Source organism: Lottia gigantea (assembly GCF_000327385.1).
Source record: "Lottia gigantea unplaced genomic scaffold LOTGIsca_45, whole genome shotgun sequence".
NCBI classification, from domain to species: domain Eukaryota; kingdom Metazoa; phylum Mollusca; class Gastropoda; family Lottiidae; genus Lottia; species Lottia gigantea.
Window position 1 is genome coordinate 994,459 of NW_008709577.1, and position 60,959 is coordinate 1,055,417.

At 30.4% G+C, this 60,959-nt stretch overlaps 5 protein-coding genes across 5 annotated transcripts in view; 3 read left to right on the forward strand and 2 right to left on the reverse strand.

Annotated features, from left to right (window-relative positions):
• LOTGIDRAFT_124076 (hypothetical protein) overlaps window positions 1-23,767 on the forward strand; it is a gene marked incomplete at both ends in the record, with an annotated part of 27,050 nt that extends 3,283 nt beyond the window's left edge. Inside the window, 15 exons of the mRNA XM_009060955.1 lie at window positions 6,773-6,842; window positions 10,297-10,549; window positions 10,814-10,982; window positions 11,182-11,262; window positions 11,407-11,507; window positions 11,873-11,950; window positions 12,299-12,471; window positions 12,844-13,007; window positions 13,220-13,422; window positions 16,110-16,185; window positions 17,563-17,668; window positions 21,758-21,816; window positions 22,103-22,171; window positions 22,338-22,416; window positions 23,622-23,767. Of these exons, the coding sequence (XP_009059203.1) occupies window positions 6,773-6,842; window positions 10,297-10,549; window positions 10,814-10,982; window positions 11,182-11,262; window positions 11,407-11,507; window positions 11,873-11,950; window positions 12,299-12,471; window positions 12,844-13,007; window positions 13,220-13,422; window positions 16,110-16,185; window positions 17,563-17,668; window positions 21,758-21,816; window positions 22,103-22,171; window positions 22,338-22,416; window positions 23,622-23,767 (1,827 nt within the window). The remainder of the gene's footprint in view (window positions 1-6,772; window positions 6,843-10,296; window positions 10,550-10,813; window positions 10,983-11,181; window positions 11,263-11,406; window positions 11,508-11,872; window positions 11,951-12,298; window positions 12,472-12,843; window positions 13,008-13,219; window positions 13,423-16,109; window positions 16,186-17,562; window positions 17,669-21,757; window positions 21,817-22,102; window positions 22,172-22,337; window positions 22,417-23,621) is intronic.
• A 2,012-nt stretch (window positions 23,768-25,779) lies between these two features.
• Window positions 25,780-27,069, reverse strand: LOTGIDRAFT_164437 (hypothetical protein; the record flags this gene model as incomplete). The annotated part of the gene is made up of 2 exons (XM_009060956.1): window positions 25,780-25,967; window positions 26,382-27,069. The coding sequence occupies 2 exons, from the start codon at window positions 27,067-27,069 to the stop codon at window positions 25,780-25,782; spliced, it is 876 nt and encodes a 291-aa protein (XP_009059204.1).
• A 1,364-nt stretch (window positions 27,070-28,433) lies between these two features.
• On the forward strand, window positions 28,434-42,517 carry LOTGIDRAFT_218187 (hypothetical protein; the record flags this gene model as incomplete). Its single annotated transcript, XM_009060957.1, has 33 exons — window positions 28,434-28,563; window positions 28,911-29,102; window positions 29,282-29,408; window positions 29,566-29,641; window positions 29,928-30,029; window positions 30,246-30,345; window positions 30,651-30,752; window positions 30,983-31,131; window positions 31,386-31,465; window positions 31,626-31,712; window positions 32,141-32,280; window positions 32,561-32,688; window positions 32,988-33,187; window positions 33,456-33,538; window positions 33,813-33,877; window positions 34,146-34,227; window positions 34,643-34,779; window positions 34,922-35,174; window positions 35,359-35,456; window positions 35,720-35,816; window positions 36,111-36,271; window positions 36,595-36,829; window positions 37,864-38,031; window positions 38,268-38,374; window positions 38,698-38,764; window positions 39,043-39,113; window positions 39,270-39,305; window positions 39,543-39,617; window positions 40,653-40,865; window positions 41,079-41,168; window positions 41,398-41,610; window positions 41,990-42,148; window positions 42,374-42,517. The coding sequence occupies 33 exons, from the start codon at window positions 28,434-28,436 to the stop codon at window positions 42,515-42,517; spliced, it is 4,167 nt and encodes a 1,388-aa protein (XP_009059205.1).
• Window positions 42,518-42,690: 173 nt separating this feature from the next.
• On the reverse strand, window positions 42,691-54,808 carry LOTGIDRAFT_233929 (hypothetical protein; the record flags this gene model as incomplete). The annotated part of the gene is made up of 23 exons (XM_009060958.1): window positions 42,691-44,532; window positions 44,927-45,074; window positions 45,421-45,608; window positions 45,974-46,122; window positions 46,306-46,409; window positions 46,692-46,823; window positions 47,536-47,664; window positions 47,899-48,001; window positions 48,323-48,431; window positions 48,830-48,911; window positions 49,571-49,673; window positions 50,753-50,913; window positions 51,131-51,276; window positions 51,751-51,841; window positions 52,144-52,310; window positions 52,479-52,594; window positions 52,777-52,861; window positions 53,273-53,382; window positions 53,553-53,602; window positions 53,764-53,912; window positions 54,091-54,250; window positions 54,407-54,529; window positions 54,620-54,808. The coding sequence occupies 23 exons, from the start codon at window positions 54,806-54,808 to the stop codon at window positions 44,387-44,389; spliced, it is 2,940 nt and encodes a 979-aa protein (XP_009059206.1). The 3' UTR covers window positions 42,691-44,386.
• Window positions 54,809-55,176: 368 nt separating this feature from the next.
• LOTGIDRAFT_192257 (hypothetical protein) lies at window positions 55,177-59,875 on the forward strand (the record flags this gene model as incomplete). The annotated part of the gene is made up of 5 exons (XM_009060959.1): window positions 55,177-55,692; window positions 58,402-58,692; window positions 58,919-59,068; window positions 59,457-59,582; window positions 59,789-59,875. Coding segments are annotated over exons 1-5 (1,098 nt in total), but the record flags the coding sequence as incomplete, so codon positions are not given.
• Between the last annotated feature and the right edge of the window lie 1,084 nt (window positions 59,876-60,959).

The window sequence follows — 60,959 nt, forward strand, 5'->3', positions numbered from 1 at the left end:
AGAATGGGTCCATTGGGGGTATTGAACATTTTATCCATGTTAGATTTACTTTAAACCCTTTTAAATGACCTCAATTCAGGTACACTCTTTTTTTGTCCTTTTGAGTCATATTGTTTTCTTCCATTATTACAAAGACAATATTATGCATGACTTCCCTTTAGGTATGTGACTGTCAGGTTAGAAAATAAAAGATTTCTCTTTGAATACATTATAGAACATGTCTTTGGGTTGTTATTGGATATAAGTAAATTATTAATTTTCATGGAGGTTTTGAATTATGACAAAATCTTGTCTCTCAATGACCAATTGTAATTAATATTGTGAAGCATTGTATCCAAACCCTGTCCTCATTGAGACCGTAGTAATACAAGTGAGAAACTATCCGTATCTAAATATGGTCCAATCAAAATTGGCCCTGATGTCTTTCCAGGAAATCTCAGCCAATCAAATCAAATTACTCATTATGTTGTATGTGCATAAACAAAACGAAAGCAGCGTGCCATTACATATTTTCATGAATATGTACAGTACAGAATTTAGTAAGATTTTTGTTAAAGAATTGAAGGCAAGAGAAAATGAAACCTTACTTTGGAATATTTATTTGGAAAGAATGTGTCTTTATCTTACAAAATGTTGCATGCTTATAAACAAACCCGTATTCGTGATACAATTATTGTGAAGTAACTTTTGTTTTTGCATTGATTGAATCCTTGTTTTATAAACCTCATAAAGTTGTAACTTTCTCCAAAACAGTTCAATTTTTACCTTTAGCCCTATACTCAACTCTTCATTATGATTTTGATTGAATTAGTTCAAAGTATATCATGTAGTCACTTTGAATTGGCCATATGTAATTGACCTTGACTTCGCAATTGCTGGCAGAAGATAAAAGAAGGTAGCTGTTAATGTTGAATTACTTTCCCTGGGTTATTAAAGCTAGCAACAGAGCATCAATAGAATCTCAATAAACCTGGTTTCCTCTGATAGCTACTCTGATTCAATGTTTATGACCATATAACTTGTTTTGTGAATAGTGCTGAATCAGCTTTGGCATGATTAAAATACTTAATTCTACTGCAGATATTTTCCTGAAACTGAACACTAAAACAAGATATTCAAACTCGTTTAATGAAAATACTGCAGTAATCATGACTTGTTTTTCTCCAAAAAACCATTTTCTTTTTCATTTGTTTGGCACAACATTAAACTTTTTACCAAATAAAGACTGTGAGTGCAAACTCACTAGACACTATTGTTTGAAAAAGTGGCAGAAGCATTTGAAATTTTGATGATTGTAAACATAAGTATTGATCAAGTGAATTCATCATACCTAGGTCATGTTCTTTATAGTCTACACCACAATAATCTAGAATATCAGGCCAATAAGTGAATGTTAACCATCTGCAATGATCTAAGCTGTTGGTCTGTGTTAAACATTTAAAATCATTGAAAGTCAGTAATAAACTGTTTGTAGCAGTGCAAACATTCTCCATTACATTCTTTAATATTGCAACTATGAATGAAGAAGATATCATATTTCAATAATTTACAAGTTGTACAATATATGTATATTATTCTTTTGACAAACAAGATAAATAAAATTGACTTTACCTATTTGTAATAAATGTAGGTAATAGGATATTACTGTAACAGCTGTTTATTATTAATATTATAACTTCATGGAGGAATGCATTCCATTGCTGTCTGCTGCGACTGTATTATAACACTTTATTAATTATCATTACCCATCATCTTACCTCTTCTATTCATCTATTGGTTAATAACTTTCAGCCATTTTGCTGCCAATGAATCTGCCATTCTTGAAGTTGTTAAACATCTGATAAGAGGTATTATCATAGTATTTCGACCTTCCTTTCCTGTTATAGCAACCTTCTGTTCAACGTTAGCCAGTGATAGTGAGTGAAACTCTCCAACCCTGGTGTGTAGATAAGGTGTGAATTCCATTTCTACTAGGATACCAGGTGCTTATTGATATTGTCTATATATCTGACAAGGCCAGGGTGAAAGTTCACTTTTCTCTACTAATTTCAACAGTGTAGAGGTATTTTTAGCCAAGTTGGATGGTACTTGATTTTAGTTTCACCAAGGTGTGGAGGTTATTGGTTTTTTTCTGCTGAAAAGATTCCAGTTTTGAAACATTTTAAACTTTGTGTTTTGGATTTAATTTTTTGTTTTGTGGAGGAACAGAACAAAAAATAAACAGGAACATTGTAACAAATTATCAAAATGTTCTCTGTTAATTTACCATCTGCTTTCGGGGGAGGATCTCACTCATTTGGAAGTAATTTTGATGATTTCTTGAGAGATACAGGATTTGGATCCAGTTCAGGAGGAGGAGGAGGTAGCCATATTGTAATCAATAGAAGTGGAGATTGGTCCTCAGATGGAGATAACTCATTTGGAGGTATGGGTGGATTTGGAAGTGGTTTCGGAACTAGATTTTCTTCAGGCGGAGGAGGAGGAAAACCCAAGCCCCCAGCAAGAAAACCTTACACTATTCGTACTCCAGATCCCTATTCTAATAAAGATAAAGGAATAGGTGGTAGATCATGTAACAGCTCAAGAAAAGATCCTTTTAGTCAAGTCTACCATCAAAGTTATGCTGAAATTAAAGCTGAATGTCTGAAACGAGGAGCATTATTTGAGGATAGTGAATTTCTAGCTATTGATTCTAATATATATTTTAGTCAACCTACTAGAAGATTTGATTGGTTAAGACCTCATGTAAGTTTTTATGTTGTTGTTATAGAGAAAAAGTCCTTAGTCAGCCAGCAGATCATTAAGATGGCTGAAACTGGTGCCAAGTACTGGTTCTGGTACTATTTATGTAACACAATCTGATAAATAGCTATAATGTGGAATTATTGTTCTCTAACTTACCCATGTTATTCTCATTATGATAGATACAAACATCAAGATGATGCACTTAGAGGCTTGCATTAAGACAGAGCAAAAAGTAAAACATCATCATAATATACAAACAACACATCCTTATCCAACCCATAGAATAAATGGATAAAAGAGATGACTAAAGTAATATTATGAACTTAGTTCATAGAGCTAGAGATATTAAAGCAGAAACTGAATTACTTCTGGCATATTTTTTATTCTCACTTAATTTTAACAGGTAGAAATTGTTTTCTTGGCTGGAATTTGAAAAATAAGTGTGATCTGTTCCAGGTTTGGTCCAATGATTAATCTGTAAAGACCATAATGCAGTTGTTTTGATAAGTCAATATGAATATTCAAATTAAAATATAATTTATTCTGGTACAATCATGAGGTTTTAACATTAATTGAATGTTATTGATCTAGTATATTATAATGAGTATATATATATTTATGATAAGCATTGAAATAGAATATTTTTAGAAAACAGGACAACAATTTACTTTTTTTGTAAAAAGGCTGTCAGCAACCATTATTTTTCGTTCATATTTTGAATCTGATGCATATTTAATACAGTAAGGTTAGGAGAATATCTTGGATTGCAAAAGGTTTGGAATCGGACCTTTAATCTTTGACCAGATCACTACATTGATACTTGCCTGTGTTAAAGGAACAGATTCACCATTTTAGGGAGTTGATTTGGGTCTTGAATATTCATAGAAGTACTAGAAATGTAAAAAAAATCACACAATTCCTTCAAAAATACCTCAAACTGGGAATTTCATTTTCTATTTCTATATACACGTATGTCTTTTCTATATATGGCTCAAGAAATGACGAGTCGCCATTTTAACATTCAAACGCCAGTAATTCATCTAAACATGGATTTGACATTATAAATACTGATTAGCTTAGCTTAAATATTCTCGTTTTTGATACTACAGTACTATTGGACAAATGAATGATGATCCTGTGCCTTTAAATTAATACAGATACAGGTATTGATATTAAGACTGTATACTGGCCGGTGATGACCATGTTGAAATGAGCTGATTCAGGTAGTGACAGTAAATTAAGTATAGACCATATATATCATGACAAATGACATTGTTTACCTTTTTACTTCTAATCAAATAAACCTATACTTGTTGAGTGTAATGATTGGTCATTGAGTACAAGGTTTTATTCACAAATAATCTGTTAATATCCAATTGTTAATCTTAATCTCAATAGGATTTTAAATCATACTTTTCCTAAAATTTCTTATTTACCTGTTGATATATAGTAGCTAGGATTAATAACAATATCATTAGGGCGATGGGAATTCAAAATCTAGTCGTGAATATGTAATTTCAAATTCACCATGTCATAGATTGTGTCTTGTTGCATCTCTTACCTCTGAACTGAAAACTGCAATAAATATATTGATACTACCAAGGAACATTAATTCTTTTGACATCATGACTCATTTATCAACAAATGGCTGACAAGCAAATTGTGCAAAATGCTGACTAATCAATATTGATTATTGAATAGATCATTCTTATCTGTTGCACTGCAATAAATATATTGATACTACCAAGGAACATGACTCATTTATCAACAAATGGCTGACAAGCAAATTGTGCAAAATGCTGACTAATCAATATTGATTATTGAATAGATCATTCTTATCTGTTGCAAAGAATAGATGACTGAAATGTAATGTTATATTAAGCCAGATATAGTTCATTTATTTTGTTCAAATGAAAGCCCCCTTCTATAAATTAGACTACATGTTTTGACCTGAATTTTGAAGATAGAGCAATGGAACTAGAAATTCAGTAAATTTGCCACTTAAATCAAAAAACTTCTGTCACTCTTTCATTTCATCTGACAGAGGATATTCTTGCTGTATAAATGGGAGGAACTTTTTTGAATATCATGAAAGTTCTTGCACCAATAAGTAAAAAAATGTAGTCTATTTTCTGGAAGTCTACAATACTGGTAAAGTATTTCAAGGTTTAATATAGCTCAACACACTTTGATTGCCTTCATAATTGGCACCATTCCAGCAAGTTTCTCTCTGTAGAACTATTTGACTGAAATATAAGCCAGAACTATGTTGTAGAGTTTAGACATTGAACACAAGGTGGCCATTTTTATTTGCCAAAACAAAGATGAATGGCTTTTGATGAAATGATGGTGTATGTGTTATTCTGCCTGTTGAAATCATCTTCCTGTTTACTTCCAAGACCGGAAGAATGCACTACATCAGGAATTCAAAAGATCTGTAGACATCTGCTACTACCCCTTAGGATGACCTAAAAATTTAGATTTTTAATCAGAAATTGGTCCAACTGTTCCTTGGACCTGACATATGGAGGGGATATCAGCACGTTTAGAGCCAGACATAAACTGTCACTTTTTATGGAAGTTGTGTCTGCATGCATGAGAATATTTCTTGTCAATAAAATGATTAAGGTCTACTCCATCTCTTGACAACTCTGGGTTGTAAGGATTGGATTAAATCAGCAGAGATTTTTCAAATTAAGTCAGCTTGAAGAAGTATGATTGAAGTATTAGTCAGGCTATTAGGTCTGATAATATTAGAATAATCTGGTTGCCAAGATAAATCTACAAGGTTTATGACTCTTTACATTTCAGTGTAATTGTATTCTTATATCAATATAAATCCTGTAAACCACCATAAACAAATCATACCATTTATAAACATAATGAAATCTAAGATAAAAGACTATTCCAATATTGATGATTAAATTTCAGGGTTTGAAATATGAAACTTTATGAATGTGTCTCTTATCAAAAATACACATAGATGATAAGATATGTGTATATGATGGTTAAATTTCAAAAAAGTTACTAGCTATAAACTGCTGAAAATATTGTAAGATTTTAGAAATTATAACTCACTTGGCATAAAAGTTAATAAAACAATGGTTGCCAAGTTTGTCTGTTTAACATAAACACAGAAAACTTGAGCTAGAGATTGAGATAAGCTTGTCCTCATATTGTGCTAATTGAACGAGGCCTTTGAATGATCAAAACAGACTATAAAGTTATTGATAAAAAAAGTTGTAAAATATAATTTTAATCTAGGAATTCTATGTATTTGTAAATACTGAAGGTGTATGTATTGTATAGCCAAGTCATACTCCTTCTCACTTGATATAAAAAGTTAAAATATGTCCTACTTTCAACTATTTTATAATGTACTATCACCCACATTATAATATCTTATTTGTTCTTCAGTAGGAGGAAGTCAAATGTTAGGTAAATAAATAGAACAAAAACCTAACAGTTTTACTATCAGATAAGATATATATATATATATAAGACGGGTAAAGATTTGGATACCATGTAGCCTCATCATTAGAACTATATGCACTTTAGTATCTTCAATCATATTACTATGTACTATAGTTATTCAAACTATTTTCTGAATTTGACAAAATTCAAAATAATATTTGGAATACATTTCATTTATTATTAGAAATACATGCTTTGATTATTCTTCATTTGAATCAAAAACAACTTCTCACTGCAAGAAATTACCCTTGAAAATTCTTATCTGAAAAAATTTTACAATTAAATCATATATTTTCACTGAAGCTTTGATTTCATTTCTTTGATAAGACGCCAGTGTATAAGATTTTTAGAAATTGTTATTAAGATATCTCTTGGTTCTGGAATGTATGCTCTTAATAAAACATCAGCCAATCATCCAAATTGGAATAGTTACACAGATATATATGAATAATATTTGCAGAAAAAATAACTTTGAGAAAACAATCAAACCTTTTCTCTCTTCACTACCTGCTCCATGAAACACTTTCTTATATTTAATTTTTGATACTTTCAGGAAATCTGTGATGACCCACAATGGATTACTGAAGGTGCCAGTAGATTTGATGTCCGACAGGGTGAATTAGGTAAGTGTTTCTAGTTCTTATAGAAATAATGAGTGATATGTTTAGTAGCAATGCGTACTTAAGCTTAATTGACTTGGCAAACAAAGTTAATTAACAATTCTCTTATTAATAAATAAACACTTTGATACAGAGTTACTGAAAATTATGCTATATATAAGTCATTCGGACCTATTTGCAATAACTAGAGCAATACAACAAGCCAAGAAATAAAGAGAATTTATTTTAAATTTATTAATCTATGTTGTCGGTCAAGAAGGATTTTATTTAAAGATTTACATGAGAATTAAAAATCTATGGTTGCTTCATCTTATTAATTCTTCCTAATTTTGCGTCTGGAAAAAAAAACAAGCAGTTCTGTTCTAGATGTTACTCTTGTGGCCTAAGATTATATATAGTTAGAAAACTCTTATAGGCTATGTTTAGAAATATTAAAAATGTCAGCATGGTCCTTAAGCTATTTCAGACGGTTTACTCATACCAGATGTTGAAAATATTAAATTAACATTTTATTTACATTGCTTTGTGGTTTGTCATATGAGGTTAAATTAAAGTTTAGTTTTATGCATCATAATGATTACAGTGGGATTCAGTCAAATTAAAGTTTTTTGGTTTCCTACTGCAATTTGACCAATTATGTTTCAATTTAAAATGAACTATATATTCTAGTAAGAGAACCTCTCCAACAAGACTGTCAACTGCTATTAATTCAGCCTTTCATTTTCAATAATAGTCAATTTCCATAAGGGATTGTATTGCATTATGTTTATCAATGATATCATGGACAAGTTTCATATTTCTTAATCTTGACATATTTGGGGATGCACCGTTCTCATGCATTAATATGAAAAATGAAAGATCAAATATTTCCTAGTCATTTAATCTTAAATAGTCTCTATTCAAAAACGATTTAGGCTTAGATTCCCTTGTATTTGACATTGATCATGTTATAGATATATAGTTCTAATTAAAATCAGATTATCACAACTTTTTTCAAGAAATTTAAATTCTGCGTATTATTTTTACCTGCGTTATAAATTTACATATCATTTACATATCTTTTTTCTATGAATAATACAACATGTTAGGAGTGAAACATTTAGATAAAACATATTGCCTGTATAACTGTTGAAAATTTGCACATAAAATGTCCTTATCAGCAATTTCTAGAGGTTACTACTAATACGATCAATCAATACAAACAAATCATGTTGTTTATCAATGTAGGTCACATGACTAGCACTATCATTAGATTAATTAATCAATATTCATAACTAGGCATTCTCATTTGAATAATGGCCAGTTATCCAGTTCTCAAGGTCAATGTATGAATTTCATAGCCATAATAAATATTATTCACATTGAAATACCAAACAACCTAAATAACATATTGATATTCTGATGTTGTATTCAATGCTCTAGGCGATTGTATTATCTATCAAATATATTGTATTAATATGAGCTTGACCATGACATTCTGTATAATATTCTATTGTACCTAAAGAAACCTAGGACTTAGGAAATCTAGTCAATCTATACCTACTCTGTGAAAGTTTGAAGGTATATTATATAATATAAAATGATGACTGTGTTGTTTTAAATTTACTTTTTCATATGATGCACTTCATGGTCTTCTTTTACAAAACAGTTGCATCATGACCTAAACTCCATGTGCTTTCCTCTGCCCCTTTCTGATGAAACTGAAACCTTTAAACGGTGACAGTGGCTTAATGGAATACAGCTTCAAACTAAATATAATAGACATTCTATGCATTCTCTATTATCTTATCATGTATTCTTCTCTTAAATCATTTTCTCTTGCCAATTACCTTAAGAAGATTTTGATAAGAAACGGCTTAAAAAAAGGAGCTAATGATATTACATAATGGTACACGTATAATTAAAATGAATCTATACAGAAAATTGACTAATATTTATAATCTAGAATTTATCTTCAGTTCTTAAACAAGTTTGTCTTATGAATCTTTTAAAAAATGAAATTAATTCACATGAACTTCTACCCAAATCTGACTTTCCAGATTTTAAATGCATTAACTATCAGCATTATGTCCTATTAACCATATTGGACTATGGAAAACAACTAATATCATACAAAGCATTTAGAGAAAAAATACAATGCCTCTAATGTTTGATCCCTCTTGATCTGTATCACTGATTAGGGCAGCCTTAAGGTGCGAATAGGTACAGTGTCTGGTGTGGATTATTGATATAGTAGAAAATAGAGGAAACGAATGTTATCCGCACTGTGTCAGGACATGTACCTCATGTGTTCACTTCTTCTATTTTCGTTTGTATTGATTATTCCGTACCTCATCTATTCGCAGCTTAAACCAGATATATGCAGCCATGGTGACTCAGTGAGTTAGACGCTTGTTGCGTCCAGGGTTCAATCCCGGCATATGTTGAGGTAATACCTTCGGATTTTTCAACCCTGTTTCCTCCTGCCAGTGATGGAGGTAAGAGGGGCTGACATGGAAAAAGAGTCTAGCTGTTGGAATAGGACAAGCTGAGCATGTTAAAGATCCCTAGACAATTGGAAAATTATAAAGAGCAGCTGTTCTGGCAAAATTTCCCTCATTGCACCTTGCATGGCGTTGCACATCTTTATTAGCTCACATGGTGGAGAAAAGTAGGACGTAAAACTCCATTCATTTCATTTCATATAAACCAGATTTAGAATAGAACTATTGTGATAAATGCCGAAATCGAACTCTGGGATAGCATGCCCAGAGTGTCACAAAGTCATGACATCAAATAGATAGCCCAGGACTCAATTCTTACATTGAGTCAAGGTTAAAGTTAGTTTCAGCTTGTAGAATGATTCATTGAGAAACTATTTATAGATCAATATAGTTGTCCTACTTTACAGTTATTGATGTAGAACTTTATTATAGTTAACAAGTCAAATTTACCATCATATTGAACTTGAACTTATATATCAACAATTTAAAATAGATATACAATGATGATCAAAAGGTCAAAGCACATAGAGAAAATCATTTCCTAATATTACGCCAATGTCAAAGCTAGCTTGCTTGTGATGTTCAGTTTCCCATTTTCTGTATTTTCCTGTCATTGAATTTTGACTAAAAACTCCATGAGTGCTGAAAGCATAGCCGAATACAAAGTTTTTCAGTTTAATTTACCTTCTTTCATGGATCTGAGAAAATAAATACTGAATTTTTTTTAAGCTTATGCATATCTTAATCTGATAAAATCATAATAGTATACTCCTGTGGAATAGTTAATGTGGTGTGTATTTGATAAGACTCTGTGACAGATAGCATCCTAACTGATATAAATGATGATATTTATTGTTATATATATTGGAAGACAATACCTAAGAATGTATGATGGTAAATTAGTAAAAGAGACCTATATAAGGCAATCCTTTATAATAAATTTTTATTTTTCACAATTTCAATATATTTTCCAGGTGATTGTTGGTTGTTGGCTGCTGTGGCCTCCCTGACATGCAATGAGAAATTATTTGCTAAAGTGGTATCACCGGAACAAAATTTCTCTGATGAATACTGTGGACTGTTTAAATTTAACTTCTGGCATCAAGGAGAATGGGTTGAAGTGGTTGTGGATGACAGATTACCAACTTATAATGGACAGCTTGTTTTTATGCATTCAACAGAAAAGAATGAGTTCTGGAGTGCTCTTCTGGAAAAGGCTTATGCCAAGTAAGTGATCCATTTTGTTAGCTCGTTTTTAATTTACAATACTTTAAATAGTGATGTTATGAAGCCTACATTTACAGATATGTAAAAGATGTATGTCCTTGGCCAGTGTTTCTCTAGGAGAGTATCTTCTATAAAACACAATACCATATGATGTGAAATGATTTATAAAGCCTTGGCATTTTCACTTAATTTGTGACTCTCAGTGATGATGATGATCGCTTCCCATCAACAAAATAAACCCTAATCTCTATGTTAAAATTACAGGTTAAGTGGATCATATGAATCTCTAAAAGGAGGAAGTACATCTGAAGCTATGGAAGATTTCACTGGTGGTGTTACTGAAATGTTTGATTTACGTAAAGCACCTGGAAATTTGTTAACAATCATGTTGAAGGCTGTAGAGAGAAATTCTCTAATGGGTTGTTCTATTGATGTAAGTCCTGAACCAGTTTTAACAAAGGTTAACAATGGACCTAGAATAGGTTGGAGCTTAATGAGAATGTATGAGAAAATCTTGTCTTGTTGTTCTAGTTGACTGTACATGAGTAAAGAAAGCATAGATGTTTTGACTAGAGAATTTTACCTGATGTTTGGTCAAACTGATATTCTGATTCTATTGTTGTTATTTTCAGGCTGACCCCAACCAACTGGAAGCTGAATTGGCTAATGGACTGATTATGGGTCATGCATACAGTGTTACCTCAGTTAAAATGGTGAGAATCACATTTTCTTATTAAATAACTTTGTTAGAAATATTTTACAAGCTGTAGTAAAACTAGCTCAGATATTAAAAATTTTCTGCTGTTCTAATGCCCTCTTCAATTAAAATTTAGAGTTTATAACTTTGTTACTTTTAGATTGATATTGAGACCCCAAGAACATCTGGTAAAATAGGAATGGTGAGAGTTCGTAATCCCTGGGGTAATGAAGCTGAATGGAAGGGAGCTTGGAGTGATTCGTAAGATTATTTATTTTCAAATTGTCATCTTTATTACTTATAAACAATGGAGGAAATGCAGAGCTTTTTTCTATGTTCTGTTTATGATATTTCTACACATGTCTCCAGTTATTCAATATTTAGGAAGTTTTCTTTGGCACATAGGAATTTATGATGTTAAACCTGAGATATTGCTCACAGCAAAATATGTCTTGTTATGGAAATGTTATAAAACCTGAATAAATAATTGTCATTTCCTTTGACAGATTGGATTTTTTGACGTTACTAAAAAAGACTTAGTATTTGACAAAAAGTGAATACAAAATATATATCTGTGCATGTTCAAGTATCTTACAATTGATTATTTTTCTGTGTTTATTATGTAGATCTGAGGAATGGTCCTTGATTGGTGATGATGCTAGAACAGAAATTGGATTAACATTTAATGATGATGGTGAATTCTGGTAAATTTCATTAAATTTCTAAATATTACAATGAATGAATGATCCAGTTGCTCTTAAATCATTATCAAATTCGCATGTGTTCTCTTGTCGAATGGCTTATCAGAATAAGAATTTCAGTATACACATTTGACAAAATTTCCAATAGTTCTATTGATTAAGATGTATTATTCTTTTTAAATGAGCTAAAAGTTGTGGATTTGACTCATATTTCCAACAAAGAATTAAAAACCCACTTGTGTCCTGTTAGAAATAGGGTCTCACAAATAGTGTAAATTATCCATACCGGTATATATTTTTTTAATATTATTAATTATTGTTTGTTTAGTAACTCTAATACCATTTTTTCAGGATGTCATTTAAAGATTTTATTAGTAACTTTGAGAAATTAGAAATTTGTAATTTGGGACCTGATTCAATGGTTGGAGAAGGTGGGGAAGATGAACAGAAATGTTTTAGTGCTATATCTGAACATGGTGGCTGGAGTCGAAGAGTCAATGCTGGTGGCTGTAGAAATTATTTAGGTAATTGTTTACAAATTAAAACAAATAGAAAAATAAATCAGCCACTATGGTTTTAATAATCAGGGGAATTTGTACTAAATAACTGTTTTTCTGATCAATTCTGAGACAAAATGTGCATTCATTCTAGTTGATGCAGGATCTTTGAATAATCAAACTGTAAATAGACAAAGTATAGTATCCTGTACTAGATAATTGATACAAAGGTGAATACACACGTTTGTTTTTGCCATTTTCTACTGTATTGATAATCCTGCAACGAACACTTCACGGGACACCATTCCTTGTCTATTTCCACCTTCATTCAGATAAATATAGTATTTTTGTGTAAATGAATTTTAAGTTGGAAAAGCTTTTGATTGTTAAAATTTTTAGATACTTTCTGGACAAATCCTCAATTCCGTGTAACATTGACTGATCCTGATGAGGATGATGAAGACAATAACTGTACCATGATTGTGGCTCTCTTACAAAAAGATCGTAGAAAGAAAAGAAAGGAAGGATTAGATCTATTAACTATTGGTTATGTCATCTATAATGTAAGTTATCCTTTGCAATATAAAGAGCGAAATAGATGATTTGTCTGCAACAGAAGTAGACTGCTAAAGTAAAGCAACAAACATATTTTTGACAAATCTGGCAATTCTATTTACGTGACTTAAGTTATTGGAGTAAAGTTACTGTAGTATTTGCTAGCAATATTAACAATTTTATAGTGCAAGAAGTAATATTGAAATCTGTTTGTTTTCAGTTGAAGGAAGGTCAATCTGCAGGACCATTAGATGTTAATTTCTTCAAATACAATGCATCATGTGCTAAATCTCCATCATTTATTAACCTACGTGAGATGTGTGGACGTCATAAATTACCACCAGGATCATATGTTATTGTACCATCAACTTTCGAACCTCAAGAAGAAGGAAACTTCTTGTTACGTATCTTCACAGAGAAACAGTTTGAAGGAGGGTAAGTAGATTATATATTTAATTCAAGTATAAAGGAGACAACTGAAAATGATCTATTTCACCAATAGGTGTATGTTAATGTATATGTTTTGTAATTCATAAAGAAGAGGCATCCTTGCCCTTGAATTATTGTGATCCGATCTAATTTGAATGAAATGTTAGTTTAGTTTTTTGGCATTGAGTAGAATTGGTCGTCCCAATCAAGGAAATTGCTCTACAAAAAGCTGTCATGAATTTTTTGAGGTTGCTATATTTGAGTATAACCTTTCGGGTGACTACTGGTTTTGTCAGTTGTCTTTGCATGCTGTTAATATTTTGGATACATTTGCAGTGGTTTGATATTCTATGATTTTTTTTTCAGGGAAATGGATGAACAGACGTCTTATTCTGATGAACAGGTACGAAGATTATTATTATATTTCTATATTTTTCTTTCATTTGGGTGAAATCTTTTTATAAAAATGTTTTTGGCAAGGTAATTTTGAAATCTTAACCTTTAATCATTTACACAACCTACAAATATATTTAATTATATTGATTAATTGGGAATAAAAAGGTTGATTAAATTTGCTAACAGGTTGAAAGTTTTTTGTATGATTGATATGAATGATGATGTATATTATGGCTGACTATATATTTTATAGTTGTATATATTCTTCTGTACAGTAACATTAACATCTACAACCTCAGAAATGGCATAAATTTCAACCAGTATTGCATATCAGTCATTAGAAATCAGAAAAAAATTATAGTTGAAAATATTGTTGTATTTCTTACAAAGAATACTATATCTTCAACTTATTAGAAAAGAAACCACATGTGTATTGGCCATTGTCATCTAGAATAATTATTTGCTATGAATGAGTAGGTGGATATGAAAAAAATAATAATGTAGATCTAGTAGCATCCAAACAAGAAAGAAAAAGCTGCACTTTTCTGTTTATAGAAAGTAGATATATATTCTGGATTATGCACTCTTATTTCAATGGTTATTTCATCACCATTCCAAGCTTTTGTTCTTTCTTTTTAACACCATTTTTCACCTGAATAAAAATCTAGCGTATAAGAAGACCTGAACCAGTTCCAGTTATTCAACCAATAGTAAGTCGTCTGTCGATTGGTTGATTGCTGTGCATGACACTTTTCACGTTTAATGGAAATTACAAGATCATTTGTTGTATACGACCAATGAGTGACAACACAAATTGCACAACCATTACCATTCAATGACTTGCTGTGAACTGTTGACCACTGATTTGACCACATCATTACCTCTTTCACTGTTTGCACCCTTCTTTTCTGCTATGATTTTGTTTTTTCGTGTTTCCTATTTGATTTTCATGTATTTTTGTTGACATGACACAGACAAATCATTTTCTCTTAATTTTCTTTATTTGCTTAAAATTGAGTTAAAATAAGAGTTCATATTTTGATTTAATTTTATTTGATCTTTCTGAATTATTTGACCTGACTTAGACAATTGGCATTTAAGTTGATCCGCAATTAATAAAAAAATAATGCTCTGTTGGCTTAAAAAATAAACACAACTCACATCATATTTACAGCCCAACTTGATTTGAAGTTTGTCTTTCAGAATATAAGAGTTTTTTCAGGTTTCAATAGTTTTGATAACTAGTTATATTTTATGTGATGAAGTTAAGATTATACTAATGAAGTTATAGCATAATATCTTAAATCACTTGACCTTGAATATTAAATAAAAACCCGTTTCCATAGCAACCCATTAATCAATAAATAAAAACATCAAATAACATATTGCATGATAAGCATTTAACTTTCAATTTGCATGAATGTTTGTCAATAGATAAGATATATACAACAAAATATCTATTTTTTTAATTCTTCTTTAAAATAGTAGTACTCTGTAGTGTACAAAATTTCTTGTAAATCTTTGTAGTCTCTTTGTAAAACTTTATTCTGATATTCTTTAAAATATCTTGAAATTGATATTAAATTTCTCTTTCAACTTGTTTCTATATGTATAGCTTGTTTCTATTTTCTATTGATAATACATGGTTATGATCACGGTCAGTGGCTCCATAACGATATTGTTCAACCTACCCATGTTGCACCTGTAGCGTCAGCTCTGCCACATTATTATAGACCACAGGTATGATCTATTCAAACCTTGAGAATGATGCCTTCTTTGGTGAACATGTTCTCTCTGAAATAAGACTGAACCACTACTAATAACTTAAGACCATACTTTCTGAATTAATCTGACAAATTTAAAGTCTAAACTGACTGCATGAACTATCTCTTTGAGAACTTCTTAAGATGAAACTAGGAAGTCTGACTTTAGCTATCTCCTAATATTTTGAATGCCTACAGTTCTACATTTTCTCATTTCAAAACTTTTCATATTCTTCTTCGTAATTTTTGTTTAAAATAATAAGTGTCTACTTTTGCCTTATCACTGACTATCTGAGGAAAGATACAGGCCATTTTTTATCCTTCGATCTTATTTCTTTAAAATGAATGCAGTTTGAAATTGTAGTTTTGAATATAATCTCAACTCCCTTTAACTGATATCTCTTTTATATTTATAAACTATAAGATAAATGTTGTCAAATCACTAAAATCACTACTAACACAATATAATAATAAAAACACATATAAAACACACTCATTTTCTTTTTTCACAATATTAGCCAGGAAAGGCAGGTCGAGTAAGTTAGATGTAGTTTGTATTGAGTTTGAAAATTTTACTTTACTTCGTTTTACAATTGAAGTGTGAATGAAAGTGAGCATTTGTGCATTAAAACAAAGGAATGATATGCAGTTTACATTACTCTTGCATATCTTTTCTGAAAAATTCAACTTATTTCCAATCTTTACCAAAATAATAAAATAATGTTATTTTCTTTCTCTTTGGGTATATTTGGTACATTTTGTAATTATTGCACCCTATTTGTGATATCTTTGCATGGTGTTAGTGAATTCTGTATTATTTTCCCTGCATGTTGATATTGTTTATTTATTCTAATGCTTATTGCACAGGATTTTGATCAGCCTGAAGAAAATGGAGATAATGAGGATGAAGAGGTTTTTTGTTTATTTTATTAGAGTTTTTGTTTCTTGTTTTCATTTTTTTAGCTTTTGCCACATTATTTTTATCTTATCAGCAGTTTTATTGAAAAAAAACCTTTCGGTACTCCATAAGTAAATAAAATATAAAGCTCACATTATTGTGTGGTGTTGTATGCAATAGTTTTTACATTGTAGAAAAAAACATTTTGTAACATGATTGTTAAATAGATATTGGTGAAGAGATAGAAATGATTCAAAGCATGCTTTATGTTCTTTTGCAACATGTTTTTCTATTTTAAATACACCATAATTTAGTTTTTAAATTTTAATATATCAAGTATGATAATTTTATTTTTCTCATTCAGTTATACATATCAATCAATTATTTTATGCTTTTATGTCTATGTCTAGCAAGCTAGCTATTATATTATATATCATTGTCTTGCAGCTTGCTCCTATAATGTTACAACAGTAACATTTAGCACAAATTACATTTTAACTTGCTTCTAGAACAATTCTTTGACTTTTTGAAAGAAATACTTGAAATATTTGCAAAAATCATTTGAAATTTTTTTTAATAAATACTTGAAAGAATATTTGAAATTTGAAATAAAAAAAAATAACACTTGATTATACTCCAGCTGTTAAAATACTTCTTGTTGAAAAATAACAAATTTTTATTTTGATTAATCCATTAGTTTGTTATGCATTAACTATAACAAACTTTCAATAACAAATGTTAGAAAATTCGATATTTCTCAATATTGATGTTATTAGTAATATTGTGGATTAATATTCGGTCATGTTTATAGAAAATGATATCATAACCAAAATGTAATAAAACTTGCACCATATCTAGAGGCAAATTGCTATTTATTGTATATATATTTATTGGCATGAAGATGAGCACAAGCTTAACATAGAAAACACTGTAAACTCTATATCATAGATTTAGTATAACACCTTTCTGTTGGCTTATTTCATTGTATTGTATAGAAATTATTATAAATCCTGATCTTTCACATGGACAGTTTGTATTTTGTAGCCTGACAAAGAACCACCAAGTGCTGAAGAACAGGAACAAGAAGATGCCTTGAAGAGTACCTTTAGAAGAATAGCTGGAGATGATATGGAAATTGATGCTTATGAATTAAGAGATATTTTAAATTCTGTATTTACGAAAGGTAAGATAGAGTGTATGAGTTAAAAATAATAATTATGTGATTTAATGAAGATATAATTACAGTGTGGATTGTTGTTGATTGGTAAATGTTGTTTAATTTAATGGCATGTTGAATAACATACATAAAGGAATTGTTTCCTCTACAGGCTTAATTCGGATTTTGGCTTTTCTGAGATATGCAGTAAAAAATTGTCTTTGTATGACATGTAATAATAGTTCAAATTCTTGGAAAGATTTTTCTTAATCATGTCAAATCCACAGATTCAATTTTCTAAGTTTTATGTGAGAAACGATCCCTTTATGATATCAACAATAACAATAATTACCATACAGTGCATGAATTATAATTTTTAAACCAATTTGAGTCTAATGCAACTTGTGCTATCGGATCAGCATGGAAATGAACTGTTTTCTGGAATGTTTTAAGATGTGTTTTTGGGGAACAATGCTTTCTGATCTGCAACACAATGATATAAGAGATACTGCTTATGATGTGTGCTGTGAAATAACCTACCATCACTGCCAACTCATTTCTTGCTCGCTGTAACTGGTCAAAGTTGAACAATCCAATGAAACCAGTTAACTGTGTATTCTTGTCACACTAATGGAAAATGTTATATACTATTATTAATTTGTGATTTGATATTAATGAGAAGCATGTTTTTAATTGATTTTTGTCGTATTTGTTTCCTAGACGGCTGTTTTGGTAAGGAACTTGATATGAAATATGAATAATTAACTTTATATTTTTTATTGCACTCACAATAACCCTTGAATAGTTGTTAGATTTAGCTTATTATTGTTTAGTTAGTTAACGAGGGAGAAATTAATTACTGCTTTAATAATACCCTGTATTAAAATCATATCAGAAATAATATGACCTATATGTTGAGATATTGAACCACAAAAAACAAGACAAATGATATTCAAGCTCTCAAACTCTAGGCATGATATTTAACTTCAGTAATAAGATACATGATACTTAAGCTCTCAAACTAGACATTTGACAATTTGGAACCTGAAATAGAATATTTAAGCTGTCAAACTGAAGACATGATATTTAAGCTCTACAACACGAGACCTGATATTTAAGCTCTAAAACACAGAACATTTTTAAGCTATCCAACTCTAGATATAATATTTAAGTTGTTATATGTTTCAGTTGTAAGCATAGTTGAGGAAAAAAATGAATTTAGATTTGTATACAGGGTATAAAGCATTAATTCTCAAATTTAGAATTTGCATGTGACTGTCCAGTAGAATTTTTACTCCCAACTAACAGGTGTGGCATAGTTTATGTGCAGGCTTTGTTAACCTAAATCTGTTTTGTACTAAAAGATTTAGATATGGGGTAAAAATCTTTTTTTAGGGAATTGTTAGAATGTATAACTCTTTGTAGAGTAACTTTTAAAATTTACTTTTCCTTTTCTAATTCTTTAAGCTCTCAGCAAAATCTGTATATATATTATCATATATGAACAGAAATTACCTTGAGTTTCGGGGTTCCTGAAATCGGGGTGTCCTGATACTGATCTTTGACTATTGCATGATAAGCTTCTATGAGTACTGTTGTTTCAAATTTTTACCACTTCTGGTATTTATGCTAGAGCCAAATGAGATATTTTGTTCTTGCAAACCACCAGTCAGACATGACTGGCAAAATCAACAGCTTTGTTTTCTTATTTATTCAATTTAATACTTTCTTCTAGATATTGGTTACTGACACAAGTCAAGCTTTCAATCTAATTATTTCCTTTCTTTAAATAGAAATAATTTCTCAGACTTAAAAATTTAGAGGAAAACAAGTATGCTGCATTTAATTTGGTGCAATATCAAGTGTTTCCGTATTTTCACACTTTTGATACAGATTTGTTATTGTTTGTTTTATTGAAATTCTGTAGCCTAAAGAAATATTTTAAGTTTTGTCCCAGCAAAACTGAACAAAAAATTTCTAAAACCACATATTTTTATCTACCAAAACTTGCTTCCAAACCACATGGAAAAGCGTCTAGTTGTTTGGATGGGACAATAAACCGAGGCTACTCGACAGTTGGAAATCGAAAAAGAGCAGGCTTATGCTGCTGTCCTGGCAAAATTTCCTTCATTGCACCCTGCATGGCATTGCCCGTCTTCATGAGCCCACAAGGTGCTGAAAACTCCATTCATTTCATTTATTTTGCTTCAAAACCACTTCTATTTTAATATGCTTACGTATAGTTTATTTCAGATGGCTGAACCTTTATATCGTTTTGTTGATCACATCATTTAAACTAGCACATCATTTAAACTAGCTCATCATTTAAACTAGCTCATCATTTAAACTAGCTCATCATTTAAACTAGCATGTCATTTAAACTAGCTCATCATTTAAACTAGCTCATCATTTAAACTAGCTCATCATTTAAACTAGCACATCATTTAAACTAGCTCATCATTTAAACTAGCTCATCATTTAAACTAGCTCATCATTTAAACTAGCTCATCATTTAAACTAGCACATCATTTAAACTAGCGCATCATTTAAACTAGCACGTCATTTAAACTAGCACATCATTTAGACTAGCTCATCATTTGAACTAGCACATCATTTAAACTAGCACATAATTTAAACTAGTACATCATTTAAACTAGCTCATCATTTAAACTAGCTCATCATTTAAACTAGCATGTCATTTAAAGATGGAGTCTTTCATTTTTGTTTCTAATCCATTGCTGTGTGTCAAACACTTATATAAATCGATTGGCTGGTTATCCTAACGACTTCCGAGTACAAGACTTAATCTGTGCGGTCCCTAATTAACTCGTAATTAGCTAATTACCGAGGGAATCCCGTGTTTACATTTCCAATAGTCCCGATTTCCAATGTTTAATTTGATTGGCTATTATTTTTAACAGAATGCGCGCATGCACATCAAAAAAGTCGATCATAACAAAGAAAATTCTGTCACTTACAACATTGGTGGCACGAAGAATACAGTTCTAGCAATTATATTTGGGTATTCGGTTTTCTATCTCTAATGCCAGTGCAAAATATATTTCCATTTGTTCAAGATGAATAATTGTAATCATTTTAAGTATATTCCTTCTTATCATATTGCTTTTCTCATCTGCTGGACTAAATATTTCGAATTATGAAAATGTGGATAAACTCTTCAATATAAAAAATGAAATTATCATGTCACGTGGTCTATAGCTATGACGCCATTACCACATTCCTGAACGTAAATATACCAAGGGCTTCCCCGAACTTGGTGAAGCCTTTATGTGTTTGATTGACAAACTAATGTTTGGATTAACCACTAGAAAGGCCAATTAATCTATGGATAAGCTCTTTTAATCTCTTTTGGACTACTTTTAATCAAGAAAACCCATCTTTAAACTAGCACATCATTTAAACTAGCTCATCATTTTAACTAGCTCATCATCTATGCTTAATGATTTTTAAGTAGAACTGTGCTGATGAATTAATGCCAAAATATTATGTAGTTTGACTGCTTCTGTCAATATAAAGCAGTTAGCTGATGCTATTGTATAGATGTGACTAATTTACAATCAAATTCCATCTTATCTTGGCACATTATAATAATCAATACAATAGTTATATTTTAATACTTACTAGAAAGTGCACCTAGCTGATGAATTTATAGTTTCATTGTATCCACTATAAAATTTGGCAATGTTCAACATATAGTTCTGACTAAACATATTTCAACAGAACTCTCAGGTTCAAGAACATACTATTCATTCCAGAGATGCAAATAGTTCTTGTGCCATTGACATAATTTATTAGTAGTTTAGGATAAGAATTTGTAGTCTTATGTGGACGTCATTGTTTTATTACAAATTAAGGGAATAATACTTTATAACCCCACCTCCTTCCCCTCCTAACAATAATGAATGTTTTAGGTTGGAAAGGTTTTTTTTGAATTTTCCCCTTAATACAATATAGCCTACTATTTTATAAAGCAACATGTTAAATTGTTTGTATAATGAACAAAATTTTATTCAAGCAAGTATTTTTAATTCCATTTAATCGATTTTTAACGTCCGGTATGTATTATAAAGTTAACTTTGCTCATTTTTTTTACAGAGTTTCAGTTTGAAGGATTTGGAACTGATATTTGCCGTAGTATGGTAGCAATGAATGATGTATCCTTTTAAATGAAATATTGCTTAAATTAGATAACTGTTTTTAAAACCAGTAATAATTGTTTGTTGAGTAACATAATGTGTAACACCTTGTTAAGAACTGGGTTGTTTCAAAGTAGATATTTACAGAACATGTGTCAAACACCCAACCTACTGCTGACTGGGAAACTTTTTATTTTGATTGTCAGAATATTTAGTAGATAATGTTAAATGCAGTTTAATTATTGACCTGTTTTTTGGATGTCTTTTCTACTGTTTTCAACTAAATTCTTTAACTGATGTTAAGGGTGATTTGTCTGGTAAACTTGGTTATGAAGAATTTAAAGATTTATGGAAAGATTTGAGAAGATGGAAGGTAAGAAAAGGTTTAATGTTACACTGGGATGTAGCTACAAGAAACTGATTGGTGATGCAAAATGCCATCTTATGACTAGATTAATGGTTTAAATGAACACACATGTCAAATATGTTATACTCTTGCAAAGACATCAGGACAGAATTTTTTTGTTTTTTAATTGTAGAAAGTATTCAAGACCTATGATCATGATACAAGTGGTAATTTGAATTCTTATGAACTCAGAAGCGCTCTCCATTCAGTTGGTAAGTTTTCATGTTTCCTTATTACCAATCAGAATGTTGGTCTAAGGAAATCTTAGTGGTGAGATTTATTTTGGAATAATCGATTTCGAAAAGAAAATAGGAAACATCACCACAGACTTTTATCAAAAGTAGCAGAAAGCCAATCAAGTTTAAATCTGCTTATTGTTGCTTTTCTTTCAAATGTTTTAAATGAAGCTAAGCTTGAATGCAAGTTGATTTTTGGAAATGTGGACGTATATTGCCGTTGCCCCTGTCCGTCGGTCCGTCCGTTCACATTTCTTGTAGGCGCAATAGAGGTTTCAGTTTTTATCCAATCTTGATGAAACTTGGTATTCATGTATATATTGATGAGATCTCGGTCAAGTTTGAAATTGGTAATAATCAGATGAACGGTTTTAGAGATATTGCCCTTGACTTAGTAAAAATGTGTCAAATTTGCCTTGTAAGCTTGATAGAGACTACAGTTTTCATCCGATCTTGATGAAACTTGGTTTGCATGTACATATTGATAAGATCTCGGTCAAGTTCCAAATTGGTAATAATCGGATGAAGGGTTTTAGAGTTATTGCCTTTGACTTAGTAAAACGCGTCAAATTTTCCTTGTAGGCACGATAGAGACTACAGTTTTTATCCGATCTTGATGAAACTTGGTATGCATGTATATATTGATGAGATCTCGGTCAATTTCGAAATTGGTAATTATCGGATGAACTGTTTCAGAGTTAGTGCCTTTGACTTAGTAAAATCGAATCAAATTTCGATTGTAGGCACAATAGAAACTACAGTTTTTATCCAACCTAGATGAAACTAGGTATGCATGTATATATTGATGAAATCTCACTCGAGTTCGTAATTGGTAACAATCGGATGAAGGGTTTCAGAGTTATGGCCCTTGACTTAATATAAACTTGTCAAATTCGGCTTGCAGGCACGATAAAGACTACAGTTTTTATCCAATCTTGATGAAACATGATGAGATCTCGGTCAAGTTAGAAATTGGTAATAATTGAATCAACAGTTTCCGAGTGTACAGCAATGAGACATTGTTCATGTTTGAATTTGATGATAACTTGATGAACTGTTTCAGGTTTTTGCCTTGACTTATGGATGATTTTAAGATTATTTGAAAATATATAGTGGGCGTATGTTACCTTGCCTGGCAAGCTATCTTGATATAATGACTAAGTATTTGTTGTTCATTTCAGGATTCAAATTAAGTAATGGAACTTTCCATTCAGTTGTAATGAGATACAGTAATAGAGAAGGTTTAATTGATTTTGGTGATTTTGTCGTTTGTGCCATCAGATTGAAGACTATGCTCAGTAAGTGTTTTTGTACAGGCATTGTATAAGTGTGGTGGTTTTAAAAAAAACCTTCAGGTTCAATCAAGGGGGAGATAATAAAAAATTGTTAACCAAAAAAAGATTCTTGAGGTACAAATATATTCAGAATGGAAATAATGCATAATAAGGTTAACGCTCTATCAGTCGATATAATTTCATATATTTATTTTTCTAGCATCTTTCAAGATGGCTGATCATGAAGGTAAAGGGGTAGCCATGTTTGATGTTGACGGAGTAAGTATATTTCTATAATTTCTTAATATTTTGTTTCAGACAATATGATAAATGTAATATTGATATTTTCATTGATATTTTACCACAGTAAACTTTATATGATGGTAACTATAGTGCTATGCAGTAGATAAATTCTAATGAAAACTTACATTATATTTTTCAGTTCATACAGACAACTATGTATTCTTAGAGATACATCTTAGTATTTGGACGAACAAACCACATCAAAATTGGTCGACAGACACCAGAAAAAACTCAAAATCATCTCTTTTTTACTGGTTCTATTATACAATCTATTTCATTCTTTGTAATTTTTCACTTATTTCTTATGATGCCTTCCATTGGTCATTTTTGATAACAAATATATAATAATATATTTATATAATTTATTGTGGAACACAGATGCCTATTGGTTTGAAATTGAAACACTGTCTATGCATCGCTGTTTATATTTATCCTAAATACATCTCTACACAACTGCTGTCTACCTGCCATATGCTTAATTAGTTATAGAATCTCATTGTCATTGGTTGTAACTTGCCATAGATCTAAACTGTATATATAACTATTGTAAAGCATTATCTACATTTCTCTGGTATATTTTGAACTCTTGTTGAATTTATGTTATATTATATTATAAAAGGTTATCTGCAGTCAGGAATGACATGACTTGAAGAAATGCACTATTTTCTGTCTTCTTTATACTAGATGTTGTAGTAAATAAGTTGTTGTCTTGCCTATATAATAGTCTCCCAATGGAATGAATTGCAAATTATGTTTCTGTTAATAAAGGGAAAGAACTTTTGCAGTCATTTAATATTAAGGATTTCAACTTTGGTGCACATGGAACAGTAGTTGCTTTCATGCTGACAATGTAAATCAGTATGGATGTTACACATTATCAAGAAGTTTGTACAAGTTCTATTTGAGATTAATATTATTATTATAACTCTATTACTTTGCAATATTCAAGATTTAATATATTCATATATTTATTCATTATTACTTGTGTTGTCATTTATGTTAATATATTAGTTTTTTGTAGAGAATTTTAATTTTTAGAAACCTTGTATTGTAATTGTTTATAATTATCTTATTTAACCAGAAAAAGGGCTATTTTGGTTTCATTCATTGTTACGGCACAAATCTTGGGAATTAAGGTTTTGGGAATTGTTTCTCAGTAACAATGTGTATATGAATGGAACCTCAAGTCAGTTAGGGATATGATGCAACTAATTTGTAGTTTTTGTCATAATTTCTATACTAATGTTATATTCCTGCTTTTGCAGAGACTGTTTGAGGAATTTTTCTCAAATTTCAAACTCAGTTTAATTGAATAAACTTAAATGTTATATCTTTTGTTCTTTTTGTAGGATTGTCAAATATTGGATTAATTATGGACATACTGTCTAGCTCTTCAAAACACTACTAAATTTGAGTATATTTAGTGTGGCAATGACCATAGATCTACTATTGTTGACTTCTCTGTATACAGCATATGTGTGAAATTATAAAACATCCTATGAACTCACCCCAAAGGTGTTCCATTAGCCTCAATCGCAAAAAGCATGAGGAGGACATTGCAATTGTGACTGAAATACAAGCCTACCCATCAAGATTGCATTTAGATCACAACCCACTCATGAGGAATTCATGATTATTTATTAAGTGTTTTTTTTATTAGATTCCAAAATAAGATCAGAAAAATAAAGACATTGTTTTCCAGTTCAGACACTCTTTTAATAAAAACCACTATTCCAATATAACAGGTTCTTGGAGTAGTGTCTTAAAAGTTAAAAGTATCTCTGTTGAAGAATTTTTTAGGTGAGACAGACCATTCTAGGACAATATTGGGGTTGGTATCTAACTCTCGACAGTAATGACCAACTATTGAGGGTAATTCACCATTACTATCTTTCCAATCTACGTGTTGACTCTTTTCAGCAGGATAAAGATTCAATAAAAACTCTCCACCTGAAGCGAATAAAATTTTAATCTAAAACATCAATCAATCACACATTAAAACGGATCCTCTGTAAACCGGCATATTATTTTAAAGTTCCGCTCGAATCACTACATTTCTGTAATTTTTAGAAGAAAATCCTTTAAACGAGCACCCTAAACCGCAAATGAAATAAAAAAAAAAAAAGAAATAAGGTGCTTAATCTAATATTTAAGTGAAATAAACTTTAATGTATTATGTGGTTATGGTCTAGCTGTTCAGGTGATGTTGGAAAGAGGAATAGTTTACAAGTTAACGCAATTGATCTGCAGCTGCCTAGCTGCTCTACTTTAAAAATGGACATATTTCCATGCTTACAATATTACCAAATTTACAGAAGAAAAAATTAGTTCTGCTGTACTCTTTTGGACGGTTTTTGCACTTACCAGATACCATAATACTTGGGTGAAGGTGATCCAACATCAACAGTTTAACGTACATCTTCCTGAGTCGAGATGGGGATGTGTTTTTTCTCCTACCATGACTTTCCTCTATAAATACTTGAATTCTTTGATCCGCTGTTTGTTTGAAATGAACTTTCACGTATTTAATATTCCTCATTAGATACGATATTTCTGGATATGTATTCATGTATTCGGGTTTGGCATTGGTACACCTCAGTTTCATATGGAGATGAAAATCTTTATTCAAAAACTTATCCAGAAAACATGGGAAATGTTTTATTCCCGGTTCCCTCGGATCATAACTGCCGTTAGTTTTAAAGATGGGCTCCTTGGTATCAGAGTGTTCAAAGGGACTTATCCAGAATTGCTCAGCATCTTTGTGAACTCGCGGTCGCTTTACTTTTGGAAATATATCCTTCATCAAAACTTGCCTTCGTGGATGTCTCTTCTGTGATTTACTAGAAGGATCAACACAACAAAGTGCAATGATATTTTCATCCAGTACCGGTGCTCTGTTTGGATGAGAGATGATAAAAGCAGTGAGTTCTTCAAGGTCATCTTCCGAATCAATAGCATGTGCAGCCGGTCCAGTTCTTCTCATATTAGCATCATCTGCATCATCTGCCCCGTTATCGGTACGATGAGTGTCAACACCAACGCTATTCCCCATTTGATGAAATTGTTGCAACAAGGACTTTCAGTATGTACAAGACATACTTTGAGAGCATCTATAATTATGATCCTGCAGCTGATTGTTGAAAGACAGCAACGCTTTATGACGTAAATTAATTATGGAAACTGCAGAATTGAAGTGTCTCATAGAACTGGGGATACAAATAGAGGACAACTGTCTGTGTTTCAGAATCTAAAAGCTGAAAAGCTGCGTAACCTTATACCATATCTAGTGATGAGGCAAAAATGTTGAAAACATATTTTGAGACAAAAACGTTTGGATATTATGTCTTCAAATTTCTTTCAAATGGGGGTACAAACTAATTTTTTGGGAGGGGACTTACAACTTTCCCCCGTATGCCCACTGGCATTGCCACTGCTTAAGACTGTTACAAATACCGGAGATATGGTGGTGCAATTGCCCAAGCCCAATGAACTAGGGAATAAAATGCTGATCTTTGTTGACTTCAGAGAGGGTGAATCCGCCCCATTAGAATTGGTTTGTGCCACCATGAAAAAAAGGATCATTCCAATAAATAAACTTTTCTCAAGAGCAGCCTTTCATTTATTTCAATTTTACGTTGGGGTCAAATAAAAGGAGTTCATCATTGGTTTTGACAGTTAAGTAGCCTATTAATATTGACCTATATACATGTTGTTATGTAGAATTACGCTTTCAACTTTCTCCAAAATGCGGTTGTACATTTCGTTCCGTTTTACGGTTCGGATACTTAGTACATGGTTCATTTATTTATTTTTTTTTCAAACGATCATTGAAAAACTAAGGACAACTTATATATTTCGATTTTTTGCTAAATGCAACCTTATAGGAACAGATTCACCATCCGTTTGACAAATCGCACCTTATTTTGAGGAATATTTGAAGGGATAATGCGATTTTTGTGCAGACCCAAATCAACCCCCGAATATGGCCAACCGTGGCCTTTAACTTATTTCTTATATTCCCTAATGATTTAAAAGAAATAAATGCGTTCTGTAATGCCTAACAAATAACTTGACGTCGATTTCCCTTTAAAGCAACTTTAAAAAGGGGGAATAACTCGGTAGGAGGTTATACTATTTTTTGATGGCCAAATTTTAGTTCAGTCATTATAGGTGGATGAGGTAAAAGTGATTATTTTCCAAATTTGTTAGATACAAAAACAGTTATTATCAGCACAGCAGAAAAACTCTTTTTTGTGAATATCTTTTTATTTTAATAGATTGGAAATATGCAGACAGGCACTTCCGCTTTAGTGACGTCACAGAGAACCTGTCATGGCTGACGTTGTGGAAGTTGGTTAATGTTTATGTATAATATTTGTTAATAGTTTGTTCAAGTTTTCAATTTTGTTCATCATAATGTCGTGTCAGCTCTCTATTTTGTCGGGGTTTCAAGATATCAAAGCCGTTAAGTCGTACCTGTTTCCATCTCTGAGAGAAACCACACCAGAAGTTGAAATAAATGCTGGCTCAACAAATGACGACGAAGGTTTGTTGTTAATCGCTAAACTTCAAAATGATGTATACATTGAAGCAAAATATTATCCGCCTAATCAGTACCCCAGGCGCAATCATTGAAATGTGTTAAGTAATTGTGCTACAAAGACTAATCATTACCTTACAATGTACATGGCTGTGGCCTTGGTATGTAGTCACTGTCAGGGTCATTGAACAAATTGCCAAGACATGAAGTTGTGCAGGTACTCGCCTTCTTTCCATTAAGGCCTTTAAGAGCATATGAAGGATTTTTGCCAGATACTAGAATGATTCAAACTGTCCGACTCATATGAGTTAGCTTAATGCTAATGAACAAATGAATATCTATAATTTATTTAGATGATTGGAATAATGACTGGGGATGGACAGAAGATGAACAAGCTGTACAGGCTGCTGTAGGATCTTTAGAAGGAAATGATGATGTAGAAGATAATAGTAAATTGAAATGGTTACAAGATTGTTTGATTTCGTTATCACCAGCAAATGACATGATAACTATTGCTAATGAAAGCAGAATGGTGGTTCTCACTCGTATGTATTATCTTTTGATTTGAATTAGACGTTACCCGGTATGAGATAACATTATTCGTGTATGGTTTTGAAATTAAGGAGAGTGGAGCCCATTTTTGAGAAATTCATTCAGCTTGAAATCTTTCAACAGGTATGCCCTTTATTTGATAACTTATCATTGAAGATAATTTGACTTTCAGAAAAATGGGACCCTAAGAATAACGGTGAAGAGATGGAATCTAGATATTCTGTTGCTTGGCAATCAACAGCTTCTACTACAGAACTTATTACTGCCATATTATGTCTGCCACTAGCTTCACAGAAAAGGTAAGATACCAAACAGAACCCCTGTCTTTAACCTCACATAATGTTGAGTGGACACTGCTTAGGTCCTCAATCTTAGCCATTTCTGATAAAACTAATACATGTATGGAAATGGTATTGAAATTTCCTGTTTTAAAGAAATTAAATTTATTTATTTTAGAAGTACTCATGGTGCTCCAGATTGGACCTGTGTTATTGTTGGTTATTCTACTGGTTATGTTAAGATGTTTACTGAGGTTTGTAACTTGGACAATGGATATCTTAAAAACTTGCTAACTATTGCATGCATGGTGCATTGGTGCATACATAATATTAGTAGCTGTTTTTTCGAGTTGATTAATCTCAGAAAGGTTAAAGCCAGTTAATTATGTGTGTAAATACATAGATTTAATATTATGTATCTTTAAGATGCCATATGATAGAATTTTCTCTCTAGGCAAATATATTCTAAAAAAGAAAAATAGTGCTATTGCAATATAAACTCGAACTTAAAATGGCTGTTATATTTATTATCTTCCACAGAAAGGAGTATTGTTACTGTCACAGTTGTTACATACAGAACCTATTCAGAAGATAAAAGCACAAACTTATGAACCAGCTAGATATTTAGGGATGGCTGAACAGGTGTGTAGTAGCAATTTTTTATGTGGCTGTCTATTCTATTTTGTGGATTATTTGAAAGCCATCATTAAGGTTTGTTGACCAAATGGCAGACATGCAATTAAGGGCAATGTCATGTTTTCAATGCAGACTTGCATTATGCTTATTTGCACAGCTTTTCTCCATTATATTTATGTGATTTTAAATGACATTTTAACTTGAAAATCTCTGTTGATTTAGCATGAAGAATTAGTGATATTATACAGAAAAGCAGTCATATCTATAGATGGTTTTAGTTTAATGCAGTCATTAAGAGCTTGTAGGAATCAAGTAGCAAGAGGTAGACTTTTTTTCAAAGAAGATGATAATGTTCTGTAATGAAGTAACATTCTAATGTGAACTACAGAGTCACGATAATTTTTAAAAAGATATTTCTTAATTCTGTGATCAATCATTTTCTTACAAAATTCTTTAATGCCAATGGTTTGGTATTAGATTTAGGGAATATTTTTCAGAAATTCGTTATGATGTTAAAAATCTTTGAAGCCCTAACTGAAGATCTTTGGCTATTCTACCTTTAATTGTCTTGAAATTCACTATGTCACAAAATATAATACAATTTATATGTGTTGTTATGTATTATAGCTACAGCCAGTGGAGGAGAAGCCAATCTACAAGTACCACCATTAGCCTATAAAAAATGGGGTTTACAAGATCAAGATATTATTAATGATCATGTTAGTTGTGGTAGGTCCTTATAACTTATTTCTAGAAGGCATCTTTGTTGAATCAGGTTGTTGGTTTGAACTATAATTATTTTTATTTTGAAAATCGATGATTCCGACAAAAATATAACCAGCAAAGATTACTTGATTTGATTTTATAATTAGCGAAATTGGCAATGAAGCAAAGTTTGACATAATATAATGAATAATAGAAGCAAGATTTTGTAAAGAATGACAACTTATCTGTTACAGGAATCCAGTCATCTAATCCCTTTGATCAGATGAAAACAGCGTCATTATTAGGAGGTTATCAAGCTAGTGTTAAAACCAGTCCACCAGCTGCTAGTCTTTATCTTACATCAGGTGTAGGGCCTTATGTTGGTTTCTTCTATGCAATTGAGGTATGTTTTATTTCTAAAATCGTATGATGATTGAAAATTTGGTGTCACAAATTGTATTTTGTTCTCTTTGAATATTTTGTTATTTCAAATAATACAAAGTCATCATTATTACCATGTATTATAATAAATATATCTGTATAGTTTCTAGTATTCCACTATTTGTCTAACGGAAGATTATTTTTGAACCATTTTAACCATCATGATTTTACGAAGATAATCAACCATTAATACATAAATATATTTTCTTTATATAGGGAAGTGCTCCACCAATTTTATCTGAGGTAGCTATGGCAATGGCTCATAAGATAAAAAGTGCCTTAATGTCTGCTGCTAGGTAAGTAACTACATCAACCAATTAACTACATTTTGGGTAATTTTTTTTACATAATTATTGTTATAAACTCTATCTTACATGCTTAGATATTCATAGTTGTGGAAGTTTAGTTTTGTGTAGAAATGCTAGCAATTTTACCAAATACTAATTGATATTTCAGTGGATGGTTAGGCTTCGGAGGTAAAGCAAAAGATGAAGCTAAAGATAAAGCTCCAAAAATAGAACAAGCAACTCCTCTTCCTCTCAGGTAGATATGTCCTGTCAAATTGTCTCATTTGATGTAATTTTGTTATCCTCAACAAAGAATATTTATTCATCTTCTGATGTGTTATTTATATATTTCATGTGGGCGTATCACCCATGTATAGCTGTGTGTCCATCATATTTAGTATGAGTTATCGCCCTTGTTCTTGAAATTAGACAAATTTTAGTGAAATTGTTTATTATTACCCAAGGATGAACACTATTGTAAATCAGAAAAATCCAAAATTATTTTATATGAGTTATTGACTTTGTTCTGGAAAACACTTTGAATTTTTAGTTCTTAAAATATTTTATTTAGATCAAAGTATATCATCTTACCTTGCCTCCAGTTCAACTTGCCAAACTTTATGTTTTTTACTTTGTTGTGTGTTTGCTTATTGTAGTCAACTAATGTTAAGTTGTATATGATAGGTTTAGTTTACCTGATAGAAGAAGAACAGGACAGAAGATAGTATTATCACCTAATAATCATTATGCTGCTGTAACAGGAAGTTTTGGTCGTGTTATATTACTAGATGTTGAAAGAGGTGTTGCTGTTAGAATATGGAAAGGTAATTTATCATTCCTTTGAGCATTTCAGCTGCTTTGCCTTATACAAATTTGGGCATGTGTATTATTGTGACCCAAGCTTAATGTAGCATTTAAAGTTAAGGATATTGATATTTAATGATCATCTAGACATGTAATAGATTTTTCTCATAGTTCAGAAGGTAATACATATTCAAGACCTTTAGTTTCATTTTTAAAGTAATGTTAAAAGTTAAACTGGATCAATGTGTAATTCTGTGCCGCAAGTCATTAAAAATTTTGTAAATAACTTAAAATGTTTAGGTTATAGAGATGCTCAAGTTGGATGGATACAGATAAGAGAAGATGATGGCCATGGTGGGAGAAATCCAGAACATTCTAGAGTAGCACAATTCCTTATTATCTATGCACCAAGACGAGGTATTTTAGAGGTAGGTTCATACTGTTGTATATGAAGTGCTCATAACACTGTGATATAAAAACTTTGTATTAACATGCTTTTCAAATTGGGATATTATTATTATATTGTTATATCTGCCTGGAATAATAATGTTGTGAAAACATGGCCATGTCTGTGGGTAGCTGAAATTAAAATAAACAATTGTTAAATAGCATATTTTGAGGACTTGATCCCAATAAAACATGTCCTTGATGCTATTCATAATTCATATTTGACTTCACATTAATCAATCATGCTGGGTTGATGTTGATTGATATGTTATTTCACAAGGTATGGACAGCAGCTAATGGACCCCGTGTAGCAGCCTTCAATGTTAGTAAATGGTGTAAGTTAGTGTGTCCATCATATGGTGTAATGGGTTTAAATAATGTGACGTGTCAAAGTACCAAACATAAAGCATTTCAATGTGCTTTAATAGATACAGATGGTATTATCAAAATTATTGATATACCTTTTCATCTTGCTTTAAGGTATGTTCTGTATCACTGTTACAATGTTGATTTTTATCTTCTTTTCCATTATGTATCCAATCATGTGTATTAGAATTTACATTAAAAGATAGCTGCTAAAATGACATGAATGTCCCAGTTATTGACTAATTTTCACCAGCCATTATCCACTGTAAATTAGGCTTTTCTATTTGAGAACTATCGTTGCTTTTATAATATTTTTTAAAAACTGAATTTTTTGTTTGTTAGTGTAAACAATGACCCAAAAAATACGACTTTTATCTTTCAGTGATAAGAGTAGTAAAAGAGCTAGAGATTTACATTTACTAAAGAAATTGAAGTCATTATTAAAAGAAAATACAGAAGAGTCAGGTATTTCTATTATTATGATATATGTCAAATATTAGGATCTTCTTGTGTGCAAACATTGAAAAATTGCCATTTAAATATATATAAAAAAAATCTTGTTAAGTACCAAACATTGATGATAAAACCCAAAAGATATGTTGATTTATTTCCTGAAAGCTATCTTAAAATCTATAAGCATTTGATTGTTAACCATGTAATGAATTATTTTGGTTTTCATTTAAACATTACATGATTATGATGTGTAACATAAAGAGATTTGCTTTTTGTTTACTTACAGAAAGTGTTTGTGAATCTATATCAGAGATAATATTAGATATTAAAATACCAAATATTGCTAAACAGGTAAATATTCACCTTTATTATAGATTTAAACATTCGGGCTATGGAAAACTACCATTGTATGGTTGTTTGAATCCTTCAGAATATGTTTTGGTATTAAATTGTAGTAGAATTTGTCTATTATGAAGGTTGTACAGCTATACATCCTCCTATATAGTCTTCCTATATTTTTGTTGCAGCATGTCAATATGTTTTAGCTATTGAGACATGTTAGTATAAGTTGATATAGAATATCTTTATGATTGTTAACATTATAACCCTTTTATTTAAGGGTATTGAAAGAATACTAGTTACCAAGTATTTATCATGTAAATTTATGAAGTCTGTTGTAAAAGCCTGTATAAAGAAAATAAGTGCCAAAGGTAATTGCCCTTCGTTGTTGTTATATCATTATTTATTTGTATAGCCGGATAGAGTCTAAAAATCCACAATCTGATAAAAGTACAGCTTGAAAATATCATTCTGTGGGCTACTTTACTTATGTATTCAGTTGATTTTGAAAAACACTCTTTGAGAACACTCTAATATGATTTCTTGCCGTTGTACTATATATATCTTGTAAGCATTATTAAGTTAACAACATTCTGTGATGCTAACTTGTCAATTGATATTGACTTCTACATTACATTTTACAAATGAGATCCATAAATTAGATTGATAATGGCAAACAACACAACTGTAAAAAAATATAAATGTGTTTATAGCAACTTGCGTGAGGTGATTTTTTTAGATTCTGTATGGTTTTGTTAATTTTTATTGATATTTCAGCTGATATTGATCAAGATATAGATAGCCGCTTAGTTTTAAAATATTGTCAAGCACAAGATTGTTTATTACAAAGTTATGATCAAATAGATTGCTTAACATCAGATGAAAATATACAGCATGTTGATACATCACCAGAGGTAAGATCTCTTTTTATCTTGAATTACCTGGTGGATGTTATGGGTAAATATAATCCAACCATGATCTGAACTATTTTTCCAATCAATATAAAAAGCCACTTGACTATGAGTTAAAATAAGTTATGTTTTGGTGTTTTTTCAGTTTTTATGTCGACTACTAGGAGTATCTCCATCTGAATTAGAAGCTATCCAATCTAGTCTCCAAGATTCCACCAAGAAACTGGTAAAAGACACCACAGGAAAACATGTTCAGTTTGAAGAAAGTCAATCCTTTCCTGTCACCTCATATTTACGATGTTTTGAATGTCTGATACATGCTACTGATCATGAAATAAATAAATCATTTAATTTATCAGTTAATAAAAACTTGTCTTCAGATAAAAAATTAGCATTAGGTAAGAACCAAGAACCATTTAATATAGGCAGAATAATTGGAGCAAAGATATGAATTTACTTTCAAATAGTGCAAGCATGATATATATATATAAAAGAAGATATTTTAATAGATATTAAGATGATATGTTAATATAGAATAAACAATGTTTGTTTTTAAACCCAACTGTATGATTATACTTGTAGGTAATTTTATGTTTGCTGGTTGTATTTGTGATAATATTTCTGCTAGTGATTTAAGTATTATATTACAAGATAGTAACTTACCACCAAAACATATCATGGTAAGTAACTACCATTTCATTTATTACTACAATTCCTGACTGGTGATTTTACATTTAACCAAATTTCCATCACAATGAAGAGTATGCTTCGATCAAAATCTAATATACTATCTAATTGAAAATAAATCATATCTTTCAATCAAAATTATCCATATGTTTTTGAAATGTCAAAATTAATCACAGTTAACTACCCAATCAGCTATAACTTAAAGTAATATTTACATAGTCAAATATCTTATACTTAAGTTATGCTTTAATTGTAGAATTTATTATTAATGTATTGGTTATCAAGTAATGATAGATGTTTGTCTTCAATACCTAATCTACACCATATAGTTAAATCTATATCAGCTATGACAGGTACTTGAAACCAATATTTTTTTATCTTACTGTGAGTTTGCTGACTCCCTAATCAACATCAAAATTGGCCAATTAGAAACATGTCACTTTTTTAACTCATTTTTTTTCATTTTTGTGCATGGATTTAGAAGGGCTGAGAAAAGAACATGTTTTTCATTCCCATATAGGACATCAATCCATACATAGCTTGAATATTTAGAAAAGAGTGAACAAGTTATCACCACTCCATGTCTTATATACTTCTACATTATATTTCTCATTAGAGAATTCTAATATGACTTAAATTATTTGTAGATAAAAGTGAAGAATTAGTAGATAATACGGCTATATCAACATGGTGGCAATCAATACGAGACCAATGTAGTCAGTCAGAAAATATCCTATCAGCTTATCTAGCAGCTTTAACATGTCGAGGTGTAGCTGTTGAATTACTGGGCAATCAGACTAAAGCTAAGGTTGGTCTTCATAATGGTGTATAAAAATAATACTGTATATTTATTTGCTAAGAACAATGTAGTCAGTTGCTGTGTTGATGAAATTTGCAGTTTGAAATGATGTAGAAATTGCTTCATACTTATCATGATCAGCAATAAGATTTGACAGTGTTATTTTCTAGATTAGGGTCATAACTTACTCAATTTGAGTGAAGGATTATGTTTCCTAAAAACGCCTTATTTACAATTATCTGATCGGCTTCTTTTGTGAGTTCTATTCCTGTTTTGCATGGCAAAAATCTTAATCTTTTTTCAAGTTATAAAATTTTTGATTATTTTTACAGGACCCTGATGCTGATACAGCCAGTGTAAATTCTGATAAGAATGATTCTTCTGGTGATTGGGAAACGGTTACAGTTGATATAGAACATTGGAATGTCTTAGTTAAACAGTTAGATGATGTCCTAGCTATTAATCATTTATTACAATTACAATTATCAACCAATCATAAACAAGATAACAAAACATACCTAGAACCAATCACTGTCTCTGTTACTAAATTATTAGAGGGTGGTAGAGGTAAGAAAAATTATTGTATTTATAGATGGCTTATAATAAACCTTAGATCAACTTAAGGTCAACTTAAAGGGACATGTTCGCCATCTGTTTGACCAATCGTACTAATATTTGGATAAATTAGTCAGTAATAAAGTTCACAGCTCAATTTGGAATGATATCACTTTTAGAATTATATTTTATTAATAAAAAAACAGAAGAAGGTGAACAAAATTCTAACGATGTTTATTTCTAGCAGCTATATATGAAGATAGTTCATGAAATTCTTCTGTTTGTTTTATGGAGCTACAACTTATTTTTAGGAGCTATATCTGTAGAAATTTAATGAAATTCTGTTTATTATAGGAGCTATATCTGTAGAAATTTGATGAAATTCTGTTTATTTTAGGAGCTATATCTGTAGAAATTTAATGAAATTCTGTTTATTTTAGGAGCTATATCTGTAGAAATTTAATGAAATTCTGTTTATTTTTAGGAGCTATATCTGTAGAAATTTAATGAAATTCTGTTTATTTTAGGAGCTATATCTGTAGAAATTTAATGAAATTCGGTTTATTTTAGTAGCTATATCTGTAGAAATTTAATGAAATTCTGTTTATTTTAGGAGCTATATCTGTAGAAATTTAATGAAATTCTGTTTATTTTAGGAGCTATATCTGTAGAAATTTAATGAAATTCTGTTTATTCTAGGAGCTATATCTGTAGAAATTTAATGAAATTCTGTTTATTTTAGGAGCTATATCTGTAGAAATTTAATGAAATTCTGTTTATTTTAGGAGCTATATCTGTAGAAATTTAATGAAATTCTGTTTATTTTAGGAGCTATATCTGAAGAAATTTAATGAAATTCTGTTTATTTTTAGGAGCTATATCTGTAGAAATTTAATGAAATTCTGTTTATTCTAGGAGCTATATCTCTGTAGAAATTTAATGAAATTCTTTTTATTGTAGGAGCTATATCTGTAGAAATTTAATGAAATTCTGTTTATTTTAGGAGCTATATCTGTAGAAATTTAATGAAATTCTGTTTATTTTAGGAGCTATATCTGAGATAGTAGCAAGATATGTTATGAGATTAGAGTTAAAACCTCAATCACTCTTTAGTAAATCATCATTTATGGAACAACCAGAAGATAATGATGTTTTAGAGACGTGTATAGATGACCCTGAAGATGAACCTAAAACACCATTAGAAATTATACAAGGTATTTACTAGCTTATTGCCAGATTTAAAAGAATCAAGCAAGGATGCAAAACATTTAAATGGAATATAGAAAATGTAAATCATATCTTTGAACCTTGTTACTTAGAAAGTCCTATATGATTATCAAAGCTAAAACTTTGTCTTAGAAACTACATTTTTTCTTCTGCAACAAAACAGTCAACTTTGCTCTTCTTTAATTGCTTAATGAAACCGAATTCATATGGTTGTTATTCACAGATCAGTTACAACTGTTACGATTAAGATTTCCACACAGTTTAGAGAATGATATATTGTTATCTAATTGTTGTTGGGAGTATGCTGCTTATTGGAATAGAGAACCTGAGGTTAGTAACCTACATAAACTTTACATTATATCCACTATACTACCTGTATTAATCTTAAACATATAACTCTCTATTCTCCATTCAAATCAAAATGTGTAGCGTACAATCAGTTGCTTACTGACAATGATGAATTTTTGGGGTAGCAAAATCAGTTTTACTCTAGGTTTTGCTGTCTCACAATAAAAGCTATCAAGAAATGGGTATAAGTATATAACTTCTGCTAACAATCAAATATAAAATAGATTTTTCCATCATTTTAAAGTAATTGTTTGTATCATTATGTATAAAAAGCCAAGTAATAAAAAAGGCTATGTGATTTTCAGCATGTAAATAAACTAGAGTTATCAGTAGAATACTTGAAATTGGTACAGAATGCACTACTTAGACAAGGTATGTTTTCATTTCATAATTATGTTATTTGTTATGAAATGGTCTGATTTAAGCATTATTAATGGAAGCTAAGACATGATTTTAAAACATTCAAACATCTAATGACCTGTCATTATTCTATTCCAGTGCATTTAAATGATTCAATTTCTTCTTTTTTCGTATATATTGTTTGATAATATATTATTTTATTTTCACTTGTCCCAGTTATAAATATACCTTTAGCAGGAAATATATGTCCTTGATCATATCTGTTGTGTAATATCTGACCTATATTTCAGGTGTTTGTAGTATGTTATGGCATATGTTTATTTTAAAACGTTTCTCAGCTGCAGCACACCTGATGGATAAGGTAGTTATACATGTATATTAATTTTTGTAAAAAAATTTAATTTTCTTTTTTGGATGATATGATTGTTCAAACTTAAACTGATGAACAAACGCATAATCTTTCATAGGCTTGTATCTCCTAATGATCTTCTCAGAAGTTTTTTATTTTATTTTACAGGTTGGAAAACCTCCTAAAGATAGACTCTGTAGAAAGGTAATTTTCTATTGATCTAAATTTATTTAGTATTCAGTACAACATTCCTCTGTTCATACCAGATATTAGATATTAAGCCATCTATTCCAGACCTAAATAATATAGTGACCATTTTAGATAAGATTTTAAATGGTTGCTGGCTGATACTGGCAAAGATATTCTTACAATATGTAGCAGACTTGATGTTTATAATAACAGTTGATAGTTGTTATTGATTAAATATTGTATATATTACAGGAAGTTGGTATGGGAGAAAATGATATATTATTATTTATAAGCTGTACTGCTGATATTATACAAATCACTATGGAGGTATTTCATATTATTCTATCATGTTATTTGTTAAGACATTTGATGATAAAGATAATTACAGATAACAATTGCCCTATTCTGCCAATCAAATACAAAGATGTCAGTGTATATGATGTATAACTTCAATATTCTATATGCTAGAATATAGAGGACTTCAGTGTAATACAATATAACATTACAAGCTGGAAGCTCTAGGTTACATAATGATATCTGCTTGATTAAGTTTATTTTTGTATCCCATTCTATAGGCTAATGCAGAATGTTTAATAGAATTTACAAATATACCAGCCAGACGACGCTCTATTCCTGTAAGATTTGTCATGTCAAGTGTTGTTTGAGAAGCATGAAAGACTATAGTCCACAACTCGCTGTTTCTAACTGATTCATATTTTTGACAGATGTAGCCTTGGAGAGAATTAAGAAAGACTTTATGAGATTTTCCAAATCCGAATCAAAAGGTTTTGGGTTTCTGCCTACCACACATTTGTACAAGATGTCCATCAGAAAACAAGGCAGTATGGGAAAAATATCCTGAAATAAGCTTGCTTTTTTCTGACTACTCCAGGCAACATCTGTCAAATGTTACAAGTAGCTATCATAGGTTATAATAGCCAGTGAGTTATGAACTAGAATTTCTGAGAACACGAATCTTCCAATCTCCCTGTTAATTGTTGATTGTTTGAAATTAATGTTTGATTTTCTATGTTGAAACATTTTTCAAAACTGTTGAATTGAGCATGTAAATTGTGTATTTGGATTAACATGAGTTTGTTCTTCTGTTGTTTGTAATTAACAGTTATTTTGGATACCATTTCTTATGTAAGAAATATGAATCATATTTTTATAGAATAACCAGAGTGTTGGAAATTAACATTGTAGAATTATGATAGTAGCAGTCACTGGAATGTTTTCATGAATTTTATTGAAAAAAGCAGTTTGAAAATGGAATTGTTCATTAAATGCATAATGTTTAATCATTTCTGAAAATTGAACTTGTTTCAGAATATTATAGGTACATGTATGTACTATTTTCAGGCTAATTGTGAAGCAAATGAAGTGCCAGTGTTTAATCTAGAGATATTATGGCAGTTAGCTAGAGGACCATCATCTCTATCAGAACTAGCTGTTGATCAGAAATCTACTAATTATGGTTTATTAAAACATCATTTACATTTAGCACGTATAATGCAGGCTGTATTAGTTTTTAATATGAAATCTATTAAAGTGTTATCTTTGTTTGATTCTAAGGTAGGTATCTAGTATTATATTGAAATCTGTTTTTGTAGAATTTCTTTTCTGTATTTTGTGTAATATATTAACCTATTGAAATTAGAATGGCAAGATGTAAAACTTTACTTGTATTGATATTGAATTCTATCATTTTGTACGAACTGAAGAAATAGCTTAGGGCTTTATGTCATTACATCTTTTTAAATTTTTAAAATGGAAATATTGTTTTAGGGTAAAAATGCATTTTTTAAAGATTTACATACTCATCCCTTGTTACCTAACCAAAATGTTGATTCTACATTATCACAGAATAGAATGGAGGTAAATAAATATGTTTTCAATACTCAATTACCAATTGGCTTAGTTATAGTCTAATAATATAAGTTGGCACGAAACAATACGTAAAAACAACTTTTTGTCAATATGAGTTGTTTAACTATACTAGAAAGTGAATATTACCATTATTTTACAACCAACTTTAAATCTCAAGTTTTATATCAAGAACATGTATTTTTCCATTGTACAATTATAGAATGTATTCTTTTTGTAGTTTTTTTGTCGAGTGATATCACAAGCTGTAAAGACATTAGAATTAACTGGCAATGTACCATCTTCTCCTACCAAGAGACAGAAAACAGCTGCTATCAGATGGCCTAATATGGTCATAGAAATAGGCAAAGACTTTGGTCTGGATATTGATCAATTAAAACAACATCATGTTGTTGAATTATATTCTGGTGGCCATGATAAACTAGCAGAAGAGGTAAGTTTACCACACTATTTTTAACAGAAGCCTATAACCTCATAAGCAATTCTTTACTTAAAATACCAAAAGGAGAAAGGCAAATAGAGTTGTTCGCAGTATCCAGTGCCCTTTATTATGTGTATATCATGGCCTGTTTATACATCAATTTTTACCCTTGGTATATATATCAGCAGTCTCCTAGTTGAGACCAACCCCATCAGGTTTTATAAGAATATAAAAGGGAGATTAACTTAACTATCCACTGCATCAATTGTGTTGTTAATAGACTTCAATATCAAACAGAATATAGGTTTTTTTTCAGTGCATACTATTGAATAAGATATGGCTATTACTTCCTAAAATGCATTATACTTTATGAATGTTTATTATCATACAGATTCTACCATGTGTAAACAACCATGAGAGAATAGGATATGAGTTACTTACACTAGCTGGACAGAGAATGGCTTATCATTTATTTCAAGTTAATCCACCAGATGCTGTAAAATTATTATCAGATTTATCAACATCTCTATCAACTTGGTTGAAATCCATGGTAATTATATATTTTATAATTTAGGATTTTAGGCAACATGAGTGAAGAATTCTGTGCAAAGACTACATGAAAGTTAAAAGCATTGCTTTAACAATGTTGTAACAAATCAAATTTCACTTGTTAGTGATGAAAAAAGCTGACTGTCTCATGCAATAAATAGATTTCATATGTATTAGATGGTTACTAATTGATTTAAAAAAAACTCATGTCATATTTAATCTGTAGGATTCAACTGAGATTAGAAAAGCAGATGTACCATTATCTGATACAGCTACATTAATAGGTCATGTGACTGGAAATCTCCCTGAAGGTAGTACAGAATATGATAGAGCTATATCATTAGTAGAACTAATACATGCTTTACAGTAATCTTCCATTACATTATACTTATTTTATTATTATTCATGACTTACTACCAATGAAACCACAATGTTAAATGACAAACAACTTAAACAAAGAGCATGTTCATTTTAACTGGTAATATCAAAATTGGCTGTAATTTTAGACCTAAAAGACATTTTGAATTATAAACCCTGTTATTGTGTATCATGACATCATTTTGTCAATATGTGTGAACAGCCCTGCATTTATAATTAGCATGTTTTCTTGATATATTAAACTAGGCTTTAATGTAATATGATTTAAATACTCCTTCATATAATTCTATTTGCTTGTCTTATATATATTAAAATTATTAATTAAATATTGATATTCTAAATAGATCTCTTGATGTGATATATATTATTATAAAACTAGTCCTCATTAATGCATCTAATACCAAGTCAAAGTTTGTGTAATTATCTATTTGAATTAAGAAAAACATTAATAACCTGTTTGTGCAATAGGAAATTCAAAGTTTAATAGCAAAATGTAACAATTATGATAATGTTGATAAATATATGAGTCTTTCTACCATTTAATGCTTTAATTTGTTGTATGTAATATGATTCATTCCCATTTTAAATATATTTTGTTTCTTTGTTAATATGAAATAGTTAATTAGTTTTAATTTGGTTGTTTTTATAGAATATTTGGTGTATCATGTTATATCCTGTTATTTTAAGATATACATTAGAATGTGAATCAAGCCTTATAAATTATTTCAGTACATATGATTTTATGTGTTTATAGACTTTTGGATGTAAGAAATTTAAAACATTGAAATGTCTAATTACTGTATATTTTAGTGCAAAAGTTTCGGGAAGTAGAAATCCATTTTTAAGCCAATCGTATTTTCATCTAAGGTTTTTTTCATTATATTACTGATATTTTGCTGAAGATTGAAGTTTAAACCTTCTGTAATATAGAATTAGGTCAGTTGGCAAATCCTTTTGATGATGTTTTGTATATTAATTTTTGCAAATTTTGCCTTAATGTTTTTCTTTCATATTTAGTCTTTCAATTTAGGTGTTGTAAAGAGACAAACAATTCTGCATTGATGCTTGCACAAAAAAGAAGGCAAGCCCAAATTAGAGCACAAGAGTAATCCTGCCCAAACTTTATGGGGGTAAATGCAATGTGAAAAACCTTGCAGTACATAATGGTCAATGATATGCTGCCAATGATGTCTGTATATTATTGTAAATTGAATGTGAAATGCATGCTTGTGTTAGTGTACATGCTATATAGTGTACTCTGTGATCTGACATCTCTACTGGGTACTGTGTAGAATGTTATACTGAATACTGAAGCCAGTGATTAAATGACCATGTATGAAAAAAAAAAGCATATCCAAATCCCCTTGTATTATTATGATAAAGAAATGATTATGTAGTTGTATAATGAGAGTTTTTTATCCTGATAATTGAAACAGTTTAGAAAGAGAAGTTAAAACTGTATATAATGTTATATTATTTATTAAACATGAAATAAACTTAAGCTTCTACTTGATAATAAAACATGTATTTTTATTTATCAGTTAGCCAAACAAAATAATATATGATTAATACTTTTTCAAACTCACTCACTTTACAACATGTATATAAAAATATTCTCTTTAACAAACATAACTCACACAACAAAACATAACAATTACTAAACTTTTCTATAGGCACATAATGTTTAAATAACATCTTAGAAACACAAAGCAAAATAAAAAGACTTGTTCCTATCCGAAAAAACAACCTTTAAAGAATGATGGTTTTGGACTTGGAAACAGAAAGTATGCTTTAACATTCTTGCCTTCTATAACACTGGAAACAATTCAATTTAAAAATTATAAACTCAAATAAGATCAGATCACTCAGCCCAGTCATGAGCGAGAACAGTGAGACACCTCTCACATGGTGTAGAACTATGATCAGCTGTATATCTTCTACATCTCTCACAAATATTCTTCATAGCTGGCATAATAATTATTTTAAAATGCTGAGGAACTTTCATACCTACAAATACAATGTGTACAGTAATCTTATAGAGAATAGCCATAATTTCTTAGTATATGCTTACAAAGTCATAACACATTTCAATTAATTTATATCTCCTACGGTCAATTCATATGCAATATTTGATAAATTAGATAAGATAGCTTTTTTTGGAATGCTTTATAATTTGGGTCATGATTCAAAGCAAGTCATTGTGTAATAAGAACAGTATTGCCAATCGTACTTTTCTAGCTCAGTTACCAACTGTCAGAGAATCTTTAACAGGCTGCCCATGTGTCAATTTTCTGCAAATGACATCGCTGTCAGAATATAAGCCCATGTTATCAAAAAAAGCATTTTATCTCAACTGCTTTACTATTTTGGAGTAAATAGTCCATTATGATAAACAACATACCATTTTGAAGAACAGTAGAAAGACCGTCTACTAGTTGAGAATCATCAGGTATAATAGCAGGTGGTTCTGATAGTAAACTAGTATGTGATGTATGTAACATTTCATTTAATGGTGAAGAACTGGATGTAACTTCATCTGGTTGAAATAACTGAAAAAACAGACATTCACTTTTAAAAATTACCAATAGACTAAATTTATAACCTATACTGACACAAAATCAGATTTCTTGTGAGCTTTACATTTCTGTCTGCATGTGTCTGTCTTTCATAAATATCTACATGGAAGAAACAGGGAGAGACACAGGTCAATTACTTTCCTTACCATTGTTTAAACTGTTTCAATTTAAGGAAGTTTAGCCATTTCTCTTTTACCTGGATTTTACAATAATATGATCCTGTATTATAAGACTAACTGATTGAGGATACATCATTTTAGCTTTAACTCATGTGTCCACAATTAAATACTATTTGTACTGTTTAGAATATAGTAGGTACCTTCAATATTTCAAACAAGGAATGACTAGCATAAATAACTACATCGTATTCCATAGAATCTTCTGTTACCAGAACACTCTGTACATCACTCTGTATATCAAATACAGGTTTAATAATATTCTGTAAACTTGTATTATTCCATTCATCATGTAATTCAAACCAACTTGTTTTAAATATACTACTTTCAGCTGAAATTGATCAAGGTTAAATAATAATTATAAATAAATCATTACTGTAATTTTCTTTAATATACATCAAAACTTGATAACTTGTCTCTTTGCATTAGAAAATATTGTTGTTTGATTTACTGAGTATTTTTTATCCAATTCATGGATCATTCTAAAACACACTGTAACAATCATGACTGATTCTGAAGTTAACTGAAAAGATTGCCAATTAACATAATTTCAAACAATAATTCTGTTTTGATATTTTTATCAACTTTTTCTCAACAGAAGAAAACACAAATCATTTTTAAATTAATCAAGCCTTGTTTGAGTCAGTATAGAAAATAAACAATGCTATAAACTTTTTAGTATAAAGACTAGTTTACCAGGTGAATGTTTAGGTAGATGTTGATAAATCTCTTCAGCTAAATGAGGTACAATAGGAGCTAGTGATCTAATTAATATATCAGCCATATAGTACTGTACTGTTAAACTGGATAGTCTTTTAATACTAGATTTCTCTTCACAATAACATCTACAAATGATATTTTACTTCATATGAAATAGATGCAAAATGCAATGAGAGAAAACAGTGATAGCAAACCTACTGATACTCTTTATAAACAATTGAACTGGATCTTGATCAGATTGTCTGTTAATGTGATAAGATTATCATATATTCATCATTTGCTTTATAAAAGAAAGAAAAGATCATTACCTATCTTTGATAATGCTTGAATAAAATGAAAAATGTACATTTACAAATTTGATGGTTTCCAGTAAGACTTTATTGAATTCACTTTCTTCATAATATCTTGTAATCTGAAAACGTAAAATGCCTCAATTCAACATCAAGAAATAGTCATTTCAAAATTACAACAGGTCTTATGAAACAAATTACTCCCATAATAATATCATAAGAGTACCCATTGTCATTTACCAACTAAACTCTACACTAAAAAACCTCTTGATAATAATTGATCATACCATTGAGTATGGAAACATCCATATGAATTAGTATAGATTTCATTAATTACTAAAATATCTTCTAGATTCTAAATACCTGTAGATTAGAGGAATTTATATAAACTGTTGTGTACTTACATTTTGACCATATTGATACAACTGTAGTAACATATACTGATCTTGTGGTAATAATAAGGAATATTCTATACATTGTGTTGAAGGATCAAATGTAGATAAATTTCTTAATAAAAATCCAAAACATTTGCGCACCTGAAAATAATTTTTTAGAATTGATATTAATTAATGATGAAATTAATATTAATTACTCAATGTCTACTCTAATTATGTGTCGGAGGAAAAACTCAGTAGGTAAAGAGTTGTATTGTCGTCTGCTAGGTTATACGGTACTATGATTTTGAATCCTCCTGAAGGAAAAATTCTGATGCCAAGGCCAGTCTTTCTGAGAGTTTGCCATACTGTGTTAGCTTTCACCACGTCAGTTTGTATTCAATAGTATTCCTTCCCTTGTAATTTTATATTTTCACTGAGGTCTGGTTCAATTTTCCTTAAAACTTACTAAGACATTCATTATTAATTTACACTCGGCATTTCATTTAATAACAAAGCATTCTATATTTTTAATTCATGTGTCATCTACGAATTCTAACTTTGAACCAACCTATTACCACTCAATATGATAAATAAGACAATTATATGGATGGATACTCCTAGAATTTTTATTACTTTCAATGTGGTTCTCACATAGTCTTCAGGAATATAAATGTTAATATATATTATATTCCTGATAGCGATGTGAGAACCACATTGAACCGTTGAATGTAACCTATATGCATGTGCTTCTAATATGATATTGAAGGATTACTTAATATTATAGTTTATGCATAAGGCCAGATTTTATTTGTCAGGACAGAGTGCATATTATCTATCATGAGAGATTTTACCAAATTACAGAAGTACTTACAGGGAATACACATTCATTAGTTATTCTATTTAATATATTCTTTCCTATCATTATATTAGTTTTAGCTTGAGATTGAGCTGCCCACCATCTAAGAATATCCACACCATAGGACGGATTTTCATTCTTATCCTGAAAAAGTTCAGTGGCAAATATCAAATTTCATTTCATATCTATCTATCTGTTGAAAGGACATTTTGTTTGAAATGTTTGAAATTGAGAACCAAATTATTGTATCCATCATGTACATTTTATTCTTTTTATTTGACAAACTTTGGTAATTTCAGTTTGAATTGTCAATTTTATTCCAGTTCCCTCTGCCAACATGATTAGATTATTAACTATCAACGGTAAAACATCACTGACCTTTCCACCATGTACCACTATTTCTGGATCTACAACATTTCCAATGGATTTTGACATTTTTTTACCTGCTTCATCAGTTGCAAAACCATGTATCATCACCTTCCTGTATAAAAAATATTCAAAACAGGTTTTGAGATAAAAATATTCAATTTTTACTTACCTTTTCTGATTTCTACAAAAGCATCCTATCACATGTTCAGACATCAGAATATTATCTTCACTACTATCCACCCACAATGTTTACAACATCAAACTTTGTTAATCATTATAATATTAATAGAAATAACAACTCCAAATTACATCTGCAAGTCTTTGGGTTGATGAAATGTCAACCAATGGAAAAAGGATTTCTTAGAATTTTAGTAGTTTCTTTATATACATCAAACAAATATCTTCACATATTGCCATTTTATGATAAACTTACTTGTATGGTGGTTTACTATTTACAGCTATACTTGTTAATAATGATGTTAAAAACCATCCTCTACATTGATCTATACCTTCATAATATACATCAGCTTCATAGTTATTATCTGTAACATAACACTAGTATAAATATACTTCTCTTCAACAAATTCAAACTTCTTTTTAATAACTGTAGGTATGTATCACCAGTTGGTAACTAAATTCAACAATCATTAGCTACTGGCAATATGATCTCAAAATCTTGCCAATATCCTGCAAACCTATCAGGACAATACCTAAATGACAAGTACATGTATTTCAAGCACAACCACTCAGAAATAAGAATGAACAAGTTAATAAAAATCATTTGTAAAATACTGGCCAAAGTCACTCTATCACAATACCTTTTGATGTTTCATACAATGTAGTTTTTCTTTTTGGGATCTGACCTAATTGCTGTCCTTTTCAGAAAACATAACCTCTTGATATACCCAATGACTATTCAAAATCCTTACATAATAAATACCTTTTAAAACAGAAGCCCAAGATGTACCACTATCAAACCATATATCTAATATATCTGTACCTTTTATTAATTCACTGCCAAACTGTCAATATATAAGTTTACAATTCAGTTTATGTATGATCAAACTAATGTATGAATTAAATCTATTTCACATGTTTCACAAATTGTTTTCAATAAACAATTAAAAATAGCTTGCCAGGTAAAGTAATATACGCCCACTGGCACCTTTGAATTTAAACACAAATATTTGGCAGTACATTAACAATTACTAGTATGAAATATTTAAGGAATATATATCGATGTATAAACAGAAAAAACCTGTGTACACTTACGTATAAACTGCTAGGTGGATTTATACAGCGTACACAGGTGTTTTCTGTTTATACATTGATAAACTGAAAAAATGTTCAGGTCATTCCTTATAATTAAATCAACTCGAAAACGTGTTTAAATATTTATCTAAAATAGCAACAAACTAAGGCACAAAATTGGCGCATAAATACATAAGATTTTAACATAACGTTAATGAACTGATACTAACAATAGAGACGTCCTAGAGAACAGCCAATCAGCAATAAGTAGGTCACCTATTTATAGTCTACTGTCTACTGCTTGAAAGTTAACGGAGGGGCCACATTTAAAGTTCAATTATTGAAAGACAAGTTTGAAATAAGTCAAAAAACTTAATTCATCTATTATTTATCCTTTTTTACACTTAGAACATAATAAAACCTACATTACCTTATCTAGTAAAGAATGGTGAGCTAATTGTTCTACTGGTAACTTCCACCATATATCACTACCATTATTTCTCACTAGTTCACATATATATTTAATACTTTCTCTATCAAAACATAAACAAACATTGCATTTACAAAGATTTAAGGTAACCTAGAGCTTCTCTAGATATAAGATGCCTAGCAGCTTCTCTAGTAAGAACATAAACAAACATGGCATTTACAAAGATTTAAGGTAACCTAGAGCCTTTCTAGATATAAGATGCCTAGCAGCTTCTCTAGTAAGAAGGCGTCTTAGAACTTCTCTAGATATAAGGTTTCAAAGATCTTCTCTAGATATAAAGTGTCTAAGATCTTCTCTAGATATAAGATGTCTAAGAACTTCTCTAGATATTAAGAGTCTAAGAACTTCTCTAGATATAAAGTGTCTAAGATCTTCTCTAGATATAAGGTGACTTAGAGCCTTTCTAGATATAAGATGCCAGCAGCTTCTAAAGTAAGAAGGCATCTTAGAACTTTTCAAGATATAAGGTTTCAAAGATCTTCTCTAGATATAAAGTGTCTAAGATCTTCTCTAGATATAAGGTGTCTAATAAATTCTCTAGATATAAGGTGTCTAAGCACTTCTCTAGATATAAAGTGTCTAAGATCTTCTCTAGATATAAGGTGTCTAAGATCTTCTCTAGATATAAGGTGTCTAAGAGCTTCTCAAGATATAAGGTGTTTAAGAGCTTCTCTAGATATTAGGTGACAAACAGCTTCTATAGATATAAGGTGTCCTAGAGCTTCTCTAGATATTATCATTAGGTGACAAAAAGCTTCTCTAGATATAAAGTGTTTAAGAGCTTCTCTAGATATAAGGTGTTTAAGAGCTTCTCTAGATATTAGGTCTCAAACAGCTTCTCTAGATCTAAGGTGTTTAAGACCTTCTCTAGATATAAGGTGTTTAAGAGCTTCTCTAGATATAAGGTGTCTAAGAGCTTCTCTAGATATAAAGTGACTAACAGCTTCTCTAGATATAATGTTGCTTAGTGCTAAAAGAGTTTCTCTAAATATAAGGTGATATACCGCTTCTCTAAATATAAGGTAACTGAGAGCTTCTCTAACTGCAATGTACAGTTTCGACTCAAAAGTTTAGAGACAATTATTGTTAAACTTTGAATTGAACAAAAAGTAAAATTCTTACTGTGTAACAATAGGTTGATCAGTTTTGTTATCATAAAAGACTGGAATCGGAACACCCCATACTCTCTGTCTAGATATACACCAATATGTCTGACTTTCTATGTTATTTCTTAGATTATTTTTAAATAAACTTGGTATTACATCTATCTTCTCTATCCATTCCTATATAATAACAAATATTTACTATCTATATCATATTGAACAACACTAATATCAAGAACAACACATCAATTAGCAAATTATTACTAAATTTCAACTTGCCCTAAATACTGAAACTAATTATTTATATTTCTTATATTCATGTTATCCTTATAAGGTACTTCTGGTTAAACAGACCAAACTTGTCATGACACATTTTGTATTAGTAAATGCAACTTACTAGAGCCTGGTCTTTGAGTAGTTTATTATTAACAAACCATTGTTTACTAGCTCGTATTATAACAGGTTTATTAGTTCTCCAATCATATGGATAACTATGTATATAATCTTCTATCTTTATTATATTATTCTTCACTAGATTCACCACTGAAACAATTATATTACTTTTAGATCTCCCTCTTATTAAGGTCAGATGAATGTGTTTGTTGTACAAACCTATTCTATAAGAGATTTGGAACTGGTAAATTTTAGGGGGGTTTAATCTTGAACAGTAATATACAACAACTTCAAGTTAAAGGGAAAGATGCGCCATTTTGGTGGGTTGATTTTGGTCTTGAATATATGTAAATAGTCTACAGAAATACCAGAAATGTATGATCTTAAAAAAAATACTTCAAACTAGGAGCTTTACTCTTGAGTCGTCATTTTAACATGCAAACACGGATAATTCTGGACACTCATAGAAGGCTCAAATTTTGACGGTGAGCTATTACTGATTGGTTTCACAAAAAAAATTACAGTTTATAAAACTAAAATATGATTGATTCAAAAAATGGCGCAATTGTCCCCTTAATGACAATTATAACATTGCTTGATTAATAAATGAAATTACTAACTCACCAGTTGTTTCTGCATCAACTCCTATTGTTTTTCCTTTTAACTCTGGTCCTGTTTCTTTCAAATATTTTCCTTCTTCATCTACATAACATTCCTACAATAAGTAACAAGTAACATGAAAATAGATAACATCTTAAATCAATTATCATTTCCCATTTGTTTATCATCACCTCAAACCCTTGAAACAATGGTCTGTAAAACTTGCTAGCTTAGGAACTAGTATATGGAGCAATAATCAAGACAAATGCATCATGTCGACGGAGTGAAGTTTAATTATGGCTCAGTGTATGTCATAGATAGACACTATCAACCAGTCCTCAGTTATGATTTCCACTGAATTCTGGGAGAATAGGGATTAAAAATAGGGATTAAAATCTTTGAAAGGAGTGTACGTACAATAGGTAAATCATACTGTCGAGCCATTTCAAAGTCATCATGGCCATGTGCTGGTGCTGTATGAACTAATCCTGTACCTTTACCACTGCTCACATGATCACCATGTAAGAATGGACATACTTCATTAGTTATAGGCTGGAGATACTTTGTTCCTTTTAAGTTATCACCTACATCAGGAAAACAAGATATTATTATCTTTTTATACCTATTAACTGAGAAATGGGACAGAATTAATTTTAGTTTGTGTACCAAGAGTTTATCAATGTTCTTATATCTTTTCCTATTGAGTAATAATCAACACCCATGAGAAATGTAAGTCACAAACCCAGATTTACCTGAAAATGAACAAATAACTTTTAATTGACATCCCAGTAAAGTTGATAATTTAACACTGAAACTTTCTTCACACAGATAAACATCACCATTATTATGATTTTCTAACAGCTGATATCTACCATCAAATACAGAAAATAAATATTAACACTGTTTATATATAATACTGATATTACACTCCCCTGTGGTTTTTCAATCCCAAAATGGGATTTAAAATTGCATCCAAACTAGCCCACCATCATATATTTTCTAATATATCACCAAATTGAGTGGTTAAAAAAATAGTAAAAAGTAACTAACTGTATATTACTATGATAAGAAACAAGTTGATTAAATGGTATGGTCCAGGCTGTTGTTGTCCAAATAACAGCTTTTATTCTTTTATCTGGAAAATAAATTAATTTCATTGGTAAGAAATGATAGCTTCTTTATCCACATATATGTATGTAACAACAGTATAATACAGGTCTCTACTGAATTACAGAAACAAAATTTGTTTTAGTTACCACTCAAATATATCTTGTAAGGTTGATTTTTAAGACGCTTTCTAAATAAAATTCTGGAAATGAACAGAAATGTAAAAGACAGGAAAAACTAAGAAATAATTGTATCTTCCTTGAGTGGCATTTAGTAATTGATGATATTAACACGATTCTTTCGTCTTTATCAAGCAATGCATCATTGCTTGATAAAGACGAAAGAATCATCGTCGAAACGTCGCAAGTTATTTATTAAAGTAATTGTTATCCATATAATTGTGTTCGTGTTAAATAATTGTATGTAGATCTATATTTACCTGTTAATGATCTGATAGAGTCAGATATCTCTGTGACATCTAATGTTAAATAAACTGATTTACTGCAATGTTTTTCATTATATTCTAATTCAGCTTCAGCTAAGGCTGTCCTAAGTCAAAATAAAGATAATCAACTTTTAGGTTTGCTGTGCTCACACATATATTTTTGGAAAATTTGGCAATGGACAGAAATGGATATTTAGATATTTTTTAGGGGGTTTAGCTGTGCTGTTTCTCTTTACATCATAAGTAAATATATATAGAAATGAGAAATAATCACCTTGAAGAGGGAGACCAATATACAGGCAAAAATTCTCTATATACCAAACCCTGAAAAAGTATTAGTTAAAATAGCTAATATTAGTAGTATGTTAACAGCAGAAAAAGGGCCTATATTCTACAAGAGCATCTATGATACACTGCAAATAATATGCATAATAAAACACTTAGACAGAATATGAATTTCTCGCTGTATAAAGAATCACTTATACCTTATCATATATCTTAAAAAATACTTCTAACTGATTTGCTTCATACGAAAAATCAGTGGTTAAATATCCTTCACTCCAATCAGCCATCACTCCCCATTGCTGAAATGATTTACGCTGTACTTCTATAGCCTTCTTGGCAAATTTAAGTGCTGTAATATAAAGGAAGGGATTAGAAGAAATCAAATGCAATATATCAATAAACTTTGACTTCTTATGGGCTTCAACGATTTTCATGCATATCACTCTAAAAATATTTCTCAAAATCTATATATATTCAGATTATACTTTTAAACTACTTAAAGCAGAAGAAAACATGATTAACCCTACCTCTATTCCTAATATCCAAGGGCTTTAATGTCCTTTCATCTATTTTTCCATCTTTTAAAGCTTTCATTTCTATAGGAAGACCATGACAATCCCAGCCAGGCACATAGTGAATCTTGTAACCCCTCAATAACTTGTAGCGATTTGTAACATCTTTTAGAATCTATAACACATAACAGCTTAAGAGAGAGTTTTGGATGGACAATTATATTTTTAGAAAAACAATCTTAAAAACAAGGTGAACCATGAATGCAGATAAAACAGCTTTTTAAGAATACCAGTATAGTATTAGTCAATAAATAAATGCATGTACCAATACCTTGTTAATTGCATGACCCACATGGGTTGCTCCATTTGCATAAGGTGGTCCATCATGTAAAACAAACTCTTTGTTGCGATCTGTTTGTCTTTGCCATGAATATAATTTATTGAAGCTGCATGCCTACAAACAAATAAGGTATTTTGATACATTCATTACCATTATAGTGACAGTGGGTATCAATTGATAGACAAAAGATACTACTATTGATACCTTCTGAATATTTAATTCTCTTTTAATTGCTGCTCCATCTCTCAGAGTAGAATTGAATTTGGACTTTGGTAAAATAAGTGTTTTTGAGTATCTTTTACTCTTGTGTTCACTTGATTTCCATCTGGCACAATAATGTTTTTGAAAGTGAGATGTCAGTTTATAATTTCCATTCCAAAGATACCCTCTCATTTTTAGCTAATGACAATTCCAACTTGCAAATCCACACAGATATCTAAAACTACACTTGGTTTGGAATCTTTTTCTTCATTTTAACTTTGTTTATCTTCATGGAGGCTGACATATTTGAAGTTCAGCAGAAAACAGAGGAAGTGTTCTGAAGAAAAAAGAATTAAATACAAAAGTAAATTTCTGATCAATGAGTATTAGTTTTTCCTTGTAATAAATGAATAGCAAGAATATTCAGAAGTAAACCTAAGTTTATTAGCAACTGAAAAATAAATAGTGAATTTCATTATCAATGTCAAGGCCAATTTATGCAGGTCAAAGTTCACATGGGAGGACCGTCGATGTTGCGCAGCTGATCACAGGATACTGGATGAATGACAGACTAGGGAAAACATAAAATATCCGAAAATTATGTTAAAATAACAATGAATTAAGTGGTCGGTATGTCGATGAACAATTCAAGCTCTGGAATACTCAATCTGTTGGCAAATGTCGGCAATGTCATACCAGAACAGTCGGATCCTGATGGAAGGATAATCACCAAAGATATTCCAGTTTTTCCAAGTCCAGTGAATAGAGCTTTATCTCCCAGTGTGGAACTGAGTCTGACTATTGCCTATATTGTATTATATGGGCTACTGTTTTTGTTGGTTTATTGTCAGTTGTGGATGATATGGTATTATCGACATAAACGTTTCAGTTATCAGACTGTGTTTTTATTTCTGTGTTTATTGTGGTCAGGATTAAGAACAACTTTGTTTTCCTTTTACTTTAATGATTGTGATGAAGCTAACAATTTACCTGGTGTAATATATTGGTTGTTATATTGTTTACCTGTTTGTTTACAATTTGTTATCCTTTGTTTATTGGTTTTATTTTTTGCACAGGTTTGTATATTTATATTTTCTCAATAGCTGTCTGCTATAATTGTCACATAGACCTGTTCATTGAGCATATCTTAATGGGTTTAAATGTCCTATAACTATGGAATATTGAAGATCAATAGGCTTTAGTCTACAAATTGAACCATAACCAAGAATCCGTTGATGTAAACTGTAACAAGATATTGGTGTAGGTCAACTAATATTTTACTAGTTCTATTAAATAATTGATCTGTATGAAGGGGAGCTATTGTTATAAAAGATTAATTAATTATAAAACGCAGTAGACGATATTCATCTTCAATCAATACCTATCATAGACACTATTTATAGTAACAGCCAATATATATTATTATAATGTAGATCAAGTATTAATTTCAATGTTTTATTATCAAACAAAGGACATTTAGGATAAGTAGTGAGAGTCATGATGACTTTCAAAAACAAAAACCACCAGAAATATTGGCATAATATCAAGATTTAGAATAGAATGAATCAATTTCTTTTAGAAAACTTAAATCACAACATTCCAGTCATGGCTGATATAGATTGTTATATTAAAATATCTGTAAAAAAAAGTTGATGTGAAAATTTAGATTTTTTAGTGATGTCATGGGTGGACTGTTAAGGAGATACTTTGTTATAAGTTATAAGAAAATCTTGACATCCTTCCCTGTTTTAATTTGAAGAACAGCTCTACAAAGCAGGAATAGAAATATTAGCCAATCAAGTTTGACACCCCTTCAACACTACTTTGAAGTCCAATGATTGAACTCTTCAAACCATTTGTTTTATATTCAGAAGAAAAGCTCATTAACAAAATTACTGATAATCTTTGAATGACATTTAAAAGTAGAACATACTTGGATGAATAAAGGAAAGAGTAGTAGTATCCATAATAGTATTGTTTTTTTTTATCTTAAATGTTTGTTTTTCATGTATTCTATTAAAAGTTTAATACATAGTTTCTCTGACCACAACTGTCTCTGAAAAATATTAAAAACTTTTTTAACTAAGGTTGAAATATTTAAAACTTGATTATTAGTCTAGATGGAAGTACATGTATTTTGATATCTTGTATGGAGAAGTTGGTGGAAACTTATTAATTTTTATATAGAATGCTCTTGTTCTAGAGTAAGACTGAGATATACTAGTACCATAAGAAAAAGTTGAATAATCTTGCCTTAATGTTAAAATAGAGATATATTAGTAATACTACTTGACTGTAGGAAATAACTTATTTGTAAACTATTAACACATGCTAAGATTATAAGGAAATGATATTGTAATACATGCTTTTAATATTTTATTTTTTAAAATTTCATATGAATTGAAATTTGATAGATCATGAATAATTTAGTGAATTTTGATGTGAAATTGATATATTATGATGTGTACCTTTGTAACTAATAGGTAATTTCTGAGAATATATGCCAACTTACAGATTCAGCTGCAAATCACTAATAAGATGTACATATATCACTTATGAAATGTTCCCTCAAAGTACTCAAGCAAAAATTAAAAGAAATGTATTTTTTTGACTCATGACACCTGAATCAGTGGATATTTTGAAATTTCCTTGATGTATAATTATTGTTTTTATTGTTGGATGCAGATTTATTAAATATTTGATAGATGATTTATATATACAGTATATATTTTATAGGATATTATTTTGGATTTACTGACAATGTTGATATTGGATGGTTTCTTAAAGCTTATGTTTTTTTTGACAGATTTGATCTTAGGGCAAATGTTTGAAATAGAAAATGAGTCAGTGTGTCAATGGTTGTCGTCTGCCTCAATGATAAATACCTTCAAGAAGAACAATTTCTGTGTTAGGATGCATGGTTTGTCAGGCCAAAATATTATATAATGAAGTATAATACTGTTTTCTTACATTATCAATAATAATATTTATTAATATTGGCTTTATCATATCACCAGTGAATGAGTTGGTTTTTAAAGATAAGCTAACCTATTATCAGTGATTATACCATCAGTGATTATACCGGTATCACTTATTATTATTATGATAATTATTATTATTGTTAAACCTGGATACATAGTCTGAAAATATCATCTTCTCTACTTTACCGCTAAAGTTCTCAAATTTCAGTATATTATTATGTTATGAGCAATTTTGTTTCAAGTAATTGCCAACAATAATGATATAATAACCACCATGTCTTAGCTAATCTTAGTATCTTGACCTAAATTTTATGTATTAAAAAAAAACCAACTTTTTTTTAACTTTAGATTTTTAAGATATAGTTATGATTCTCAACTTAAAATCACCAAATCTTGTAGCTGATAACTATAATTATTAAGCCCAATTGCACCATAGACCATTCAGTTATAGAATTATATCTTGCATACCATGGCTTAAGATAATACATTTTAATTTTTGTTTATAATTTGTGTATTTTAGGTAGTTTTTAAAGCAAGAGCAAAATATGAACCAAGTAAATATAAGTAAGTTTTATATTTTATTTGAAATTAATTGGTAAAGTAGCTGATGTTTTCTTTCTTTCGTCAATAAATAAAATGTAATGAATAATTTGGCATGAGTTAAAATATCAGCTTCAAAATATTAATAGTAGTCTTTGAAATATAAACTTAAATAAGTTTGTTACTCAATTTCCTTTCAGAAATCTGGGTTTTTTTTTTTGTCTTAAGGAGCGAATCGAAGAATGTGATTGATAATGTATCAAGTATACATTTATTTATCAGTCTTTCTCAAACTATTTTCCATGTGTTTTATATTCTAGACGACCTGTACGGATATTAGTTGGTATTGCTGCTATAGTATTTATTGCATCTAATATTGGCTGTGCTGTTATTGTAAAATACCATGAAGCCAAGTATATGTCAGTACCTATGGAATTATTATATGTTCGTGTGGCCATTAATGACAGTTTATTTGTGATATTTGCTATTGTACTTTCTGTTTGTATTTATAAAATGACCAAGATGTCTTCCTCAAGCTTAGTTTTAGAAGCCAAGGTAAAAATTTATTTCTGTTTTGTTTTTATAAATGGTATGCTAATTCAGTGCGAACTTTACAATCTACCATGATCTCTACTTAGGACCTTGGCAAGTTCTAGAGAGTAACTCATATAACACATCATGGTAAGAAAATTCCTAATGCCACAGCCAGTGCTGTCAAACCTTACCCTTTTACAAAATATAAAGTGTTTAATTTTATTTTCAATTTTTTGTGATATTGCAGGGAACAACAATGTGTCAAGCTATATCGGCTGGATTACTGATTACTTTATTATTTACATCACGCGCTATTTATAATTTTATTGCTATTTATCCCAAAGAAAGATCAAAGATACCTGGATTCGGCTATGATTGGGTCAATGTTTCTGATCAGGTGAGTAGCATTCTTCGTAACAATAAGTAAGGTAGTTTAGGTACTGTTAAATTGTTAATTTTTTCCCAGACATTTTGATAATAAATTAAAGGTATATTAATGTTGACTCAGAAATAGTTATAACAGTCTTAGATTGTGTTTTGTTTATGAAAATTCCTCTGGGGTAGGAGTATCTAAGGGCCTTTGCGATAGTTTATTAACATTTGTTTTAGTAGAATGAGTGAAATTAGCCTGCCTGAAAATAAAAGTGGTGCAATTCAATGCTATTAGTGTCCCTGATACACACAAAAAGTTAAAAACACAGTAGATTTTTTTTTTTGAGAATTTTTTTCATATTTTTTCATAAATAATGACTAACAAAACCTCTCCACAATCATGTGTTTTTCAGGCTGATGCTTATAATTTAGATGGTGGCTATGCCTATTTATCATTTGGTGTTGTTTTGTTTGTTTGGGAAGTTTTCCCTACTTTTGTTGTTGTTATATTTTTTCGTGTGCGACGGGCTGTCACTACAGTGGTAAGTACGGGTAATATTTTTTGACAAATTTCTGTACCCATGTTAATAGAGGCATGTTCCAAGTTTACAATATATAAGGAAAATATGTGCATATATCTAAATAGATAGTTTAATTCTTTCATTATTTATTGATAATGTGAGTATAGAAGAAGGGGTGAATGTAATTATTGTCATTATATCATGCTGATATTTTTCTACTTTAGTCACTGGCTGAATCTACCCATAGTCATACATCGAAGGTGTTTTTCTTTGATAATCCTAGAAGATATGATAGTGATGATGATTTATCTAGAATAGTTGAGCAAATACCAGGAAGGTCAGTGATTAATTCAGTCTGTTTTTCTTAACTTAATTTGTTGTATTCTTATCAGCCTCTGATATATGACAAGGGTGAAGGCACACTTGGTTCTTTTTACGAGAAAGCTAGAGCTTTGACTAACACACTTTGTTATCAATGATTTCAAAAGAGTGTCTTCTGATTTCATTGATTGTGTTTATACTTTTGATAGACTATTTTAATCAAGCAACCATTGTTTTAGTATTATTTGTTTCTATTCATTTCAGTCCTATAACAGTCAGTAACACACATTCTATAAATAGTAGTGGTTCAAGAGGAACACCACATGGTACTCCACGAGGAACACCCGTTATGACTAATGGTAGAATAGGGTATGGTACAGTAATGAGTGGTAGTTATGGTCGTTATGATTCTCCCAGTGTACATCATACTAATATACATAATCCTATACAATATCATCATCATAATACAATCTCTTCTCAACAACCACAATAAACTGGGTTATTTCCCTTTATTTATGTATAAGCTTTTATTTAGTCTGAACACTAGTCAGTTTTAGGGTGGATACTTGCCTCCATCTTTCAGTTACCTGATTGTTTCTTGGTTTTTGTAATTTAATTCACTAGTTGCCTACACATAAGTAATTGTTGTAAACCTGGTAATGGAACAGATGAACATTTCAACAATAGGAGAACCAATAGGATAGATGGTTTGATTGGGTTTTGATTGTTAACCAGAGGTTAGTGTCTTGTCTAGTACTGACTGGTGTTAATGACTAGCTTTTATTTCATTTTTATGCAGATTTGCTTCAGATTGGAATATCTGGTGAAGGTTCATCATTTGATTTCAGACTGTTCGGCACTCAATCAAGCCATTGATAATTGTAAGCTGCTGTATCAGAACTTCTATAGCAAATTTTCTGGAACAGCTATATTCCAGGTAGTTTATTTATTGTCTAATTGAGTTCCATTTAATGTTAAGTCATGAAACTTATATCATATATTTCACTAAAGTTTATATAGTTTATTTATTTTTTCAAAACATTCCAAATTAGTTGTCTGATAGTTTTGCTTCAG